A 72,089-nucleotide genomic window follows, 5' to 3' on the forward strand; every position below is an offset into this window, starting at 1 on the left:
CGTTGGTCCATTTCTTGACAGCCTTGACGACAGGATTAACCGCTCTCAGCTTCTGTGTATAGGTAGGGAGTAGGTGGACGAGGCATTTGTGAGATAGGCCGAATGCAGCACGTGGGATAGACCGGAAGGCAGACTTGTGGGTAGTGTAGCAGTGATCAAGGGTGCACTGTTCCCTAGTGGGACACGTGACTTGTTGTTTGTACTTAGGTAGCTCCTTGCTCAGGTTAGTTCTGTTGAAGTCGCCCAGCACTATAAGCAGAGAGTCTGGGTGTTTTTGTTCTATGTCGGAGATGCAAACGGCCAGGTGGTGCAGGGCTTCATTCGCGCAGGCTAGGGGGGACATGTACACTCCCACAAGGACAATGGAGGCAAATTCCCAGGGGGAATAGAAGGGGCTACAGTTGATACTTAGCATATCCAGGTGAGGGCTACATGATTTGCCTAGGATCGTGACATTGGTGCACCATCCATTGTTGATGTAGAAGCAGAAGCCACCACCCTTCGTTTTTCCTAAGAGAACCTCGGAGCGATTGGCCCTGAAGAGACCGAAGCCCAGCAAAGACACCGGGTTGTCCACAATATGGTCATCCAGCCACGTCTCTGTAATGCAGAGGACGGACGACCCTATAATGCCTGACCCTGTGCTGCCCAGAAGTGACTGTGTATAAGGAGCACACTGCACGCAGCTGAATGCTGTGCTGTGTCCACAAGTGACTGTTCTCTAAAGTGATTGTGTATAAATTTATTTTATTATTCTCTTACGTCCTAGAGGATGCTGGGGTCCACATTAGTACCATGGGGTATAGACGGGTCAACTAGTAGCCATTGGCACTTTAAGAGTTTGAGAGTGTGGGATGGTCTCCTCGCTCTATGCACCTCCTACCCTACACAGGTCAGGCTCTCTTTGGGGAAGCGTTGGCTACGTTGATTTCCACGGCTACAGCGAGTAAGTCTCTGTTTCTTCCCTCAGCTGCACCTGCCACGAAGAAACCCTTTTCTTCAGCTGCATCACAGTCATTTCAGACTGCCAAACCAAGTAAGGCCAAACCGTCCAACTCCTTCTTTAGGGGAGGTCGGCTAAAATCCAAGAATCCTGTTGCTGCGGGTTCCCAGGAACAGAAACCTGCCTCAGATACGCCAAGGTCCTCAGCATGATGGTGGACCGCGCGGCCTGGAAGTGGGGCAGGTGGGGGCGAGACTCAGGCATTTCAGTCATGTCTGGGTGTCGTCCGGCCTGTATCCCTGGGTGCAAGATATGGTGTCCCAGGGGCACAGGCTGGAATTTCAAGATCTCCCTCCTCACCGATTCTTCAAGTCTGGCTTGTCATCTTTGCTGGCAGACAAGGCTATCCTATGGGAAGCCATCCAGAAGTTGGTGGAGGCACAGGTTATTGTACCAGTCCCACCCCATATGCAAGACAAGGGTTACTATTCGAACCTTTTTGCGGTACCGAAACCGAATGGTTCGGTCGGACCCATTCTGAGCTTAATATCGCTAAATCCCTTCCTGAGGGAGTTCAAGTTCAAAATGGAGTCTCTAAGGGCGGTGATATCATGTCTGGAGGAGGGGAAAATTCCTGGTATCCCTGGATATCAAGGATGCGTACCTCCACATTTCCGATTTGGCCGCCGCATCAAGCTTATCTCTGAGGCCCTGCCATGCGGCCTCTCCACAGCACCGAGGGTATTCACCAAGGTGATGGCGGAGATGATGGTTCTCCTCCGCAGACAGGGGGTGAACATATTTTCATATCTGGACGATCTGCTGATAAGGGAATTGTCCAAGGAGAAGTTGTTACAGTCCATTGTTCTCAGAGAACACGGCTGGATCCTGAATCTTCCAAAATCACGTTTGGAACCAACCAGGAGGCTGTCCTTTCTGGAAGTGATCCTCGAAACGGAAGTGCAGAGGGTGTTTCTTCCGGAGGAAAAAAGTGTTGGTGATACAAACAATGGTCCGGGATGTCCTGAAGCCAGCCCGAGTGTCGGTTCATCAGTGCATTCGCCTTCTGGGTTAGATGGTGGCCTCTTACGAGGCTCTGCAGTACGGGAGGTTTCATGCTCGGTCCTTCTAACTGGATCTGCTGGACAAGTGGTCGGGATCCCATCTACACATGCACCAGAGAATACGTCTGTCGCCAAAGGCCAGGATTTCACTCCTCTGGTGGCTGCAAATACCTCACCTTCTGGAGGGGGCAGGTTCGGGATTCAGGACTGGATCCTTCTAACCACGGATGCAAGTCTCCGGGGCTGGGGCACAGTCACTCAAGGGGAAACCTTCCAAGGAAAGTGGTCAAGTCTGGAAGCCAGCCTGCCAATAAACATTCTGGAACTAAGAGCTGTCTACAGCGGTCTTCTCCAAGCGGCCCCTCTTCTTAGAAATCGAGCCATTCAAGTGCAGTCGCACAATGTAACGACAGTGGCGTACATAAACAGACAGGGCGGAACGAAGAGCAGAGCTGCAATGTCAGAGGTAACAAGAATCATCCTCTGGGCAGAAAAACACGCTTTGGCACTGTCAGCAATCTTCATTCCGGGAGTAGACAACTGGAAAGCTGACTTCCTCAGCAAACACAATCTCCATCCAGGGGAGTGGGGTCTCCATTTGGAGGTGTTCAAGGAGGTAACAGATCTTTGGGGTGTACCCCAAATCGATATGATGGCCTCTCATCTCAACAAGAAGCTTCTGCGGTACTCTTCCAGGTCGAGGGACCCGCAAGCAGTGGCAGTAGACGCCCTAGTGACTTCGTGGGTGTTCCAGTCAGTGTACGTGTTTCCTCCACTCCCACTAATTCCAAGAGTTTTCAAGCTCATAAGGAGAACTAGGGTTCAGGCAATCCTCATCGCTCCAGACTGGCCGAGAAGACTCTGCGGGTCTGAGAACCAATGACGTCTTGGCTACGCTGGAGCGATTAGAAGTAGTAATCCTCCTTCTTGCTTGAACTTCCTTATTACCCTGGGCAGGAGTGACACCGGAAGGAAAACGTATGGCAGCTGAAAGCTCCATAGAATAGCCAGGGCATCCACGAACACTTCTTGAGGATCCCTTGTCCTTGCTCCGAAGACCGGAACCTTGTGATTGTGTCGAGACGCCATCAGGTCTACATCTGGTAGGCCTCACTTGTCCACTAGAAGTTGAAAGACTTCCGTATGAAGGCTCCACTCTCCAGCATGTACGTCCTGACAATTGAGGAAGTCCGCTTCCCAGTTGAGGACCCCCGGAATGAACACTGCTGATATGGCTGGCAGATGGCGTTCCGCCCATAGAAGAACCTTTGACACTTCCATCATTGCCATGCAGCTTCTAGTGCCGCCTTGATGATTTATGTACGCCACCATGGTGGCGTTGTCCAACTGTACTTGAACAGGCCTGTTCTGTACCAGAGGCAGGGCAAGTTTCAGAGCATTGAACACTGCCCGCAACTCCAGAATGTTTAGCGGAAGGAAAAATTACTCCCTGGTCCATCGACCCTGAAGAGAGTGTTGCTCCAACACCGCGCCCCAACCCCGCAGACTGGCATCCATCATTAGAAGGACCCAGTTGGAGATGCAGAAGGGACGACCCCTGCTCTATTGTTGGTCCTCGATCTACCAGCTCAGAGACAGGCGAACTTCCAGAGTCAAGGAGATCATGTGAGACCTGATCCAGTGAGGCAAGCCCACTTGGAAAGGATTAACTGCTGCAGAGGGCGAGAATGAAATTGAGCGTACTCTACCATGTCGAAAGCCGACACCATGAGGCCTAGTACTTGCATCGCCGAGTGTATCGACACACGAGGGCGAGAGAGGAAGTATCGTATCCTGTCCTGCAGTTTCAGGACCTTCTCCGGAGACAAGAACAACCGTTGGTTGTGTGTCCAGTAACGCCCCCTGATGTACCATGCTCTGAGCAGGAACCAGTGAGGCTTTCTTCCAGTTGATAAGCCACCCGTGGGCTTGCAGGAATGGGACCGTCAGTTCCAGGTGGCGGAGGAGAAACTCTGGGGAGTTTTCCAGGATCAACAAGTCGTCCAGATACGGCAGGATCCTGATACCCTGACGGCAGAGAAGGGCCATCATGACCGCCAGGACCTTGGTGAGGATTCGCGGAGCCATGGTTAGTCCAAAAGGCAAGGCCTGGAATTGATAATGTAGGTTGCCAATAGCAAACCGCAGATATTGCTGATGCGACATGGCAATAGGTATATGTAGGTAAGCATCCTGTATGTCCAGGGATACCATATAGTGCTTGGGCTCCAAGGCCAGAACAATAGAGCAAAGAGTTTCCATACGGAATTTGGATACCTTCACAAATTTGTTCAAAGACTTGAGGTTGAGAATGGGCCTTGAGGATCCATTCGGTTTCGGAACTAGGAACAGCATTGAATAGTACCCCCTGCCTCTTTGAGCCAAAGGCACCGCCACTATCACTCCTGTACCCAGGAGGGATTGTACCACCAATTGTAGAGTTTTTGCGTTCAACGGATCCGAAGGGATATTTGTCGAGCAAAACTGGCGAGGGGAACGTTTCTTGAAAGAGATGGCGTTTCCGTGAGTGATGACTTCCCTCACCCAGGCGTCTGAAGTGGTCTGGAACCATACCTGGGTGAACCGCAGAAGTCAGTGTCCCCCAGGGGGAGGCCCGCCCCGTCATGCAGCAGTCTTGTCTGCTTTGGAAGCAGGCTGACGGGCATCCCAGGAACATTTAGGTTTGGGCTTAGAAGTATTGGAAGTGCAAGCCTGTTTCGGGTATGCCTGACCCTTTGCTTTACTTGGAGGTCGAAAGGAACGAAAGGTGGTACTTTTAGCCTTCGAAGCCGAAGGATTAGTACTCGGCAGACATGCAGTTTTAGCAGACGCTAAGTCAGCAACAATCTTGTTCAGATCTTCCCAAAAATATGTTTCCCTTAAAAGGGATCACCTCCAAGGTCTTTTTAGAATCCAGATTCACAGACCAGGACCGCAACCACAGAATCTGGTGAGCCAGAATGAACGTACAGTAGTAGGCGCTTTGGCTGCCAGCACACCTGCATCAGAGGCCGTCTCCTGAATGTAATGAGAGGCTGTGGTAATATATGAACAACACTGTCTGGCATTATCAGAAAAATTCGGAGGTAGCTCCGCTTCAACTTCTTGAACCCAGGCTTCAATAGCTTTTGCAGCCCAAGAAGCCGCTATAGTAGGTCTATGCACAGCACCCGCAAGAGTGTAAATAGACTTCAAGCAACCCTCCACACGCTTATCCATTGGTTCCTTCAGAGAGGTGACTGTAGTGACAGGCAGAGTAGAAGACACCACCAGACGTGCCACATGTGAAAAAGATGCAAATATTCCCAGTTGGCGCTTAATAATACATATGCAACCAATAATAAAAATTAAACACAATTTATTCACATATAAAAAATTCACATAACCTCCCGGGGGTTTATCTCAATAATGAATACAATTATTAAAAACTTATTTTAAGAAATAATTTGCAACAATTGAAAACACACCAATATACCATAGGTTTTGACAAACCAATTGTTTGGCTAACTGGTGTGTTTTACATTCACAGTAACCTGCAAGTACAGAAATTAATAATTAATAACTGATGATACTATATTACCAACTGAATGGTTATCCGAACGAGAAAGACTGTCGGTGTTCATGTAGCCTATCCAAATGAAGAATAATAACCAAAAATTGGTATCAAATGGCGTACCCCGTATTGTAGATGGAAAAGTGCCCAATTCAGCTCCGACACACTCTTGTGCTAGCCACCCAATGTGTATGTCCCTGGGGTGGATAATGTATAACCTGTAGTGGATGAATGTGATCGCTGAGATCCGCACACGGCTGTGTGCTGCGGCTTTCAAATAAAGATTAAAGGGACCCCAAACTACACAGGGTTAATCAGTGGCCATGAGATTATTGTTGCACTAGGAGAAGTCCAACTTGCATTGGGATCCGCACACGGCAAGGGCAATGCCGCGGCTTACCGTCCAGAGGTAAATAACTCCAATAAGTGTGCTGATCGCGTGTCAGAAAGCATCCCAAGGGGCTCACATCCGCAGCATGCGGGGGCCTCTGGCTGAACCGGTGGCCCTGTACGTTGTCTGTAGGCCAGCGGTGTCGGAGTCCACACCAGTATGCACACAGATAGAGCACGGCAATTGCACTGTGTGTATTCAATTAGGTGAGATCGAGCCGCAGGCACCCAAAAAGCTGCTGGTATAGATGTAGGTGTGCTGCGGCTATAATGAGGTCTCCGGCTTTTTCAGGAAGCAGCCTTGCTTCCTGAAAAAGCCGCCTTGTAGTGCAGGGAAACGCGTCGTGTAAACCTCCTGCACTTCACAAATATCTGCTTCATTTGTTACCAGCGTTTTTAACCGAACGAACACTGGAGACCTCATTATAGCCGCAGCACACCTACATCTGTACCAGCGGCTTTTTGGGTGCCTGCGGCACGATCTCACCTAATTGGATACACACAGTGCAATTGCCGTACCCTATCTGTGTGCATACTGGTGTGGACTCTGACACCGCTGGCCTACAGACAACGGACAGGGCCACCGGTTCAGCCAGAAGCCCCCGCATGCTGCGGATGTGAGCCCCTTGGGATGCTTTCTGACACGCGATCAGCACACTTATATGAGTTATTCACCTCTGGCCGGTAAGCCGCGACATTGCCCTTGCCGTGTGCGGATCCTGGTGCAAGTTGGACTTCTCCTAGTGCAACAATAATCTCATGGCCACTGATTAACCCTGTGTAGTTTGGGGTCCCTTTCATCTTTATTTGGAAGCCGCGGCCGCAGCACACAGCCGTGTGCGGATCTCAGCGATCACATTCATCCACTACAGGTTATACATTATCCACCCCAGGGACATACACATTGGGTGGCTAGCACAAGAGTGTGTCAGAGCTGAATTGGGCACTTTTCCATCTACAATACGGGGTACGCCATTTGATACCAATTTTTGGTTATTATTCTTCATTTGGACAGGCTACATGAACACCGACAGTCTCTCGTTCGGATAACCATTCAGTTGGTAATATAGTATCATCAGTTATTAATTATTAATTTCTGTACTTGTAGGTTACTGTGAATGTAAAACACACCAGTTAGCCAAACAATTGGTTTGTCAAAACCTATGGTATATTGGTGTGTTTTCAATTGTTGCAAATTATTTCTTAAAATAAGTTTTAAATAATTGTATTAATTATTGAGATAAACCCCCGGGAGGTTATGTGATTTTTTTATATGTGAATAAATTGTGTTTAATTTTTATTATTGGTTGCATATGTATTATTAAGCGCCAACTGGGAATATTTGCATCTTTTTATTGGTTTAAGAGGTTGGCATACCTCTTTTTTTCCCAATCGGTTGCTGATATATACTGGTTAGGAGCGATATTCAGTACAGCGCCCTAAAGCTTATCCCCTTTTTTGTGCCACATGTGAGGCCACCGGCGGTGGTGTTCCCCAATTTTTAATTAACTCTGCAGCGAGGAGATAATGAGCTAGCATCTTTTTAGACAGGGATAATTTCTTTCCTGGAGACTCCCAGGATTTCTGACGTATGTCAACTAAATGGTCAGACTGTGGCAAAACTAATTTGGTAACCTTCTGACGTTTGAACTTATCAGGTTTCTTAGACATATCTGGAGGTTCATCATCTATCTTAAGAATCAGTTTGATAGCTTTCAAGAGGTCAGGAACATCCACCTGGGTTGTAGATTCCCCATCAGAAGCATCTGCATCAGTGTCTGATGGGTCAGTAAATACGTCATCTTCATCTGATGAAATATCCGAAACATGCGTGGATTGTGAGGAATAAATGGCCCGCTTAGATAACCCTTTGGTCCTAGGGGGCGAGGGTAAGGCTTTTGTTTAACCAAGGACTGATTTAACTGCTGTAACTGAGTTGACAGAGAATCCACCCATGGTGGATTTACAACAGGGACAATATGTGATTGTACAGGCACAGGAGGTCCCACAGGGGGTGCAAGTCTCATTACTAGCGTAGTCAGTAAATTAGAAAAAGCAGCCCAAGGTGGGTCTTGGTGTGTCACCGGTGCTGCAGGCTGACCGAGGGGTACAGAACCCCCAATACCTGGACCCTCAGCTGGAATATTTTCCTCAGATAAATCCGTGGCGTCAGCACTGCATGACGCAGGATCAGCCACGGATCTCCCGCCCTGTGACGCAGAAATTATTGGAGAATGTAGCTCTAGGGCGTAACAGTACAATATAGCTAGATATAGTAGCTGACAAAAAACCCTTGTTGAGTGTGATTGCAATGCAGATCACAAACAGAGGATTTAAGTGGTATAAGGTGACTGAAATACACAGAGAAAAATACCAAACAGTATATCCTGTGAAACTATATATATATATATATATATATGTGTATATATATATATATATATATATATATATATATATACATACATACATACATACATACAAGGGTATCTTCAAGATCGTGCTGAGGGTCTCAAATAGAGGGCACTCACCAATCCATTTCCATAGATAAAAAGTTTTATTTAGACCATTGAAGTCATCACATACATGTCGACGTTTCGGCTTCGCAGAGCCTTTCTCAAGACCACCACAGGAGACATCTGTTCAGCACGCCAGAGAACAGCATACTGACATCTGCCTCCCGGGCTCCCTTATATAGCACAAACCCAATCACCTTAATGATTTGATTACCTAATTACCGGAAGCAGCCCTGTCCCAGTGTTCTATATCATCACTGGAGCAGGTAACCATATAAGACATGAATAACAACCAATACTAATATACTACATTACAGGGCTATTGCCGCATTGTTAAATACCTATAGTAGATATACAGACACATCACGTACTTCCAGCACTTGCCTTTAATATGTTATAATCGCGGTATGACCGGAAGCGCATCACATGCGCTCCACTGGTCGCCGCTGTGCATTCCACTCATATTGACCGGAAGCGCGTCATATGCGCTCCACCGGTGAGCACTGTGCGTTCCATCAATACTTCCGCCTAGGCACGCATCGTGTGTCTCATAGGGGAAGAGATACAACATAGTCTTAAAGTTAAAGTACATCATAATCTTCGTATTTAAGCTTATAGTTATACTAGTTACCATATTCTGATACATTAGACCCGCAATCACATAGACTGCGGTCTCATAAAATAGCTATACAGAGGAGCCCGGAAGACACTACACACACTGTCCCTTTAAGAGTATATACATACAAATATACCAGTGCATCAGAAAACCTGTCGTGCTAATGCACAATAATGAATACCTACATAAAAAAAGAGAGAAAACAAAAAAACTACACATGATTATAGAAAATAAACATTAAAATTGCATAGGGAAAAACATTACTATTTCTAGTTACTCAATTGTTTAAAAATTGACACTTCTTGCTCAGACTATATCAGGATCGAGAACGATCCCCGTCTAGTGTATGAAGATCTTCAGTGGATTGTTTTCATTGAGTCCACGAGGTGTGATGGTGTCCAATCTGTATATCCATCGTGACTCAAGTTTTTTTAGTGCTAGAACCCTATCACCACCTCTTGCCAATTCCGGTACCTGATCAATGATCATACAACGTAGAGTCGAAACCTGGTGATTATGAAGAAGAAAATGTTTGGCAACAGGTTTATCAGTTGCATTTGTCTGGATCGCAGCTCTGATTGAGTAACGATGATTTGCCATTCTATCCCTGAATGGTCTACTCGTCATACCCGTATAATAGAGACCACATGGGCATATTATCACGTAGATGACAAAGGCACTCATACAAGATAGATTATAACGGATACGAATTTTCGTACCGTTGTGTGGATGTCTGAATTCCTTACAACTCAACATCGAATTACAGGTGGTACAGCCTTTGCACTTAAAACAGCCCGTCCTGCCAGACCTTAGCCAATGCGTTGGCACATGTGTCGGCTGCATAGTTGGACGCATCAGCAATTGACGTAGGTTGGGTCCCCTCCGGTATGCACTCATTGGAGGTTTGGTACCACCAAGACCAAGCTGGGGGTCAGTAGTCAGTAGTGGCCAATGCTGACCGTAGATGTTTCTCGCTGTGCATGAGGTGTGATCATATGTACTATCATGTACAATTCGATTGTCCTTCTTTGATTTCGCAACTTTATTAATCGGATGTTTAAAGCGATGACGTGCTTTTTTAATACATCTATTCAATGTTGTAAGTGAGTACCCTCTCTGGAGGAACCTGGATTTCATCTCCTCTATTTGTATTTCAGCAAGTTCATCTGTGGAGTTTATCCTCAGTACACGAAGGAATTGGGATATTGGCAAGCTTTCCTTGAGCATAGGTGGATGCTGGCTTGTGGCCTGTAAGATGGTATTGCGATCGGTTGCCTTGCGGTATAGTGTAGTATCCAGCTTTATACCGTTCCGCCATAACGTCACATCCAGGAAGGTTATTGTAGTTAGATCAATCGTATAGGTGAATCTAATAGGTCCCTCAATACCATTGAGGTTATCAATCATAGCTACCAGCTCGTCCCTAGTACCTGACCAGAGCAAAAAGATATCGTCGATGAACCTCATATATCTTAACAATCTATGTCCATATTGTGAAAATATATATTTATTTATCCGCGGGGCGTATCACAATAGATTCTTACCAACAGGAATAACTACAATTTAAACGGAAAAAACTGGAAACAGTTAATATGGATTACAAATTACACACAGTTTATAGATGGTTAACGGGTAATTCCAATGAGGGTCAGATTAGACGGCCATATAGGTATCGTAGACAGAGACCTTTCAGTCAAGAAGGTAGTTCTCCAGTACAAACATCATCAGAAGGTGAAAATACAGATGCAACTGATGCAGACAAATGCAACTGATAAACCTGTTGCCAAACATTTTCTTCTTCATAATCACCAGGTTTCGACTCTACGTTGTATGATCATTGATCAGGTACCGGAATTGGCAAGAGGTGGTGATAGGGTTCTAGCGCTAAAAAAAACTTGAGTCACGATGGATATACAGATTGGACACCATCACATCTCGTGGACTCAATGAAAACAATCCACTGAAGATCTTCATACACTAGACGGGGATCATTCTCGATCCTGATATAGTCTGAGCAAGAAGTGTCAATTTTTAAATAATTGAGTAACTAGAAATAGTAATGTTTTTCCCTATGCAATTTTAATGTTTATTTTCTATAATCATGTGTAGTTTTTTTGTTTTCTCTCTTTTTTATGTAGGTATTCATTATTGTGCATTAGCACGACAGGTTTTCTGATGCACTGGTATATTTGTATGTATGTACTCTTAAAGGGACAGTGTGTGTAGTGTCTTCCGGGCTCCTCTGTATAGCTATTTTATGAGACCGCAGTCTATGTGATTGCGGGTCTAATGTGTCAGAATATGGTAACTAGTATAACTATAAGCTTAAATACGAAGATTATGATGTACTTTAACTTTAAGACTATGTTGTATTTCTTCCCCTATGAGACACACGATGCGTGCCTAGGCGGAAGTATTGATGGAATGCACAGTGCTCACCGGTGGAGCGCATATGACGCGCTTCCGGTCAATAGGAGTGGAACGCACAGCGGCGACCAGTGGAGCGCATGTGATGCGCTTCCGGTCATACCGCGATTATAACATATTAAAGGCAAGTGCTGGAAGTACGTGATGTGTCTGTATATCTACTATAGGTATTTAACAATGCGGCAATAGCCCTGTAATTTAGTATATTAGTATTGGTTGTTATTCATGTCTTATATTGTTACCTGCTCCAGTGATGATATAGAACACTGGGACAGGGCTGCTTCCGGTAATTAGGTAATCAAATCATTAAGGTGATTGGGTTTGTGCTATATAAGGGAGCCCGGGAGGCAGATGTCAGCATGCTGCTCTCTGGCGTGCTGAACAGATGTCTCCTGTGGTGGTCTTGAGAAAGGCTCTGCGAAGCCGAAACGTCGACATGTATGTGATGACTTCAATGGTCTAAATAAAACTTTTTATCTATGGAAATGGATTGGTGAGTGCCCTCTATTTGAGACCCTCAGCACGATCTTGAAGATAACCTTGTATATGTGGAAGTCTATACAGGCCTCCTGTCACGATCCGGGTATCTGGACGCCATTACCTGCCGTTTAGGTGTCTTCTGAGACTGGCCCAGCGTTCCAAGTCCGGATCTCATCTGTGTCAACACTCTGCACATCCCTCCTGTCGTTCTGAGACACTACCACAGCGGCGCCATGTTTGAATCCAACATGGCGTCTCCCGTCCTCCGCGGCCTCCGCCGCCGTTACTGTGTTATTGTTGCAGGTTCTCAGAATCGTGTATCATGCCTGCCGCGGCCTCTGCTGCCCTCCAAGTGTCTCAGCATATAACTGTTATCCGGCGTCTCCTGTCCTCCGCGGCCAGGGCCGTCATTATCATTATGTTTGCACATTTCATTTCAAACCAGTTTTCCCTCCAGGTTCCAGCATGGGCGCAGCCATGTTGGATTTGATCACATGCTCCAATTCCTCCAATCCACCATCTCTGGAATCTGCATAATTGCCCAGCCAATGCCTGCATAGCAGCAGGTATAAGTATCCTGTGTCTGGGCCAGATAGATGTCAGTGCTTTGAATGTCATACCTTGTTCCAGTCTCTCTCTCATGTGGCTTGTTTCTCCAGGTTCCAGTTCCTGTCTCCAGCATCCACAAAGAGACCCGCACCTGCTTTCCATCTTGCAGTGCAGCCTGACTCTACAGCCTTCCGTGGCTGTCCAGTTTCCAGCTATCTACTATCTGCTTCCAAGCAGCCAGCTTTCAACTGATTCCAGCTTCTACCAAACACCAGTGCTGATCCAGCGGATCCTATCTTACCAGCAGTATCCACTACCACCGGTAATCATCTATCAGCTATTCTGTTTCTACGCTCACTAGCATCTCACATCATTCACTCTGTGTTCATCACCTGGCTGGTTCCATCCAGCATCCATTCCGTGACTTTAGTACCTGGCTGATTCCATTTAGCATCCACCCTGTGTTTCATCACCCGGCTGATTCCACTCAGCATCCACTCCGTGTCTTACCACCTGGCTGGTTCCATCCAGCTGATACAGCAGCATACTCAAGTTACAGATTCACCTGCTACAACTACTGGCATGTTCCTCGGCTATTTCTACTACTACAACCAGGCCTGGTAAGGTGTTTCCATCAAAGGACTTTTACATCTGTTCTAAACCTACCAGTGCTCTGAGAAACCTTCTATGGTTATGTGTTCCAGGAACTGTGTTATTTGCCACTGTCTTTGCTAAACCTTGAATACTGCTTGTTATCACACGGAGTCTGTTAATAAACTTTTATTTTGAATTTTAAACTGGTTGTCATGGTCACACCTTCGGGTAATCATTCTGCACTTACATGTCCAGGGGTCTGATTAAACCTCCCAGGTTTAATTTCATCTCAGCCCCTACAACTGAGGCTTCCTCCCGTCAGCCTAAACCCTCAGTTGTGACAGTAAGCACTGACCATATGAATCCAGCCGGAGACCAGGATCAAGCGGCTAGACCTATGCAAGAACTGGCAGCCTGACTCGAACATCAGGAGGCTGCACAAGGTCACATCATCCACTGTCTCCAGGATCTCTCTACTCGGCTGGATGGGATTCAGACGACCCTCCGTGGACCTGTCACGTCTGATGCGTCCACCACAGTGACTCCAGCTGTAACCCCACCCACCTTACCCATTTCCATTCCACGTCTTCATCTTCCAACGCCAGCAAAATTTGACGGATCTCCAAGGTTCTGCAGGGGATTTCTCAACCAATGCGAAATCCATTTTGAGCTTCAACCTGGCAACTTCCCCAGTGACCGTACCAAAGTTGCTTATATTATTTCTCTCCTCAGTGGCTCAGTCCTTGATTGGGCATCACCGTTATGGGAGAAGTCTGATCCCCTGCTGTCCTCCTATACTGACTTTGTAGCATCATTCAGGCGCATCTTCGACGAGCCGGGCCGGGTTTCCTCTGCTTCATCTGAGATTCTCCGTCTACGCCAGGGAACACGTACTGTGGGACAGTATCTTATACAGTTCAAAATCCTGGCATCTGAACTGGTCTGGAACGACGAGGCCCTGTATGCTGCATTCTGGCATGGCTTGTCAGAACGCATTAAAGATGAGTTAGCTACCAGAGACTTGCCTTCTAAGTTGGATGAGCTAATTTCACTATGCACGAAGGTTGATCTACGGTTCAGAGAGAGAGCAACCGAGCGAGGAAGATCATCCGTTCCTAAATCTTCTGCTCCTCCTCCTCGTCAACCATCTCCATCCAAGGATGAGCCTATGCAAATTGGTCGTTCCCGTCTATCTCCCGCTGAGCGCCGAAGACGCCTCTCCGAGTCTCTATGTCTCTACTGTGTAGCTCCGTCGCACACTATCAACGCCTGTCCCAAACGTTCGGGAAACTCCAGATCCTAGCTCGCCAAGGAGAGGGCCGGCTAGGAGTAATGATCTCCTCTCCATCTCCTCATGATTGTAACCTCCCAGTGTCGCTCCAAATTGCTCAATGTTACAGAAACGTCATTGCCCTCCTTGATTCCGGAGCAGCTGGGAATTTCATAACTGAAGCAATGTTAAACGGTGGTCCCTACCCACCGAGAGACTGTCCTCGTCCATCTCTTTGACTGCCGTGGATGGCAGCAAGATTTTTGACGCAGTCATTTCCTTAAGGACTCTTCCAGTTCGTCTGAGAGTGGGAGTTCTTCATTCTGAGTATATTTCTTTTCTAGTGATTCCAAGAGCCACACATCCAGTGGTTTTAGGCCTTCCATGGCTCCGTCTCCACAACCCATCGATTGATTGGACGACTACGCAAATACTGGCATGGGGTCCCTCCTGTGCTGATACTTGTTTAGCCAAAGTTCTTCCTGTTTGTTCTTCCTTCAACAGGTCATCTGATGTTCCACCTCCTCCATATCAAGACTTCACGGACGTGTTCAGTAAAGCCTCTGCTGATATCCTTCCTCCTCATAGAGAATGGGACTGCCCAATCGACCTCATTCCAGGTAAGGTTCCACCACGAGGCCGAACTTATCCGTTGTCTCTGCCTGAGACACACTCCATGGAAGAGTACATCAAAGAGAACCTGGCGAAGGGTTTCATCCGACCATCTTCTTCTCCAGCCGGCGCAGGCTTCTTCTTCGTTAAGAAGAAAGACGGTGGTCTGCGTCCGTGCATCGACTACAGAGGTCTGAACGACATTACCGTTAAGAACCGATACCTTTTACCCCTGATTACAGAACTCTTCGATAGAGTTAGTGGTGCAACCATGTTCACAAAGCTGGACTTGAGGGGTGCCTACAATCTCATCCGAATCCGTGAGGGTGACGAGTGGAAGACCGCCTTTAACACCCGTGACGGACAAGATGAGTACCTCGTCATGCCCTTCGGATTGAGCAATGCTCCAGCAGTCTTCCAGCACTTCGTGAATGAGATATTCAGGGACATCTTATACCGCCATGTCGTGGTTTATCTAGATGACATCCTCATCTTTGCTAATAATCTAGAAGATCATCGTTTCTGGGTAAAGGAGGTTCTTTCCCGTCTCCGTGTCAATCACCTCTATTGTAAATTGGAGAAGTGTGTGTTTGAAGTTAAAACCATTCCGTTTCTAGGTTACATTGTGTCCGGTTCCGGACTAGAGATGGATCCTGAGAAACTCCAAGCAATCCAGAATTGGCCAATACCCTTAACCCTCAAAGGGGTCCAGAGGTTCTTAGGGTTCGCCAATTATTATAGAAAGTTTATACGAGACTTTTCCACCATTGTGGCGCCTATCACTGCATTAACCAAGAAAGGTGCTAATCCGTCCAAGTGGTCCGAAGAAGCTACGCAGGCCTATCACCTTCTGAAGCAACGGTTCATCTCTGCACCAGTTCTGAAACAGCCCGACACCGACTCTCCTTTTATCTTAGAGGTAGATGCCTCCTCCGTTGGAGTAGGAGCGGTGTTATCCCAGAGGGCCAAAGATGGACATCTACATCCTTGCAGTTTCTTCTCCCGGAAGTTCTCCCCAGCTGAGCGCAACTATGCCATTGGCGATCAGGAGTTGCTAGCCATCAAGCTCGCTCTGGAGGAGTGGAGATACCTGTTGGAGGGAGCTTCTCATTCAATCACCATACTTACCGACCACAAAAATCTTTTATATCTCAAAGGCGCACAATGTCTGAACCCTCGTCAGGCCAGATGGGCACTTTTCTTCTCTAGGTTTGACTTTAAACTCCAGTTCTGTCCGGGTTCTCAGAATCGTAAGGCCGATGCCCTTTCCCGCTCATGGGAGCAAGAAAATGAGTCCGAGTCTGCAGACAAGCATCCTATTATTAATCCGTTGGCATTCTCCACGGTAGGGATGGACTCTACGCCCCCACCAGGGAAAAGTTTTGTTAAGCCAGTTCTAAGGAAGAAGCTCATGCATTGGGCCCATGCTTCCCGTTTTGCTGGACATACAGGCATTCAGATAACCCTTGAATTTATTTCTAGATCCTACTGGTGGCCAACTCTGAAGAAGGACGTTATGGAATTTATTGCCTCCTGCCCAAAGTGTGCCCAACACAAAGTCTCCCGCAAGTCGCCTGCGGGGCAACTGGTTCCATTATCTGTTCCCCGTCGACCATGGACCCATTTGTCGATGGACTTTGTTACTGATCTACCTATCTGCAACAAGTTTAATACCATCTGGGTGGTAGTTGACCGGTTCACCAAGATGGCACATTTCATCCCTCTCACCGATCTTCCGTCAGCTTCCAAGTTGGCTCAAGTGTTTATACAAGAGATCTTCCGTCTTCACGGTCTTCCTGAAAAGATCATCTCTGATCGTGGAGTACAATTTGTAGCCAAATTTTGGCGAAGTTTGTGTCAAGCCCTCCAAGTCAAGTTAAAGTTTTCCACAGCTTACCATCCTCAGACCAATGGTCAAACCGAGAGGGTGAATCAGGACTTGGAGGCCTTCCTCCGTATATATGTGTCTTCCCCTCAAGATGACTGGGTTCAACTCCTTCCTTGGGCCGAGTTCAGCCACAACAATCAATACCATTCCTCATCTTCTTCGACACCATTCTTCATTAATTATGGATTCCACCCTAAAGTCCCAGAATTTCAACCGCTTCCCGCAACTTCTGTTCCAGCAGTGGATGTCACCTTGCGTCAGTTTTCAAATAACTGGAAGAACGTCCGCGCAGCCCTGCTTAAAGCCTCATCAAGGTATAAGAAGTTTGCCGATAGGAAGCGTAGAGCAGTTCCTGCTCTCAAGGTGGGTGATCGTGTGTGGTTGCCCACGAAGAATTTGAGGTTGAGAGTTCCCAGTATGAAATTTGCACCTCGCTACATCGGTCCCTTCAAGATTGAACAAGTCATCAATCCTGTTGCCTACAGATTACAGTTACCACCCTTCTTGAAAATACCCAGGACATTTCATGTTTCCTTGTTGAAACCGCTGATCCTGAATCGGTTTCATTCCGCACTTCCTCCAGCTCCCAAAGTTCAGACTCAACGGGGAGTCGAGTACGAGGTGGCCAAGATTTTGGATTCACGTTTCTGTTACGGTATCTCATTGACTGGAAGGGCTATGGTCCTGAAGAACGCTCTTGGACCAATGCCTCAGACGTCCATGCTCCTGCCTTGGTCCGAAATTTCCACTCAAAGTTTCCTTTAAAGCCTAAGAAGTGTTCTGGGGCCACTCCTAAAGGGGGGGTGCTGTCACGATCCGGGTATCTGGACGCCATTACCTGCCGTTTAGGTGTCTTCTGAGACTGGTTCAGCGTTCCAAGTCCGGATCTCATCTGTGTCAACACTCTGCACATCCCTCCTGTCGTTCTGAGACACTACCACAGCGGCGCCATGTTTGAATCCAACATGGCGTCTCCCGTCCTCCGCGGCCGTTACTGTGTTATTGTTGCAGGTTCTCAGAATCGTGTATCATGCCTGCCGCGGCCTCTGCTGCCCTCCAAGTGTCTCAGCATATAACTGTTATCCGGCGTCTCCTGTCCTCCGCGGCCGGCGCCGCCATTATCATTATGTTTGCACATTTAATTTCAAACCAGTTTTCCCTCCAGGTTCCAGCATGGGCGCAGCCATGTTGGATTTGATCACATGCTCCAATTCACCGTCTCTGGAATCTGCATAATTGCCCAGCCAATGCCTGCATAGCAGCAGGTATAAGTATCCTGTGTCTGGGCCAGATAGATGTCAGTGCTTTGAATGTCATACCTTGTTCCAGTCTCTCTCTCCTGTGGCTTGTTTCTCCAGGTTCCAGTTCCTGTCTCCAGCATCCACAAAGAGACCCGCACCTGCTTTCCATCCTGCAGGTGCAGCCTGACTCTACAGCCTTCCGTGGCTGTCCAGTTTCCAGCTATCTACTATCTGCTTCCAAGCAGCCAGCTTTCAACTGATTCCAGCTTCTACCAAACACCGGTGCTGATCCAGCGGATCCTATCTTACCAGCAGTATCCACTACCACCGGTAATCATCTATCAGCTATTCTGTTTCTACGCTCACTAGCATCTCACATCATTCACTCTGTGTTCATCACCTGACTGGTTCCATCCAGCATCCATTCCGTGACTTTAGTACCTGGCAGATTCCATTCAGCATCCACCCTGTGTTTCATCACCTGGCTGATTCCACTCAGCATCCACTCCGTGTCTTACCACCTGGCTGGTTCCATCCAGCTGATACAGCAGCATATTCAAGTTACAGATTCACCTGCTACAACTACTGGCATGTTCCTCGGCTATTTATACTACTACAACCAGGCCTGGTAAGGTGATTTCATCAAAGGACTTTTACATCTGTTCTAAACCTACCAGTGCTCTGAGAAACCTTCTATGGTTATGTGTTCCAGGAACTGTGTTATTTGCCACTGTCTTTGCTAAACCTTGAATACTGCTTATTATCACACGGAGTCTGTTAATAAACTTTTATTTTGAATTTTAAACTGGTTGTCATGGTCACACCTTCGGGTAATCATTCTGCACTTACATGTCCAGGGGTCTGATTAAACCTCCCAGGTTTAATTTCATCTCGGCCCCTACAACTGAGGCTTCCTCCCGTCAGCCTAAACCCTCAGTTGTGACACCTCCTTGTGGAGCACCCCATTGATGACTGTGATATAGCTGTGAGTGCGGACATATACAATGTAATATATATATATATATATATATATATATATGACCCTGATGCATTTATCCCCCCGTCAGGGTACAGAATATAGGGATAGCAATATGTGTGAGATACACGGAATAGGAACCACACAGCAGCTATTGGCACACACAGTCACATGTACAATGCAGAAATTATTACAAACAGCAATAATACTGGACTAGTAATGCTAAGTAAAGCTATGTATGTATACAGATATAACAATGCACAGTAAATACTGGATGTATATCACAGGATATTTGTACTAAATATCCCTATAGTTATGCACTTGTTCTTAACTAACGCTGTCTAAATGACATGTAGAATACTTAAGTGTCCTGTAAATGCACAGCGCTGATGAGGCAAGCGGCTTTACAGAGGAGACAGTGGCCAGTAGTCCCAGAATCAGCGCAGCTCTGTGTAATGGCGCCCAAACGCTGACAGGGAGTGAGGGAGAGAGAGATGCAGCTCCAGGGCGGGAACATCTGCTGTAGATGGCACCTGGGGCTGGGGGAGGGGCCACAGGTCAGAGCCTTATCCGCTCTGCTGGACTTCACCACTGGGTACTATGGAGCCTGTACCAAGCGGATTTTAGTAAATCCGACCTGTGCTACTTGCCCTGGTGGATATAGTGGGGTCCCTGCACGGCCACAGTGTCCACGCCAGCAGCGCGGTCCGTCTCCGGAGACCGTGACCGGATCGCGATTTCGGTGGGTCCCGCCTGGGGGACCCTCTTACCTCCTCCCTATCGTGCGGCCACGCGATCCCGGAGAGCAGCGGCGGTATGTGTGCCTGATGAGACCTGAGCACCTCCGCTGTAAGTACCCGGCAACCAGGGCACAGGAGTATACAGCGCCGCTGGGGAAGGTGAGGGAGCCGCAGCACGATATGTCAGTATGACATATAGCACCAAGGCCTATGTTGCGGCCCTTTAAGTCTTCTTTCTTGTCAGAAAAGCTCTTTTCAGGGCTGCCTAGCGCAGCCCTCCCTGTTAGCTGCCTGCAATTCAGGCACCAAGTTACAAACTGAGCTCCAGTGCCTGGAGGCGGGGATATAGAGGAGACTATGCAGCGCATCCTGGGAACAGTCAAAGCTTTAGCCTGTTGGTGCCTCGGATCAAGATCCAACTCTACACCCCAATGTTATTTCCTGTGAAATACCAGTGTACCCCGCTGCAGAAATTATATATATATATATATATATATATATACATACATACATATACACACATACACACACCACAATAGAAGAATTGGCGCCAGGGGGTTGCATCAGCTCCCACTATTCCAACCCCTAATTGGTTAATACTTTTTAAAAAAATAACATGTTCCATCATAAAACATTTATTAAAAACATATTCAAATTAATAGAGGAGATATATTATTCCACACTTTAAGATGTATGACTCTTAGCGCTGAATACAAATGTTGAAGGATCACAACAATCTCCTCCTCCTGGTTCGGAGATAGCTTCACAACACAGACAACCCAACGCGTTTCGTCTTATACAAAAGACTTCATCAGGGGTATCTCTACAATTGTAAAAAATCTTATCAGAACTAAAAATAATTGTTCCTTAATAAAAATGCATAATACATTCAATCAAAATATATGAGGAACATATCATTATAATAGAACAAGGATATATCAGAGCAGACAGAATGAAAAGGAAGAAAATTACAATTGAATCTTGAGTCCTACCTCAAGCAGCTGAGAAGTACAGTAGTTTATACAAACAGTATAATGCAACAAAACTTGTTCATACATGCATGATGGAAACTTCAATATAACACCGAGGCTTTCTGATGAACAATCAGTGTGGCCTAATTGGAAAAATATTGACCTCATCATATATACTGAGTGTTCATATTATATATGTAATAAAAATATATCATAATGTCCCCTCACATACCTTGTGGTGAGATAACTTGTACAAAAATTCGGAAACCAAGGTACTGAAGGGTCACTTAGAAAGGAAACCTAATAAATTCATATTTAGGGCAAATTAGTGAATGGTCATTATCAGATATTTAATTAGTCAATGATATCAGTTTTGACTTAGGATAATTGATGCATTTTATAATGAAACCGTATTTAAAGAATAACCTCCCTTTTTAGGTATAACATTTATTGGAGGTTTTTAAGACAAAAAACTCTATTGCTGATCACTACTACCATTCTGGCCCATAGCAATTAAATACTCTGAGTCCAGCTGCTTCATTGATTGACATAATGAAAGTGATGATCTTTAAACCCAGACTCTAAAAGTGCTGGAATGAATTATCAAAGAATAAACTTTTAATTACATACTATCACAAAATCAAAAGAGATGTGAAAGTGAATATATCCTACCATTGAAAGCACTAAAGTGCAATATTGCAAATATACATGAATAAAATATACATAGTGACATTTACATATTTAAATAGAGCTTTGTTCAGAATGATGCCATATTCCCTCACCTTCTATACATCTGCAGTAGATGCTCAGTACCTGTGCAATAAAGCACCAGACTAGATGTTACCCCTTATAAAGGGAAAGCTGATGATGTCATCACATATCCTATTTTGATTGGTGCACAAATAAAGGCTAATTATAGCCTGATTATTAATGGTATAAACTAACTAACCTATGAATTTTATCCTCTTATCATTAGGATTAATTCACTATAATAATCCTCACCCTTATATCCACCCAATATAAGTAAAAGTTTAATTATTATATGACCCACAATGCATTACAGTGTGAGTCTCATTGAAAGCTGCTTTTGTGAATGACTGACAGTATTAGTAGCCAATCACTGTGTAATAGGGGTGGGTACTTTAGCCTCTGATATTAGAATAGATGTGTATATCTATAAAAAAACATATTGTGAGCACTTAAGAGACACTGCTGTGGGGAAAGTGCTTCCCGTCAGCACTCTCCATCACCTTTGATCGTTAAAACGAATGGTCCAGGACGCTGCACGCGTCCGCTATAGCGGGACCTTATGCGTTCCAGCGCCATCTTTGTTTTGCGTTCCACCAGCCCCGTCCGGCGCTTCCCATCATCTGACCTGATCACATGTTATAGGCGGCCAATAAGGAGACTCTCTACCGATTACAGAAGCTAGAATACCGAACGACCGTTCAATAGATAGCCACTTGTACAGCAGCGCGGTTCGTCTCCGGAGACCGTGACCGAATCGCGATTTCGGTGGGTCCCGCCTGGGGGACCCTCTTACCTCCTCCCTATCGTGCGGCCACGCGATCCCGGAGAGCAGCGGCGGTGTGTGTGCCTGATGAGACCTGAGCGCCTCCGCTGTAAGTACCCGGCAACCAGGGCACAGGAGTATACAGCGCCGCTGGGGGAGGTGAGGGAGCCGCAGCACGATATGTCAGTATGACATATAGCACCAAGGCCTATGTTGCGGCCCTTTAAGTCTTCTTTCTTGTCAGAAAAGCTCTTTTCAGGGCTGCCTAGCGCAGCCCTCCCTGTTAGCTGCCTGCAATTCAGGCACCAAGTTACAAACTGAGCTCCAGTGCCTGGAGGCGGGGATATAGAGGAGACTATGCAGCGCATCCTGGGAACAGTCAAAGCTTTAGCCTGTTGGTGCCTCAGATCAAGATCCAACTCTACACCCCAATGTTATTTCCTGTGGAATACCAGTGTACCCCGCTGCAGAAATATATATATATATATATATATATATATATACAGGTTGAGTATCCCATATCCAAATATTCCAAAATACGGTATATTCCGAAATACGGACTTTTTTGAGTGAGAGTGAGATAGTGAAACCTTTGTTTTCTGATGGCTGAATGTACACAAACTTTGTTTAATACACAAAGTTATAAAAAATATTGTATTAAATGACCTTTAGGCTGTGTGTATAAGGTGTATATGAAAAATAAATGAATTGTGTGAATGTACACACACTTTGTTTAATGCACAAATTTATAAAAAATATTGTATTAAATGACCTTCAGGCTGTGTGTATAAGGTGTATATGTAACATAAATGCATTCTTTGCTTAGATTTAGGTCCCATCGCCATGATATCTCATTATGGTATGCAATTATTCCAAAATACAGAAAAATCCGATATCCAAAATACCTCTGGTCCCAAGCATTTTGGATAAGGGATACTCAACCTGTATATATTTATATTCCATTGTTTGTACTGTAGTCAAAATTGCCTGAAATTTTATGTTATTGAGGTTAATAATACTTTAGGAACAAAAAAGTCCCAAATTATGTTATTTTAGCTTTTTTTGTCAATTTATGAAAACGAATGCAAATCCATCACGCTGGTTTGGCAAATCCGAATACAAAACCGGATGACGAATCTGAACCAAATCCAGCAGAAATGGTCCAGCGCACATCTCTACTTTAAACAAAAACCTGGTCTCTCAATAGCTAAAAGTTCTTAGCAACGGAAATCCCCCTCTGTTTTGACGTTAAAAAATTTAATTTGGCACATCGCATGCATGGAACGTATACTTACATACTACTATCTTCACTACAAACAGTACACATTTTATGTTGTCAGGACTACTTGGTTCTTAAGGGAGAGTCCATGCCCACCTAGAGCACCGACACGTCCCTGATTTCACCTATGTCAGTCGTATATAGAGCACACTGGTTCCTGTCTCTGGGACCCTTTTGGGTTCATTAAAGGCATAATTTATTTGTAGACCCACTGTTATATTTTCTAGGCCATGTATTATATATAATAATTTATTATTGTTAGATTAGTATTGCAGTTTTGCTTTGATTTGTTTCTGCTTTTTCCTCCCTACTGTCCCCTTCCCTTCCCCAGTTATACATATTTAGTATAATATTAAAATATGTGTGCACATATTTATAGTTAGGTGGAAGGCAATGTCCTAGCTCACCTCTAAATCGCAACATAAAATTAAAGCTGCCTCCTATCTGTGTGCTACATGTTTAAACAGGTAGTATTTCCACCTGGAAAAACAAATATGACATTTGTACCCCTTTACATCGCAAAATGGTGCAAATCTGCACCCTTCATCTGGATTTGTCCCTAATTCTACTGCGTCTAAATAAATGATTAAACCCCTATGAAAATATGCACTGCATGAGTAACTGGGCTTAAAATATCTGAGTAGTAAGTGAACTACAATATGAGCAATTATACAGAATGTTCCTTTAAGAGGGGAGAGAAGAGGAGGGGTGGAAGTTGCCCACCATATAAAAGGTCATGGAAGACCATTTTTAGGGCAGTAAGATCAGTGACAAGAAGAGAACAAGATCAAGAGCGAGGCTTGAGATCCCTCGAAATACCATCTGCAATCCTCCCTGCCTCTCCCCCCCCTTCTCTCCATAAACCATTAAGCAGGGAACACAAGAAAATTAAAAGGATTCGCAGTCATGAGTGAAGTAACAGCTGAAGAACCAAAGCCCAAAGCTCCAGGGACCGATCCAAGTGGAGCTCCCGCTGGTACAGGTGAAGAAGACAGGAAAGTATTGGGTGAGTAGTGATCCCATGAATAGTGAGTTTGTACATAAGTGAACAATGACAAATCATATATAACTACACACTGTATGTCAAATCTCACTTTCATTATCTACATTACTGTCATGGTCTATTTCTGTTCTGACTGAATCCACATCTGCTCATCTTCATCATTATTCTATGCCAAGCACTTCTCCTCATAGGCAATTTCTCTTATATGTTATGATAGACTGTTCATTGTTTTACTATCTAACTTTATTTACTTCTTTATACTTTTACTTCTTTTTAAAAATTATTTTGTTTACTTTTTAAATAAAATACTGGATATAAAAAAAATGACAAGACTCCTGTCACCTTGGTATCTAATAAGTCTTCACTAGAGATATATATGTATATTTGTCTTTGTTTTAAAACTAATTTTGTCAAAGCCTAAATACTGTTTGTGAATCTGCCGACCGAGAAACACTAAAGAGGCCTACACACAGTGTGATATTTCCACCGATATGGACTATATAGTACATATCGGTAGAAAACACAGTGCATATCGCACTGTGTGTAAATAAATACCTTACCATGCTGATGCGCGGTCCCGCAGGATCGGCATCACAAGGAAAAATAGTGTGTGAAGGAATGGCCGATATTGACTATATCGGAGGTTCATGCCTCCGGACACAATATAGTCAATATTGGCTGTCGCACCGTGTTTATGCGGCATTACAGTTTGTGGATTTTTAGCAATCTGAAAAACACGAAGTAGTAAATTTACAGTACTAAGTGGTTCTTGTGGGATGATTTAAAGGGCTATAAAAATTAAATACAAAGCACTCCTGGTTTTGCATTAAATATTACGTAAGCATTGGAGAGAGATAAAGTATCAGCCAATCAGCTCCTAACTGCCATGTTACAGGTTGTGTTTGAAAAATGACAGTTTATCGCTATCCAAGATTTAGGGGGAGATATACGGTACTAAGCCTTGAAAAGTGAGACATTTCAGAGTGAGAAAGAACCAGTCAATCAACTGTCATGTCACAGGCTGGGTTTGGAAAATGACAGTTCTGAGCTGATTGGCTGGCATTTTATCACCATGAAATGTATCACTTTTCAAGACTTAGTACCTCATAGTATATAGGGGGTTATTCAGAGTTGATCGCAGCAGCAATTTTATTAACAGTTGGGCAAAACCATGTGCACTGCAGGTGTGGCCGATATAACATGTGCAGAGAGAGTACGATTTGGGTGGGTTATATGGTTTCTGTGCAGGGTAAATACTGGCCGCTTTATTTTTACACAGCAATTTAGATTTCAGTTTGAACACACCCCACCCAAATCTAAGTCTCTCTGTACATGTTTTATCGGCTGCCCCCCCCCCCCCCCCTCCTGCAGTGCACATGGTTTTGCCCAACTGCTAACAAACTTGCTGCTGCAAACAACTCTGAATTGCCCCCATAGACCCCTATGCCCTTTAAAATCTCACGAGATCCACTGACAAGTAGAGGTTTCCTTAGTATCTATACCAAAAAGTGTGCCCTACATTGTGCAAAACAATAAATTTACTGTGCAGTGATTTTCAAAGCCACTAAGCCTTCGGAGGATTCGTAAACTAGATTTTATAAGGCGATAATACTAAATAGAAAACATGCCTGGTTCTGTATTTAATGCTCCTGTAAATCCATGACGTATAGAACAAGAACAGTGACAGAAAAGATTTTCTAGGGAAAAATATTTTAAAAAACATGTCCTGTGTGCCAGTGGCATTTAGCAGCTATGGACTGAAGCAGTCTACATGTCAGATAATATGTTCAATTAAGTCAATGAATCATGTAACAAAATCGAATATACAGGAGGCGATCATGTGTACCTGGTATTGTGTAAAGTGACACAAACAGGTGAAACCAGTTTTTTGTGGGCCATAGTGATTTCACACATGAGGATAGGTCATACTTGCCTACCTGACCCTCTCCGTGAGGGAGAAAATGCTCTGTTCCTGGACTTTCCTGGAAATGTATGATTGCCATCACCTGTGGTGAAACACCTTTCTTATCAATTAACTAGCTCACCACAGGTGATGGCAATCATACATGACCAGGAAAGTCCAGGAACAGAGCATTTTCTCCCTCATGGAGAGGGTCAGGTAGGCAAGTATGGAGTAGGTCTGTTTCATTAGCTGCTCTCCCTTACATGACATTAGATCAATGAAGATGTGCAAATATATATCTAATAACAGACTGACCCATACTGCACCACCCAACCGGACCATCTTAACAAGATGGTCCTCCGTGGGCAAAGCAGTGCACTGTGGCCGCTACACACCCATTCACAGGAACTAATTAAAGAAAATCATAAAATGCCCTTTCTGCGGTCCTGCGTCGTCTCTCCACATGCTTCCATACAGTGAATGGCTGTCTGTACTCTGATTAGTGGATAACTCCAGCCATCCACCAATCAGCATGCTGACCGCTATATACTGTCTGGCTGCAGTTTAGGAGGTATGGAATTCTGCCTCTCCGCTCTGATTGTGTGACCTGCCCGGAGGCCCCTAGAATTATGGGGTCTTGGGCAACTGCCCATTGTGCCTATACATTAAAAGGCCCTGCCACCCAACATTCTCTAAAGACAGATTGGGACTTTTGTGCGTACCTCTCTCAGCTGATAGATGATGCGCGCCTGTGCTCGGCATCTATTCACTGCTTTTCTCTGCTAAGCAGAGCAACACTTGAGAAGGGGCCTTCCAACTCCCTACCGCCACCACCGCAGAGCTGTTGGGACGTGTGCTGACCTGACAACTACAGAAAGGTGTGTACAGTATTAGCCATTAGCAAATAGATCTTAAAAAAGGATTTCCTAACCACAGAATAATAAAGTCACACAAATTATTACAGCTCTATTATCTCAAAGAAAATGACAACAGCAAAGATGGTTTTACTTTAAAAAAGAAAAGAAAAAGATTTTCTTTAGCATCCATAAGGGATATTGGGGACAGATTTAGTACAATGGGGTATAGACGGGTCCAAAGGAGCCAGTGCACTTTAATTTTCTTCAACTGGGTGTGCTGGCTCCTCCCCTCTATGCCTCCTCCTGCAGCTCAGTTTAGCAAAAAGTGCCCTCAGGAGAGAAGGCACACTCTGCAAGCTCCAGAGTTTTTTCTTCAATTTCTTTTAAAGTTTTATTTCTTTCGGTATGCTGTTTGGGCAGCAGCATACCGGCACCGTGGGAGTTGGGGGACGGGGGACGGGGGGGGGTGCGGTCACTGGCCTCTTGAGGTGCAGAGCCGCTTCCTCACTGCAGGCCCACCGTGAGGGGCTTTTTGTTCAGCGGGGAATGGCGCCTTGGCTGTAGCAGCCACAGCATGCCACACATCCCTAACACTGCCTAAAGGCACTGGTGTTTCTATAATGGGTGCAGTGTGTGCGGTGCACACGGGCCCCTGAGTCCAGAGGGGGCCCCCACCGCACACACTGCACCCATTTTTAAAGTACTCACCCCTCTGGAGTCCAGCGCCGGCATCCGCAGCGCTGTTAGAACATCGTGAAAATGGCTCAGCGGCCATTTTCACGGAGTTCTGCACAGGCGCAGTAGAGAAATCTCTGGGAAAATGGTCACCGCTACATTTTCCCGAAGATCTGCGCATGCACAGTAGAGTCTGAGCCCTCTAGTGCTCAGACTCTACAGCGTCTGGGCAGAGAGGAGGGGGCCCGAACGGAGGAGGCTGATCACGGGCCGCCTCCTCTCTTAAAGCGCCCCTGCCTGAAGGTGATCATCGGTGGTGAGTACCAACCGGGGGCCCCGCTAGGGGGGTCCCCCGTTTTAATGTGCGGCTGACGCGTGGATGAGGTGTACCTGTCCCTCCTGGGGGGGAACCGCTGTAGCCCCTGCATGAGACAGGCTAATATCAGTTGTACCAAGCATTTATGTGAGGCTACATACATTGGGAGACATGGCCAGCATAAATATTTAACGTTAGCTCCGGCGCCATGGTGAGGGGCGGAGCTACACGAGAGCGGGCTCAGCAGCATTTTTGCATAGCGGCAGCAGTGGCAGCCTCCACAGCTCTTCCATATCAGTCCCTGGATCGCTGGTACTGGGTGCAGAAGGGGACAGCCACTATATCTGTGCACAAATAACATCCCTCTGAGGGATTTTTCATATTACAGTCTCACTGTTGTTTACACAAAAAATGCTGACAGCCTCACTGGGACTGTGCAGTGTTGGGTGCGCTGGGGTCCTCTCTTCCTGTGTCTCCTCTCACATGCAATAGGGCACATTGTAATATATATAAGGCTGTGTTGTGTGTGTATTAATCCTGTTTTAACAGAACTTATGCAGTGTATGTAATGCTAGATTCTCTCCTAGTTCATCTGGCTCAGTATCATGTGAACAGTGTAGTCAGTCATCTCAGAATGCTGATATCAATGTGGGGGAGAGTCCAGAGCCCTCCTGGTTGGGGGCTATCAAAACTATGATGTTTGATATGTCATGTCAACTCACTGCAAATGCCAATAAGACTCAGGAACTGCAACAAGCAATGGCAAGTCTAACTGCTACACATTCCCCTCTGTCTGCTTCAGGTGCACTCCTCTCAGATACTGATGATGATATACAGGATGATGGGGTTGATGTGGACCCCATAAATGGGGATTCCACCCCTACCCAGGGTACTGAACCCCTCATATTGGCTATTATGGATGTGTTAAAGCTCCTCCTGGAGGATGCTAATACTCAGCAGTCATTTTTCCTCCCACAAGACAAACTGACAGTCACATTTCCTGGTTCCAAGGAATTGGATGACTTATTTAAAATAGCCTGGAAGAATCCAGATAAAAAATATCAGGTGTCAAAGCGTTTTTTGCAGACATTCCCCTTTGCCCCTGAAAGCAGAAAATTCTGGGAAGAGTATTCAGCAGTAGACGTCTTAGCCTCTTAGAGAAAAAACAGAAGACTGCTTCTACAGCGCCTCAATTGCAGGAGGCTAATAATCAAATTACCCTGATACATGCGCGGCTGAAAAACACTATGTGGGTGTTTGGTTGGAGAATATAGAAACAGACAAAATCAGCTGCGCAAAGTATCAGGGAAAGGACAGTACAATTTTAGGAGAACCGATGTATGTATATAAATTGATTTATTAATGAAAAAGCATAAAATAGCAGTAAAAGATGACATAAAATTGTTGGATATAAAAAGGCACACCTTGACTAAGTTTATCCGTTTAAACAGACACCAAATTGTGTCGGTTCTCTATATGGAAGTCCACAAAAGGAAATAAAGTCCAGCTGTTTGTTGGAAAGCAATAGATGGTAATAGCCGTAATGTTATTACTGGAAGTGAATGATCAGTGCAGTAGACATCCCATAATAATAAATTGGGGGAGTGATCCAGTGTTATTTATTGTTTAATTACCTTTCCTTAGGTGGGCTGGTCCAAAGCCGAGCGTCCTCGGCGATGTGTCCTGCAATGCCCACTGTGCGAATGCCGCAGGGGAGAGGGAGCCGTGGATTCACTGTAAAGTGTATGCCGTATGCTGGTTTATCCGGCTGACGGGGAGCCGTATGTTGATACGGGCGGCTCGAGAATTCAGATCCGCGGCTATTCTGGGATCTCTGTGGAGATGAAGGACGGCTTGCGGGGAGAACAAACCCGCTAATGCTTTCAAATCGGATACCTCGGCAGGTGTGCAGACAGGAGGCCTCCTGTCTGCACACCTGCCGAGGTATCCGATTTGAAAGCATTAGCGGGTTTGTTCTCCCCGCAAGCCGTCCTTCATCTCCACAGAGATCCCAGAATAGCTGCGGATCTGAATTCTCGAGCCGCCCGTATCAACATACGGCTCCCCGTCAGCCGGATAAACCAGCATACGGCATACACTTTACAGTGAATCCACGGCTTCCTCTCCCCTGCGGCATTCGCACAGTGGGCATTGCAGGATACATCGCCGAGGACGCTCGGCTTTGGACCAGCCCACCTAAGGAGAGGTAATTAAACAATAAATAACACTGGATCACTCCCCCAATTTATTATTATGGGATGTCTACTGCACTGATCATTCACTTCCAGTAATAACATTACGGCTATTACCATCTATTGCTTTCCAACAAACAGCTGGACTTTATTTCCTTTTGTGGACTTCCATATAGAGAACCGACACAATTTGGTGTCTGTTTAAACGGATAAACTTAGTCAAGGTGCGTCTCAGCCTCTTGCCTTTCTAAAAAGGTGGTACTCCCTGCTCCGGGCTACTTTACAGTAAAGGACCAGGCAGATAGGAAAATTGACACCACTCTAAAATCTATTTACATTGCTGCAGGTGTTGCTCAAAGGCCAGTCATTGCAGGTTGCTGGATGACACATGCCATTCATACATGGGTTAATCAAATTAAGAAAGGTCTCTTGGGTGATATGACCTTAGTTAATACTGTTACTTTCCTGAATTACATTCAGGACACGGCAAGGGTTCTATGTGACTCCCTTAAAGAGATTGGCAGTATTAATGCTAGGACCATGGCTATGGCTGTGTCTGCGAGTAGAGCCATATGGTTGCGTCAGTGGATTGCTGATGCTGACTCCAAATGTAATGTGGAATCTCTTCCCTTCACAGGTGAATGGCTCTTTGGAGGTGAATTGGACACATGGATTTCCAAAGATACTGCTGGGAAATCCACGTTTCTCCTTTCGGAGGCTCCACCTACCCGGGACCGTCTACTCAGTCCTTTCGGTCCTCCAGATTTCAATCTAGGGCCAGGGGGGCCTCCAATGCAGTTACAGGCTCCAGCGGAAAACCTAAGAAACCAGCCGTTGCCGGATCTCAGGACCAGAACATCAGTTCTGCTGTCACAAAGCCTTTGGCATGACAGCGCCCTCCCACCCCGAGGGAATCTCGTGGTGGGAGCTCGGTTACGTCACTACAGCCACATTTGGGACGGTTCCTGCCAAGGTGCCTGGGTAAGGGACCTTATTTCTCAGGGTTACAAGCTGGAGTTTGACGGTGCTCCTCCCCAACGATTTTTCAAATCAAGCTTACTAGCATTGGAAAATATGCGTGGTACGCTACTACTGGCCATAAACAAGTTGGTCCAGTCCCAGGTCATTGATCCAGTGCCCCTACTACAACAAGGACAGGGATACTACTCCAGTCTGTTCATAGTACCAAAACCAGACGGGTCTGTGAGACCAATTCTGAATATGAAGTCCTTGAATCCTTACCTGAAGGTTTTCAAATTCAAGATGGAATCTTTGAGAGTGGTGATTGCAGGCCTGGAACATCAGGAATTCCTAGTGTCCCTGGATATCAAGGACGCTTACCTACATATCCCAATTTGGCCTCCTCATCAGGCCTATCTGAGGTTTGCCCTACTGAACGATCACTACCAGTTTCAAGCGTTACCCTTCGGCCTGTCTACAGTTCCGAGGGTGTTCACGAAGGTGATGGCAGAAATGATGTTTCAGCTCAGGGTCTAGGGGGTCAATGTAATTCCATACCTGGACGATCTCCTGATAAAAGCGAGTTCCAGGGAGCTTCTATTACTCCATATAGATCGCACTATCCAACTTCTGTCTCACCACGGGTGGATCTTCAATCTGCAGAAATGCCACCTGGAACCATTTCAGCGGCTTCTGTTTCTGCGAATGCTACTGGATACTGTAGCACAGAAAGTGTTCCTTCCAGAGGAAACAGTGAGAACACTTCAAGAAATGGTTCGCATGGTACTTCGACCTGTTCGAGTCTCCATTCATCTTTGCATAAAATTATTGGGAAAGGTGGTGGTCTCGTACGAGGCGATTCAATTTGGAAAGTTTCATGCCAGACCGTTCCAATTGGACATCCTGAACAAGTGGTCCGGTTCCAATCTTCAGATGCACCGGATGATTTGGCTGTCACCCCAGGCCAGAATTTCTCTCCTGTCGTGGTTACAGTCTTCCAACTTGCTGGAAGCTCGTCGCTTTGGGATTCAGGATTGGATCCTCCTCACGACGGATGCAAGTCTGAGAGGATGGGGAGCTGTCATCCAGGGGGTGCAGTTCCAGGGCAGGTGGTCTACCCAAGAGGCCCTACTTCCGATCAACATTCTGGAACTTCGGGTTATCCACAATGCCCTGATTCAGGCATCCACTCTACTCCACGATCAGGCGATCCAGGTGCAGTCGGACAATGCCACGGCGGTGACGTACATCACTCGACAAGGAGGGACAAAAAGCAGGGCCTGCATGTGAGAGGTGTCCAGAATACTCCTCTGGCCAGAGAGAAATGAAATAGCACTGTCCGCAATCTTCATTCCGGGAGTGGACAACTGGGAAGCGGGCTTCCTAAGTCATCATGACCTCCACCCGGGGGAGTGGGGACTACACCCTCAGGTGTTTCAACAGATCATCGACGGGTGGGGGTGCCCACAGATCGACTTGATGGCCTCTAGCCTCAACAAGAAGCTTCGCTGCTATTGTTCACGAACCAGGGACCCTCAGGTGAGCGCAGTGGATGCGCTGACATCGCCTTTGCCTTACCAGCTGGTCTACCTACCGGATCAGACATCAAAGAGTGGAAGCAATCTTGATTGCCCCGGGTTGGCCCCGAAGAGCGTGGTACGCGGCTCTTCTGGACATGTCCGTAGTGGACCCTTGGCCTCTACCGCTAAGAAGGGATCTTATTCAACAAGGACCGTTCGTCTACCTGGACTTCATTTGATGACATGGAAGTTGAACGGAACATCCTAGCTCACAAAGGGCTTTCCAAAAAGGTCATTGCCACTATGGTGCAAGCCAGAAAACCTGTGACGTCAAAACACTATCATCATATCTGGCGGAGATATGTCTCTTGGTGCGAGGACCGCACATATCCCCCTGCAGAATTCCATTTGGGAAGATTCCTACGGTTCCTGCAGGCTGGAGTGGATAAAGGCTTATGTCTGGGATCCATTAAGGGCCAGATTTCAGCTCTTTCCATCTTCTTCCAGAAGAAGTTGGCTCTTTTGCCGGAAGTTCAGACCTTCTTGCAAGGGGTGCTTCACATACAACCTCCATTTGTGCCACCTACGGCACCTTGGGATCTGGATGGAGTGTTACACTTTCTACAGTCCTCCTGGTTTGAACCTCTGATGATGGTAGAAGATAAGTACCTCACGTGGAAAACTGTGATGTTACTGGCCCTGGCTTCTGCTAGGCTTGTCTCAGAATTGGAGGCCTTGTCGTGCAAAAATCCATACTTGGGTCATTCGACCCATTCGCACGCTGCAGTTTATCGCAGCGGTGCAAATGGGTTGGAACTGCGCATGCGCAGCGGGCGCATTGCGCAGCCGCGTCGTTGCCAGGCGACGGCCACCGATGGGCAGCGACGCCGTGTACGAAGACAGGACAGGAGGAAGGCGTTCAGGGGCGTCAACTCACCATTTTCCGGGCGTGGAGATCCGAACGCAGGCGTGTCTAGGCGTTGGAAGGCGGATGTCTGACGTCAATTCCGGGACCTTCATCGCTCCATCCATCGCACAGGGTAAGTAACTGCTGCGCTAGTCTTGTTTTACACAAAACTTTTTTAGCAGAAAAAGGGTTGCCCTGCTTCAAAGCAGTCTATTGCATATTGGATTCGGCTTACTATCCAACAGGCCTATGCGTCGGCAGCCTTACCTGTTCCACAGTCTCTGAAGGCCCACTCTACCAGATCGGTGGGCTCTTCCTGGATAGCTTCCCGTGGAGTCACGGTCCTACAACTATGCCGAGCTGCTACCTGGTCGGGGAAGAACACCTTTGTGAAGTTCTACAAGTTTGATACCCTGACCAAAGAGGATACCCAGTTTGGGCAGGCAGTGCTACAGCAGTCTCCGCACGTACCCGCCCGTTCTGGAAGATTTGGGACATCCCCATCGTACTTAATCTGTCCCCAATATCCCTTGTGGATGCTAGAGAAAATAGGGTTTTAAATACCTAACGGTAAATCCTTTTCTCATAGTCCATAAGGGATATTGTGCGCCCGCCTCTGTGCGGTGACTTTCTGTAGGTTCTCTGTTATGTGTTCCTGTTCAGCTGTTGCTATTAATGTTGCCAGATGTTGGTGGTCATTCCGAGTTGTTCGCTCGATGCCGTTTTTCGCAACGGAGTGATTAGGTGTAAAATGCGCATGCGCACGGTACGCAACGCGTATGCGTTCAGTAATTTAACACAAAACTTTGGAGATTTTCACAAGCTCGAGCAACGTTTTTACATCGCTCGAGTGATCGTAGTGTGATTGACAGGAAGTGGGTGTTTCTGGGTGGTAACTGGCCATTTTCAGGGAGTGTGCTAAAAAACGCAGGCGTACCAGGTAAAAACGCAGGAGTGGCAGGAGAAATGGAGGAGTGGCTGGCTGAACGCAGGGCGTGTTTGTGACGTCAAACCAGGAACTAAACGGACTGAGGTGATCGCAATCTAGGAGTAGGTCTGGAACTTCTCAGAAACTGCAAGGAATTATTTAGTAGCAGTTCTGCTAATTTTTCGTTCGCTATTCTGCTAAACTAAGATACACTCCCAGAGGGCGGCGGCCTAGCGTTTGCAATGCTGCTAAAATCAGCTAGCGAGCAAACAACTCGGAATGACCTCCATTGCTGGCTAAGTTTTATGTTGGTGTGCTGGTGTGAAAATCTCACCACACTTATTGTTGTTATGTTCCTTCTCTCAAGTATGTCATTCTCCTTCGGGCACTGTTTTACCTATAACTGTGCTGTAGGAGGAGGCATAGAGGGGAGGAGCCAGCACATCCAGTTGAAGAAATTTAAAGTGCACTGGCTCCTTTGGACCCATCTATACCCCATCGTACTAAATCTGTCCCCAATATCCCTTGTGGACTACGAGAAAATGATTTATCGGTAGGTATTTAAAATCCTATTTTTTTGTTTGTTTGTGTTTTTAGCGACAAAAGTCCAAGGAACTGTGAAATGGTTCAATGTGAGAAATGGCTATGGATTCATAAATCGGTAAGTATTAAAATAGCAAATTTGGCTACATGAATTCATATAGGGAGGCCAATCCCGGGCCGTTTTTTCAATCCCGGGATTCGGGATTGAGAAACGCTCAATCCCGGGATTCCCGGGATTGCAGTAGGGAGCAGGGAGAGTGGGAGTGGAGGGCAGTGGAAAAGAGCGTAGGGAGCACGGAGGCTGTAGGGAGCAGCGCTGGAGGGTGGGTGTAGTGTAGGGACTAGGGAGCAGCGCTGGAGGGTGGGTGTAGTGTAGGGACTAGGGAGCAGCGCTGGAGGGTGGGTGTAGTGTAGGGACTAGGGAGCAGCGCTGGAGGGTGGGTGTAGTGTAGGGACTAGGGAGCAGCGCTGGAGGGTGGGTGTAGTGTAGGGACTAGGGAGCAGCGCTGGAGGGTGTAGGAAGCGGAGCGGGAGGGAGGCTGAAGCGAGCACCACAGTGAGGGAGGGTTGGTGTCAGTAAAACTACACTTACACTTATTGTAGTGCTGGCCGTCAGCCAGTCAGAACGGGCAGTCCGGCAGCCAATCAGGAGCCGCTGCGGCTGCTTCCCTGATTGGCCGCCAGTCCACCAGCTGTGATTTGCTGGCAGCCGGCGCTACATTTGAAATGCCGCCGCGGTCTGTGTACATGGCTGCCGCCCGCCTAATAGTAAGTTACTTACACCAACCCTCCCTCGCTGCTGCGTTGCACATGCGCAATGCAATCCCGTGAATCCCGGGATTGGAGGCTCCAATCCCGGAATTCAAATACCGGCAATTTTGGGCCTAAATCCCGGGATCCTGCCGATCCCGGGATTGGCCTCCCTAAATGCATACCTCCCAACATGACCCTCTCCAGGAGGGACAAAATAATCTGCTTCTGGACTTTTTTCTTAATTTGCGATTGCCAGCACCTGTTTTGGACAGGTGAATGGATAAGAAAGGTGTTTCAGCACAGGTGATGCAATCATAAATTAAGAGGGAAGTCCAGGAACAGAGCATTCTGTCTCTCCTGGAGAGGGTCATGTTGGGAGGTATGTGAATGCAAATGTTGCAGCCCCAATTATTTGTATTGAGATGGCTACTGGAGGTTGTCTCAGATCTGCCACTTGTGTATGAGGTAAGCAACCAATGGATATACGTAGGTTGATAATTGTCAGTTTGGGTAAGTCTATGAGCAGTGTGACTCCGACTCATGTGTAGCATACCTCCCAAAATGACCCTCTCCAGGAGGGACACAATGCTCTGCTTCTGGACTTTTCTCTTACTCTAGGATTGCCAGCACCTGTGTTGAACAGGTTAATGAATAAGAAAGGTGTTTCAGCACAGGTGATGGCAATCATACATTAAGAGGGAAGTCCAGGAGCAGAGCATTCTGTCCCTCCTGGAGAGGGTCATGTTGGGAGGTATGGTGTAGTGGCAAAAAAATCAGGCATTCCCAATCTTGGTCCACAAGGCTAACAGTCCCGGTTTTCGTGACATCCATGCTTGAGCTCAGATGACTTACTTAGTACCTCAGTTACTTTGATTTAACCATCTGTGTTCAAATCTGGATATCACTAAAACTGATATGCTGCTTTCACATCGCAAATGCCGGATCCTACCCGGTAAGAGAAACGTGTACTTATCGGGTGGGATCCGGCATTTGCGCTCCGTTGCTGGCTTTCCGACCCGGCAATATACCGGGTCGGTTGCCATAGCAGCGGAGGGCGCAGCAGCAGCAGGGGCGGGGGTGGAGGCGGCGCCGGGAGATGAGCTCATCTCCTGCGCCGCCTCTGCCTATACTGTGAATGGGAGCCGTGTCGCATCGGAACGGCTCCCATTCAGACTGCGCCTGACCCGGTAATCAACCCGGTAATAACCCTTCTTTTTTACCGGGTTGAATTACCGGGTCAGACGACCCGCTAATTCACCAAAGGACCTTTCACATCGCACACGGACCCGTTTCGACACGGCAATATGCCGTGTCAATACCGGGTTTTTAGTGCGATGTGAAAGGGGTATTAGTGTGCCCTGAGGACCGAGGTTGGGAATGCTTCTCTTCTGCATACAAAATCAACATTGAGTCCATCTCTGAATCAGGTCCATTATGCTGTGCATGTGGAGATTAAGGTGGTCATTCCGAGTTATTTGCTCGTTGCAGATTTTCGCTATACAGCGATCAGGCAAAAATCGGCATTTCTGCGCATGGGCCGCAGTGCGCATGCGCAAAGTACTTTTACTCGAAACTATGCAATTTTACACAGGTCCGAGCAACGCTTTTCAGTCGCACTGCTGATCGGTGAGTGATTGACAGGAAGTGGGTGTTTCTGGGCGGCAACACAGCGTTTTCAGGGAGTGTGCTAAAAACCGCAGGCGTGCCAGGTAAAAACGCTGCAGTGGCTGGTCGAACGCAGGGCGTGTTTGTGACGTCAAACCAGGAACTAAACGGACTGAGGTGATCACAATCTAGGAGTAGGTCTGGAGCTACTCGGAAACTGCATGACATTTTTTAGTAGCAATTCTGCTACTCTTTTGTTTGCAATTCTGCTAAGCTAAGATACACTCCCAGAGGGCGACGGCCTAGCGTGTGCAATGCTGCTAAAAGCAGCTAGCGAGCGATCAACTCGGAATGACCCCCTAAGATAGATATATGCACATTGCCTAACCCAGAGTTTCCCAAACACCACCATTACAGTCCAGGTTTTAAGGATATATATGTTTGGGCACAAGTGACTTAATTAGTACTTTAGTAATTTTGATGTAGCCATCTGGACTCAAGCATAAAGGCTTAAAACCTGGACAATAATGGTGGTGTTTGGGAAGCACTGGTCTAATCAAATAACAGTAAACACAAAGGCAGTGCGCCATGCAATATAACTGTGATGATTCTGCTAACTAAATATGTGCACCTTACATTACTTTGTGATTATTATTATTATTATTATTTTTATTCATAGGAATGACACCAAAGAAGATGTATTTGTCCACCAGGTGAGAGATGAATTGCATGCTGGAATATTTTTCTGTACTATTCAGATAATTATTACAATAGAGGTGAAATAAAATCCCTGATAAGTGCCATTTTTTGCGTCCGCGATTGCGAAAATACATGGATTCCGGATCCTATATGTTTTCGCACGAAAATGGGTTCTTATTGTGTGAGAAAAACTGGCTGCAATTGAATTGTCTGATAAAACCGTCAGGTGAAAAATCACGGTAAAGACTTTTTTTTCACAAAAATGTATCAGGCACAATTGAATTCCCCCTTAAGCTTACTTCCACCTGTATGCCAGTAATTGTATATATATAGAAATGTGTTATTGCTCTATTGTACATTTAAAGTCATATGCACCAAAGGCCTGATTGATATGTGTATGCAAAACCAATGGTCTGTGCATGTGCAGAGCGGTTCTTGCAATGTAGCCCGCAGCCCCCTGTTAGCCACAGCATGAGTGACATGTTGCAGCATTTGAGGGGGTGGGGCGCGGGGCTGGCACCTAGCCCCGCTTCCTTGTGGCTGTGCAATTCCATACAAACATGGATTGGGCCCCAAGCTCCAAAGTGTGTCATGGTTACATTAAAGATTGGCTACTCATTCACTCCTAACAAATCCTTCATCCCTTCTTTTTTGACATACACAGGCGTTAGTCCTCCTGATCAGCTAAAATAGAACACTCCACTAATGCCAGATCTGTCAGGCGGTAATGTAAGAGGAACTAACACGGTCCCAGTTGACAAGCACACAGAGCAGAGTCATTCATGGGTCAATATGAGTAGTCAGTGGATAATACTCCACGTATAGTAACTTATATTAGCAAAGTGCACAGACAATTCAGAATCACAGCTACGAGTTGAATTTAATTTAATTGTTTTAACAAAACACAGCATAATTACTTGGGGATAGGGTGTTGGAGTTATTCCAGTTGTCATGCAGCGTTTGTTCCCACTAATGGCACGGGGCCTGATATTGCTGCTGTCCTATGTACAAGGCACCTGTTCCCTTCTCACTCTGCCAAGCACAGCAAATGTGCTGATGAGGTGGACTCTGTGGTGTGAATTCTCCCTGTGGGGGTCAGTCATTAACTTGTCTACTACTGACACTAATCTAATTTTTAAACCACTTGTGTTCACTTCACATTATTACACTTAGTGCATGAAGGAACTGTATAGTTCATACATGTAAATATAAATACATTATTACATGATACATAAATTGACATAAACAGCTTGTAAAGTAAATTTCTGTTAGAAATGTTAACTTTTTTTGTGGCTGTGCTTTATTCCATGAATGTAACTGGCCGTGCGGTTTTAAGCACACCCCACTCTCTAAACAGCTCCTAAGTAGGGTATTTTCAGTCCTGGTAAATTATGTGTCAGTCAGTATAAATATATGGTAACTGATATTGTATGCTTGTTACTTGTTTACAGACAGCAATCAAGAAAAATAATCCTCGCAAATACCTGCGGAGCGTAGGGGATGGAGAGGTTGTGGAGTTTGATGTTGTTGCTGGGGAAAAGGTAAGATATCTGCTAGACTGTATCCGTCATCGTCAGGGTCTGCATTCTCTGATCAGGGTATATCCAATCACTTAAAATGTCAGGGGTACACTTTGCAAAAATGTCAGGGGTAAACTTTGCAAAAATGTCATCTGAATTTATTTCTTTTTTTGCTATTTAATTAAGTCAAGATCATCTATTTAACAACATATTAACTATTTTAGTAGAAAAAAAATATGCCTAAAGGGTGTCTAGAACTAGGCATGTTTAGCAGACCCCTGTATCATTATCCCAAGACCCCTGCAGCATTATTGCCTACCCCTCTGGCATTTTTTCAATCACACTTGCAGATCCCGCTGTAGCAATTGACCTCCCCTTGTAGCATTTTCTCACTCCTCTAATGTTCAGGCTTGCTGAAAAGGGGTGTGGCCTCAGGTGGAAGGATATGGCCTTGTGGTATGTTCCTTGTTTTCGTCACTCTGAGGGCGTGCCCAGTGTTTCTTGAACAGCTTGGTTAACCCCAGGTTGACCTCCCTCCCTGCACTGTTTAAATGCCTCTCACATGCACAAGGCATAAACAGTATTTGGGATTCACCTACTGCATTGCTGGGCAGAGCAATAGGTGATGTAATGTTTGGTCTTGAAATTACTCATTGGTGCTGTCTGGTGGGTAACTCTGAGGGAGCTCTTCTCTTTTTTGCAGAAGGATACTTAGATCCAAAGTTAAAACATATGGGTTATATTATCCTAAACCAAAACTGTTCATGTTATATTGCAATATACATTTAAATGCTAAATCTTCTAATTCCATTTCCATCATCAATATTCTCAGGGCGCCGAGGCATCTAATGTAACTGGCCCGAAAGGGGCCCCAGTTCAAGGTAGTCGCTACGCTGCAGACCGACGTAGATATCGCCGCGGTTACTATGGCCGCAGAAGAGGGCCCCCAAGGGAGGTATGTAATAGGCTACACAGTTATGACTTCTTTAGTGTATGAGAAAGCGACGGTGACGTGTCATGAGCTGTGATGTATCGTCAGCATGTACTCCAACTACTATATTCTGATCTTCACTTCTTAGTAATTAGCAGCATTGCATGATTTGCCTATGTTGCCGTATCTGTACCCTTCCCTTTTGTATTTATTTCAGCACTGTAATAATCCTAAATCTATTGGCTCCCTTTGTGTCCGCAGACAGCTGCTGATCAGTAGCCCCCCATCCATTTTACTTTCAATGTTTATTTATCCCTTTTATTATTCTGTCATCATCCTTCATTATCTCCTTTCATCATACCCTCCACTCATTATGCATAACCTTATATAACTATCTTCCTTCTTCACCCTCCCATTCCTTGTATTCATCACCACATGCCCACCATTAATGATATCCCTTCATTACTCTATTTACCAACTATTCACGCTGTTACTGACCCCCACCCTTTATTATTGCCTCTCCTTGTCTTCCCACCCCTGCTAATTATTACCCCTTTATTATCTCTCTTCATTACTCTAACAGCCCCTGCATTATCTCTGCTTACCATTCTGCCATCCCTGTTATTTCCACCCCCCCCCTTTATCACCACCTTTTATTGTATTTTCTCACCACACAACCTTTTTTCTTCATCACCCCCCTTTATTATGTCATTTCACCACTATCCCATCACTGTTATTTATCTCCCCTCAACATTATCTGTTTATCTCCCTTCTTCATCCCATTGCCTGTACTATACATCACTGCCCTTCAATATCTCCGTAATTCCCTCCACTCATTATTCTTTGTTCTGTATATCTCTTCATGCCCCTTCATTATACACCTTCATCAACTCCCCACCTGTTATTCATTGACCCATTATCTCCTTTCATCAACTTGCCCACCATCCATCTCCATCACCCCCGGCCATCCCTATTCATCACCCCCTGCCATCTCTCTTCATCACCCTCTGCCATCCCTCTTCATCACCCCCGGTCATCCCTTTTTATCACTTCATGCCATCACTCTTCCTCAGCCCCAGCCATACCTCTTCATAACTCCCAGTAATCCCTTATCATGACTACTAGCCATTCTTCTTCATCACTCCTGGCCATTCCTCTTCATCACCCCTGGCCATTCCTCTTCCTCACTTCTGGCCATCCCTCTGCCTTACTACCAGTCATCCCTTATCATCACTCCTGGCCATCCCATATCATAATTCCTGGCCATCCCTCTTCATCACTCCCGATTGTCCCTCTTCATCACTCCTAGTCATCCCTCTTTATTACTCCTCGCCATCCCTCTTTATTACTCCCCACCATCCCTCTTCATCACTCTCCACCATCCATCTACTTCACTCCTAGCCATCCCTCATCATCATTCCCAGCCATCCCTCTACATCACTCCTAGCCATCCCTCTTCATCACTTCCAGCCATCCCTCTTCCTCACTCCCAGTCATCCTTCTTCATAACTCCCAGCCACCCCTCTTAATCACTCCTGGCCTTCCCTCTTAATTACTCCCAGCCTTCCTTCTTCATTACTCCTGGCCTTCTCTCTTCATCACTCCTGGCCTTCCCTCTTCATCATTCCTGGCCTTAACTTTTCATCACTCCTGGCCTTCCCTCTTCATCACTCCTGGCCTTACCTTTTCATTACTCCTGGCCTTCCCTCTTCATTACTTCTGGCCTTCCCTCTTCATTACTCCTGGCCTTCCCTCTTCATTACTCCTGGCCTTTCCTCTTCATCACTTCCGGCCATTCCTCTTCACTACTTCCAACTTCCCATTCATCCTCTATGACATATCAACCCAGTTAAAGATGCAGATAGAGGAGCTGGAGTTACACAACCAATTCCCCTTTTCCCACCAATGGCCATAAAGAAGGGGTATTTTATGATATTCTTTAGGTAGTCAGTGCAGAGATGAAGTCACTGACCCCACTACTGCCACACCTGCCCAGCTGGGAGTCAGACAGGGGGCAGATTAATTTCTCCGGTTGCTCTGGCCTAATTGTACTGTACTATACTGGCAATACACTGTCATTTCAACTGCAGTGTGTTTTACAGTGCATTAATTTTCTTGGCACTTGTCACAAGTTACTCTGTCAATCTTATTAGTACCCTTTTTGTATTGGTAACCCGCACTATCAAGTTTATTTTATTGACTATCTATTACATTATAGAAAATGACAACTTGCATAGAAGAAATTAAAATTACTCCTAAACTAACTAATCCATTAAACTGTAGTAACAACAACCAAGAATGCTGCTCTTGTTATAACTCCTACACCACTCAGTCCAAAGAATGAAAGGTATAGAATGCAGTGAGGATGAGCACAAATGTGATAATGTGCAGTATATATAAAAACTGTAAATGTATGAAATGAGGCTATGGGCTATATTGACGAAGCGATGGCTTTTATAAGCGGCTACTTCTTGGCAGGTTTGAGGTGAGAATTTAAAGCAGCACTATCATTAAGTGTAAAGCCTGGCAAGCTTTACACTCTTTGTTAGTGCCACTTTACATTTTTACACCAGACCCACTGAGCAAGCCGCTGCTTTGTAAATAAAGCCCTATGACTTCAGCAAATATATAAAAACACAATAAAAAACATACAACATAAACATATAGTTTATAGCTCTTTTTTAGAAAAAGGAGGAACATGAGACCACAAAATTGGAATGTCCAGGAAAATATGGGACAACTGGGACTGTGAGGTTAGTGCAGAGGTTCCCAAACTGTGTGCCGTGGCTCCCTGGGGTGCCTCTGGACACAGGCATGGGAGCACTGGGTTGGTGGTCCAGGACCAATTCAAATTATTCATGGTCAATATAATAAGCAAAACCAGTGCTGGTGGCTGCCAGTCATAAAATATGTGGCCAAACAGAAGCAAATCTTGTCCCTCACCACACAACTGACCCTAAGGATGACATATACGCGATCTACTTAATGTAATATTTCTTTCTAAATTTCTCAATAAGAAATTTTTGGCCTAGGGGTGCCGTGAAAATAATTCTGATATTCTAAGGTGCCGTGATTCAAAAAAGTTTTGAAACCACTGGGTTAGTGCTTACCATACAGTAGGGGGTATCCAATTACACATAGACTTAGCAGGTGTAGCGGGGTGGAGTCACAGTTAACAGTGTCCATAGTTCCAAAACGTTCAATACACTTTGTCAAGGATCCTTGACAATACACTATTGTTGCATTGGAATAGTCATCCTACAAGGGATAATACTTTAGCCCTACTATATGCTTGAAGGTTGTCAGATGAATATGGTAATTGCAGCAAAAAGAATGTCTGGGGGTTCATCAATGGCAAAACAAACTTATAGTTTTAAGTCAGACTAACTTTTTGAAACATCATAAATAATAAAAAAAAATCACAAGGTTAATTTCCCTTATTTATAAAACTGTCTTTAACATTTTGCTCTTAAAAAATCTTGCATTAAGACAATACTGCAATTATTATTCCATTATACTCCAAGTTCTCACTTTTAGGCGAAGATTTATGAAACCTTAGAGAGAGATAAAGTGGAGAGAGATAAAGTATCATCTTTTAACTGCCATTTTTTTTTTCAAGCACAGCCATTACATTTACAGGGAGAAGCTGATTGACTAGTACATCTCTCTGTAAGCTTTGATAAGTCTCTCCCATAGCTATTATTAAGACATCAAAATGTCAAATACTAAACAGCAAGTAAATCCACTATTGAATATTAAAATATGAATATAGCCTATTTAAACAATATAAATTGAAACTATTTATCTCCCGTTACCCTTTGTCCACAGATAACATCTTTAAAAACCTTGTGGGTCCTACTAGTGGAATTGGGGAACTTTATTGAGACAGAAACAGTCTTAGCTACAGTTTCCCCTTAAAGACCACTCTGTACACATAAGCCGACTCTCTTGTTGCTGTTGTTTTTCATTAGAGACAAGTAATACCCACACTCAGGTAAAGTAACAGTGTAGATATAGCTGTGACAGTTCTAAGTCTTAAATGACTCATGTCAGTGCTTCCTGGAAATGAAGGGGTAAATGAAGACTAACTGGAGCAGCTGCTGCTGTTGAAAGTCTAAATTTGTCTCCTGAATTTCATACTATTTGTGAGAGAGAAACAGATGCTTAGGATTATAAGAGAAAAGGGAGTGTGAAAGCCCAGTCAACTGGACAACTCAAATTACAAGCACACGTGTCCACAGATCATGCCCACAATGATTTGTCATATATTAAAGACCTTGTAAATATGCAAGACAGGCATGTCTATCAAAATAGTCTAGAACATTTTAGAAGATCTTTGTAAACTAATGCATATGCAGGTGGTTTATCCCTGTGGTGGTTGGGCAAGGTTGACTCTGCACCAAAGTAACCATGCTCAGGAGTGGCTGCTGGAGTTCCCTGTACATTCAGATAAACCTGATCTAGTCATGGCCCCTATAAACTTTGGTGACAAAAGTCAATACAGCACAATGCAGTATATTTTCTCCATGTTGTTACACATTGATTTGTCTACAATACATGTCAAATGTAAGAGAAAATGAATCGAATACTCCATGTAGTATTAGTTTTTCTGGTAACAAAAATTTAACAAATATCATTTTGGACCCATTACAGAAATTAGAAATATATATAAATGGAACTTGTTTTTTTTATTAACCTATTGTATTTAATGTAGGGGTTGACAGCTCTTCCTTAGACAAACATGTTCCCTATATGTAGCATACATAGGGGGGTTCCCCCAGAACTCATTGTCACAGCAGGGGGAAAAAAGCAGATTTTACTATTCCATAGAACTCTATTGTAGAGCTATTGTAGAGACATCTCCATAGTCTGCCTTTGGAAGGTATGCTGTATTGTGGAATGACAACTCATTTAAGGTGATTGATCACTTGGATATATCTCCCTCCTTATAGGGAGGAGATGGGGAAATGAAAGACGGTGTCCCTGAAACAATTCAAGCCCAGCAACCAATGCGCCAACCTACCAACTACCGTGGAAGGTATCGCCGGTAAGTCTGTGCTGTCAGTAATCAGGTTACCCTTTTTTAGGCTGCTAATTGGGTACATTAAATAACAACTGTGGTTTAATAAATGTCCAGTGCTAGTAGAAATGTAAAGTTTGATATGTGTTGGTCGCTTGTTGCTCATCTACTATATTTGTGAATGGAAATAAACTAGACAAATTACAGACATGTAAAATTCATTTCTGGTCATACATGTTTTCTGAGGAATATTTTCATAAAGTTTTATTTAGATACTTATTTCCCATATTTATTATTCATATTTGCTTGAAGCACTAGATAGTAAATTCAAAATTAAAACCTATCACATACAAAGAAATGTTCAAACATGCATTAGTAGGCTGTACATGGAATAACTAAGAGTCTGGATTTGTCCCTAAATTGCAGTTCTTAAAGAAGAAACTTTGCCTACAATTTTTCACTAAGACAACAGTAGTTTGTGAGATTCTCACCTCAGGTGGTGCCTCTGTGATGTTCTGATCTCAGTTACTGAGAAAGTAAATGGATGAGCCAGAGCTGTGAGCAGTTTCTATTTTGTCCAATGATAGGAGCTGAGATGGCAGCTTGGTCATGGATATAAAGCCCATACGGTTCTATTAGTTACAGGGAATTATATATGGATTTCTCCTTTGAATTTACTCAGATTATTCAAATGAATTCCTAATTTCTTTCTGTATATTCCTCTTTACTTATTAGATGGGCTTCACATTAGTAGACAGGTGTGGGCATAAAGTTATACATAGTCCAACACCCCATGTTGGACTCACAAGAGCCATGTCCCATATGGCATCTTTAAGAGACCAATAAAGCCTGTGTACTCCAGGAGGTAGTAGTGTACTTAGTGTGTACAGTTTATGTTGTAAACTCCTCTTTTTTATTATTTTTACACAGACCCGTGTCTCAACCCAGACCTGTTCCACCTACTGGGGAAAATGAGAGCACGGACAATCAGTATGAGACAGGGGCTCCAGATCAACAACAGAACCGCCGTGGGTTCAGAAGACCGTACAACTATCGGCGTCGACCCGATCAAGTAAATGCTCCAGCACAGGGGGGCAAAGAGACAACTAAGGTCTGTAACATTGCATTAACATCTATCTATCTATCTATCTATCTATCTATCTATATGCGACAGCCCTCACTCACTCACTCACTCACTCACTCATCACTAACTCTCTTACTTCCCGATATGTTAGGAAGATGAAATGTAATATAGGTATTCTTCAGGTTGGAAATAGGAAAACTATGTAATTAGAATTTTAATAACCCTCCCCCAAGGGGATGAAAAGTGGGTTGACCTAATGATGTCATTACCGATGCATGTCTTGCATTGCGTGAACAAGAACACCCAAATGGACAATCAGATCAAAATTTGGATTGCACCTCCAGTGTGTAGAATTTAATAAACTACAAAAATACGAAAGCCCTCACTCACTGACTGACTGACTGACTGACTGACTGACTTATCACTAAGGGGTCTTTTTACTAAACACTGGATGGAGATAAAGTGGACAGAAATAAAGTACCAGCCAATCAATTCCTAAGTGCCATATCACAGGCTGTGTTTAAAAAATGACAGTTAGGATCTGGTTGGCTGGTACTTTATCTCCGTCTAAGTCTTAGTAAATAGACCCCTAATTCTCTTACGTCCCGATATGTTAGGAAGATGAAATTTAACATAGGCTTGCGTTGCATGAACGAAAATGCCCAAACGGACAATCGGATCAAAATTTGGATTGCACCTCCAGTATGTAGAATTTAATAAACTATAAAAAATGGTCCTGTCACTTTTTACCGTATCTGCTACGGGAGCTCCTCGGGCAATGCCAAGAACCATGGATTAATATTTACTTACATTGAGACATTTACATTTACATCTCTATTGATTAACCAAATTTTTAACACTCATTTATATTTACAACTGTGAAAATCAGAAACTCTATCAATCTTTCCTCTCTCTCTCTCTCTCTCTCTCTATATATATATATATATATATATATATATATATATATAGTGTAGAAAGACTGATGGATGGCAAACATTCCATATTTAAATGAAGTGATAAGCTTACTACTGAAGAGCCTAACACTTACCAAAGTCTATTGCATACTGTAGGTACTGCAGCAGTATTCACAGCCATAAATATCATAGACCGCAATTGTATATTTTATTACTAAAGCCCTGCAGTTATCAACTACCCAAAACCAGAAATGAGTTCTGTACATGCAATTACATAAATGTTTATTATATGCATAAAATTAGGCAAAAATAACAGACATGCCATAACTCTGTCATTTGTTTTTAAATAATTTTTTTAGCTGTTTCTCCCACTCACCCTCAAATATACTTATTGTACTAAAAGAAACAAAAGCATTCTGAGAAAACTCATTGTATCAAGCAGCATACTAGTCAGGCGAGTAAAAGGCGGAGAACATAAATCTTGATGTTCAAGAGACAAGGAACAGACATACAACAGTAAATTAAACAGCATTCAGAGAAATGTTCATGAGGAGACATAGTATATTTAAAACGGAGGATGCCCATTCGTAAGCACTTCGCGGTTATACCATGAAGTTAGAGACACTGACGTCCGTAGTTAATCTCTAAGGGAAGGGGATAAAGATTTAACGTGGGGTAACCATATGTCAAAAAACTTTTGTGTTTTTCTTTATTAAGGGACATCTCTATCCAATCCATTTGGAATAGGTAGGAAGTACTGGGCAAAAATAGAGAGAGTGCCAATGTACCAGAGGAGATCATTGAGATAATATGGTTTTTCTCACTGCTGCCGCCAATTTAGCTAACAACAATAGTTTTCCAACCCACAGTCTGGCCTGTACTGGAGTCCGATATATGTCCCAAAGGGCCCACTCCGGAGTAGGAGTAACAGTGATATTAATTCATTGTGCTTTACAATTAGAACAACAGTAATAGAACAAAACTGGGTAAAAACAGACAGACATAGAGGTAGGAAGGCCCTGCTCGCAAGCTTACAATCTATAGGGAAATAGGCATTGATACACAAGGATAGATGCTATCTATTGCATAATGGTCCACCAGATTGCTAGGTTCTTAATGGGTTGTATGATACGGTCACCCAGCAATGTTGGATAAGGGTCAGGAGGGTGTGAGAGTAAAGACAGACAAAATATCTGAGGTTATGTGTGTACTGTACATAGGGGGTGTAATTAGATAGGGAAGCATTGAAGGTTATGTGGGTGGGTCTGGAATTTGAGAGGCTTGTCTGAAGAGGTGAGTTTTCAGGGAACGTTTAACGGTTTGGATAAGTGTCTTTTATGTACAGACATACAGTTATCCAAAATCGATGGCCCTCAGGGCAGCTCCACATACAGTGGTATGAATCTGCGCCCGGGGTTGTACACTTGAAGCACCGTGAATCTGATTATGTAATTTCAGGGTGTAATATGCTCTATGTAGCAGTTTATAATGCATCTCTACATAGGAAGCGGACACTAGTGTCTTGTTGAGACAGGTAAATGCAGTTAGGAGCGAAGTGAGCGGAACGGTAGGCAAGTCTATGGTCCACTTCGCCAGTCCCGTTCGTAAATTATCCAAATTAATTTGTTTCCTAATGTGGGAATACAACAAAGAAGTAGAGCATATCCTATTACCCAAAGTTCTTATCAAGGGGTCAAGTTCATTGGGAACATTGGCATTATTTAAGTGAGAGAGTACCCTGGAAACATAAATACTGTAACTCCATAATTTTAAATATGCAAACAACGGGATGGGTAGTTCAGGATATCTTTCTTGCAACTGGGTAAAAGACAACATTTTCGAACAATCCTCAGTAAGAGTATGAAAGAGCAACCTTGGACCACCTCTATTCCACGCAGCGTAGTTAGAGAAGCTCTGAGACAGAGAGATATGAGTGCGAGCAGGGAGAAACACTGATTTATGTGTGGAGATAATATAATTGTGAGTGAGAGAGCTGCAAGGCTGTGCAGGTAGTAGTTATTAATAATATACAAGTATTTTTTTAAAGTTTTTCTTGTGCCCGTTATTACAGTAGGAAGTTTTGCTAAGTGCAAATAAATGAGCTTTGGTAGTATGTCCCTGGACAAATCTAATCAGCATAATAGCTTCATGGCAAAACTGCACATAACATGAACCCTTATTATGGAAACTCCTACTTTTCTAAGCATCTTTGGTTACATACACAGTTAGTAAGAGACATGCAGGGGTATATTTTATTTACTAAAGTGTAGGTATTTAGAAGTGGAAATGTTGCCCATAGCAACCAATCAGATTGCTATTATCTTTTAGAACGTAATAGATAAAGGATAAGTAGAAACTGCTTGGTTGTTATGGACAACATCTCCACTTCTAAAATCCCGCACTTTGGTAAATATATGCCACAGAATAAGTTTCCCCCTTCTTCTGTACGTATAGATGGTGAGAACATTTGCTGACCAGCATGGTTAGATAGAATGGGCAACTCCTTACCTGTTGGCCACGTCATGTTTGCTGTCAAGAGCCAGATGTTACTCCTAGCTGTTCATTAGATATCATCTCTGCCACTTAGAGATCATTATGGGGGCGGGTCACTAATTGGTAGTACAGGTACTCCGATGGACTAATAGTTGTGCAAAGGGTGCACAGGGCTGTCAGATGAAGAAACCCCACCGAAGTACAAGTGGGAAGGGAGAGGGAAGAACATTAGGGTGTTGGTAAACCCCTTACAATTGAATGGAATAGCAGAAATGATAAAAAGCCAGTAGGAGGGGCTTTTACACACTGAGCTCTATGAAATACTCGCCATGTTGATGATAGTTGTGTTCTTATTGCCATAGGAGTTAATGAGGGACTTACTGCTGATGCTAAAATAACCTGTTTTATGTATGCACTGTAGCTGGCTGAAAGCGCTGCCGAGAAGCCTGTGCCAGTGGTTGAGAAAAGCAATGCTGCGTAATCTGAGTGACCCGACCGACCGTCCGTCCATCATGTAAGTGATATGGTCAGTTACAGTTACAATGTCTGCGGCTGCCTCTGTGCCTCTACTCACTCACCCAGGACTATAATGATGATAATTATACGTTTCATTACAGATGAATAAAAGCAGGCAATTTGAGCTTTCCCTTTCCCTTATCATAGCAGGTATATTTCCTTATCTATTGTATGTCACTCCAGTTATACATATACTGAGCCCTAACAAAGTAGAATTTTCATACAAGAAGCATTAAGGTAAATATCTCTGAAGGTCATCTAATTGCACTGTGGGGGTCATTCCGAGTTGATTGCTCGCTGCTGATGGCGCATGCGTATGGGCCGCAATGCGCATGCGCGACGTACGGGTACAAAGCCTGTTGTGGTTGTGCACAGGTTGTAGCGAAGTTTTCCTTCGCACTGACGGCCGCAAGAAGATTGACAGGAAGGAGGCGTTTCTGGGTGTCAACTGACCGTTTTCAGGGAGTGTTTGCAAAAACACAGGCGTGTCTGAAAAAAACGCAGGCGTGGCTGGGCGTTCGCTGGGCGGGTGTATGACATCAAACCCGGACACGATTAAGCTGAAGTGATCGCAAGTGCTGAGTAGGTTCAGAGCTACTCAGAAACTGCACAAACTGTTTTTGCAGAGCTCGGCTGCACATGCGTTCGCACTTCTGCTAAGCTAAAATACACTCCCCAGTGGGCGGTGGCATAGCGTTTGCACGGCTGCTAAAACTAGCTAGCGAGCGATCAATTCGGAATAACCTCCTGTGTGTAAAAGCAAAGTAGGATTTGTCAATTTGCACAAATGCACCTATATGTTATATTGACATAATAAAATTTGCAAAGGAACAGTAGTTTGCACCAGCCATCGGGCAGGGAAAGTGTGTTCTTTAAAAAAAAAAATAGGTGGTTGTAACTTTCCCATCTAGTAGAACATTTCTAGGTTTGTTTTGTCCAATGTCAAAGTAAATGAAAAACGAAAGTACCAGATGTAATAAAGAGAGTACTTATGTCCTCACAGTGGGTCTACTCTACGCCATGTTTGCATGTTAATGCATTAGCATGTGCAAGTGTCTAGGCTATGGAGATGCTAACGTTAGCAAGTGAAGCTGCTGCCCAGAAATAAAGAGACATCCATTGAAGCCATCGTAAACTAATTCGCAATTGCGTACACATTCGCAGCCTGTATGCAAAAACAAGGAACATCAGAGCTAAGGCTGGACACGTCAGTAGAAACTCAGACGCCATGTTTTTGCATGTACAAGCTTACAGGCGTCAGCAGATACACGGTCCAAAAATGGCCTAGACATGCCTGTATTTTCCCAACCACTCCTCATTAACATACTCCAAACGGTCACTTCCTCTCTATCACTTTACATGAAATCCTCATTTTGAGAGGGATCGCAACGTCATCTTTGCGCATGTGCATTGCAATTGGGGCACGTGTAGTCCGCCGATAATCGCCCTCTTGCGTGATAATCGCCCATTGCGTTCAAACAGGGCCGGTGGTAGGGTGTTCGGCTCCTCCCTGCAAACTATAAATTTGCGCGCTCTGTCCCATACTTAATAAAGGGACAGTACGCGACAAAGACGCGTGCCGCAAATGGGTGTGGTCTAACAAAGAAGGGGCGTAGCCACACAATAGTACCCCCAATTCAAATTACACCACACAGTAGAACAATCTTATACATATACACACACACATAAACTGTGCCCCCATACACACACATACACCATGCCCCCATGCACACGGTGCTCCCATACACACACATACACTGTGCCCACATACACACTGTGCTCCCATACACACTCACACACACACACACACACACACACACACACTATGCCACAATACACACCGTGCCCCCATACACACACATGCACCGTGCCCCCATACATACTGTGCTCCCATACACACACATACACTGTGCCCACATACACACATACTATGCCACCGTACACATACATACACTGTGCCACCATACACATTGTGCTCCCATACACACACATACACTTTGCCCACATACACACATACACTGTGCCCACATACACACTGTGCTCCCATACACACACACACAAACACGCAAATACTGTGCCGCCATACACATACATACACTGTGCCACCATACACACTGTGCTTCCATACACACACATACACCGTGCCCCCATACACACATATACACTGTGCCCCCATACACACACATACACTGTGCCCACATACACACACACACACACACACACACACACACATACTGTGCCACCATACACATACATATACTGTGCCACCATACACACTGTGCTTCCATACACACATACTGTGCCACCATACACATACATACACTGTGCCACCATACACACTGTGCTCCCATACACACACATACACTATGCCCCCATACACACACATACACTGTGCCCCCATACACACACATACACTGTACCCACATACACACTGTGCTCACACACACACACACACACACACACACACACACACACACACACACACACACATGTGCCACCATACTCATACAAACACTCTGCCTCCATACACACTGTGCTCCCATAAACACATCCACACACACATACACTGTGCCCCCCCACACACACATACTGTGCCACCATACACACTGTCCGATACACACATATACTGTGCCACCATATATACTGTTCTCAGATACACATATACTGTGCCACCATACATACTGTGATCCCATATAAACACACGCATATACTGTGCCACCATACACACTGTGCTCCCATACACACATACACTTACACATACACTGTACCACCATACACAGTACTCCCATACACACACATACACTGTGCCCCCATACACACACACACTGTGTCACCATACACACTGTGCTCCCATACACACATATACTGTGCCACCATAAACACTGTGCTCCCATGCACACATACACTGCGCTACCATACACACATACACTGTGCCACCATACAGACTGTGCTACCATACACACATACACTGTGCCACCATACAGACTGTGCTCCCATACACACATACACTGTGCCACCATACTCACTTTGCTCCTATACATACACACACAAACTGTGACCACACACATACATGCACTGTGCCCCCATACACGCTCTGCCCCCATACAAACATACACTGTGCTCCCATGTACACACACATACATTGTGCAACCATACACACACATACACTGTGCCACCAGACACACTGTGCTCCCATACACACATACACTATGCCACCATACAAACATATACTGTGCCGCCATACACACTGTGCTCCCATACACGCATACACTGTGCCACCATACACATACACTGTGCCTACATACACACTGTGCTCCCATACACACATACACTGTGTCACCATACACACACTCTGTGTTCCCATACACACATACACTGTGCATACTGTGCCACTACACACAAACAGACTGTGCCACCATACACACATATACTGTGCTACTATACACACATACACTGTGCCACCATACACACATACACTGTGCCACTATACACACTGTGCTCCCATACACATACACTGTGCCCCCATACACACATACACTGTGCCCCCATACACACATACACTGTGCCACCATACACACTGTGCTGCCATACATACATACTGTGCCACCATACACACTGTGCTCCCATACACACACTGTGCCACCATACACACTATGCTCCCATACACACATACATTGTGCCCCCATACACACATACATTGTGCCCCGATACACATACACACACATACTGTACACTATGTTTGTGTGCTCACATACACTGTGCCACCATACACATATACACACATACATTATGTTTGTGTGCTCACATATACTGTGCCACCATACACATACACACACACATATACTGGGCCACCATACACACACACACACACACACACACACACACACACACACACTGCACCCCCATATAGACAGCACAGCAGGACTCTCACTCCCTGTAGAGCTGACAGTTCCTGGTCACGTGACTGCTCAGCAGCAGTCATGTTGCCTGTACTCGGGACTCCCGGAGACCACACACAGCATCAGCTCACTTTACCTGCTGGAGACTCAGCGGCATACTGCAGGTCCGCGGCGGCATTCTCCAGTGGGAAGAAGGCGGGTGCCTCTCCGGCACTGCGCCTCCCTGCATTGCAGACTCTGCTGAGTAGGTAGCGCCGGCTCTGTGTACAAACATGAATTAGGCCGAATATCATTATTATTTTAGGCCTTAAAGTAGCGTAAAACAATAATACCAATTCTTTAGGAGAAAATAGTTCACCTCTTTATATTTGTCAACATCTCTGCACACCAAGGCACGCATCTAGGGCCTGATTCAGATTTTTTTGGAAGCAGCAGCGATACTGTGATGTGTCAATGCAGCAGAAGGAATCTGGTATAAGTAGACACCTCCTGCATGCATGTGGGATCTAAAGATGCATCATCAGATCGCATGTGACACCATCAACTGTCCGAGTGACCCATGAGGTCATGCAGGCCGGCCATTACAGCTCTGTCCAAGATCTCGCGAAATCACCATTGGCACCCAAACTGTACTGCCTCCAATGACGCAGGACCTGTACTGTATATGCACAGTATGGGTCTGGAACGTTCGAGCAAGCAGTATATTGAGAATCAGTAAGGGGCGGGGTGCAGGACTGGTTTTCTGTCAGCCATTGATGGCAGTCAGACATGGTTCTATGATGCTCCATGAGCAGAAGCCCACCCTAAGTATTATAGTAGCTGAGACCGTTGGCATCTCTTCCTCCCCATTTCAGAGGCTCAGGACCTGTCCCATACTTAGAAGGCCTACAGCACCCAACTTACATTTAAATTGATCGTGTAAGGAGAGCATACCGCCAACTTTGAAATCTTTCCCTCCAGGAGAGTTCCTGGAGGATCATGCCCATCCTGCCCATTTCACTAACAAGTGGGAGGGATGCGGGAGTGTAACCTACTCTTCTGCAAGTCCTTGGGACTCCCCAATGTTCAATGTTTTGGGAGTACTGGCATATCTTAATGGATTTAAGTTGTGCACACTGCGCATCCCGCACCCATATAATTATACTTATCCCTCCAGAGTTCCACGTTGGCCAGTGCTGCAGACAGAAATCACTGGGAAAATGGTGTAGCAGCCATGGAGATCTGTGCATGACAGTAGAGAAGTTTCTAAACATAGCACAGATGCAATGTACCCAGAGACCTGTGTGTGCACAGTAGACTCTGTGGTCTATGTACTAAGGCTAGGAGAGAGTACTTTATCTCCATCCACTTTATATCTCTCCAAGGCTTAGTACATAGAGCCTCTGTCACAAATCTAGAGTCTACTGCACTGCCAGAGAAGAGGGTGCCCACATGGGGCCCCTCCGCTCTTATACCACCCGTCTGGGAAAGTATGAAAGAGAGAGGAGAGAGAGAGGTTGAGGAGTATATGAGACTAGCAGAGGACGGGTGAGGGCGCATGTGAAATTGGGATAGTGTGGCAATGTAGAATTTCGGCAGCATAAGAGACACTGGGATTGTGGTGCTCAAGGCAGGAAATATTACAGTGGACTGACTAAAGGCCTGATTCAAAGATAGACGGAATTTCAATTCCACATGCAAGCAGCATTACATTTACATCCGATCTCCAGAAATGGCAAGTGGGGGACATCCCAGTAGAAGAGACGCCTCCTGCATGAAACTGCGACCACCGTTGCCAGTTGGGATCCAACGTCGCGACCATCAGTCGCAGTGTTATCCCGCAGAAGGTCTGCTGTGCAGCTGACCATCAGAAGCAGGGGCTGCGAGGCCAGGAAGTCTGCATGGTGACAGGCACACCCTTGGCTCTACCCTCCTAGAAAATTTGTTTCTAGGAATGCATGGCATGTAGGAGGTCCATGGCATACGGACAGCCCGGGCATCATCTTAATAAACTGCTGCAGTATAAGCATTGTCCAGTTTCAGAGGCAACGTTTGGATCTTCTTAGATTACTTTATGATAATCTTTATATACATTTTCATCATGTATCACCTCTGCTTTGTTCCTTTTAGGCAGAATGTGAGATGAACACTGGAAGTGACCACTACCTACCTACCTACCTACCTACCTACTACTACTACTGATTTTGATAATTCTGAAGTTGCCTAATAATAAGGAGGGAAACCGATTGCTGCTCAGCTTGCTTGCTGTGGATCACTAGTACACTATGAACATCCTACACCTCCTAGATGTCAAAGATGCAAAGTGCTACAAATGGACATGGAAACCCCTAAACTAGTCACTCATAACCATAAAACAACATTGCAACCACATATAAGATGTTCAGTATGAATTCTGACCACTGTTATTACACGTTTATGTCAAGATATCTCAAATATATGCTGAGACTCATGTATACTGCTATAAAACACAACAAGGCATGTAAAGTAATTGACAACAAATGGAAACTTTATTTACAGGTAGATTGAAATCCTGTTTGAAGATTAAATGGATGAAGATCTACACTAAGTACAAAAAAAGTTATAAAAGAACCAACAAACGTCTCCTGCCTAGCCGCTGCCATCAATGTTGATTCATTATCAACAAGTTTGTAGCCCCTAGATGTCTTTGAAATAAAATCAATAGGTTTGGGAGATCAGAAACATCTGTTGTGTTTTATTATGATGTAAAAATGTTTATAACAAATTACTACTCTGCATGTTTTTATTTGCCATTGATTTTAGATGGACTATAATAGAGATGAATGGGATTTTAGATTGCAACTCTTTACTGACTTGTTAGGAGATTTATTAAGATTCTAGGTATAATTTTCTAGCCTGTACTAGATGCGTGATAACTAGAATGTGATTGGTTGTCACAGGGCTGCCATCAGAAATTGTTGGGCCCGGGACTGACAGTTTACTGTATCAAATTTTAGAGCAGTTTATATGTAATACAGTTTGTGCTTAACTTGGCACAATTGCCAAAACCAGTGGTCTAAGGGCCTAATTCAGATCTGTGCGTTTTCGCAGGCTGAGGTACAAACCTCACACTATCCAAGCACAGAGAGCAAATGGGTGCCTCACTCACAGCTACATTATTGGGTATAGTTACTAAAGTGCAGGTTTCCAGAAGTGGAGATGCAGCCCCTATCAGATTCTACTTATCATTTATATAGCACCTTCTAGAAGATAATAGCTAGAATGTGATTGGTTGCTATGGGCAATATTTCCACTTCTGTAAGCCTGAACTTTAGTAAGTATACCCCCTTGAGTCACCCTCTGGCTGATACCCACCATGACAAGCTGGCAGGGCTGCCTCTGACATGACCCAATCTGACTGCACTTCACTGCCAGGGACCTCCACAAATCTGTTGACTTGGAGCCAGGGCTGTCTTGTCAACATTTTAGGCCCTGGTCAAAGAAATACACTGGGGTCTCCACCCACACATCACTGAAATAACTTGAAATAATAAACTTCCACCTCCTGCAAGTTCCACTGGCTATAAGCCAGTGGCGGAACTACCATTGCATCCCGTGACAGTGAAAGGGCCCACAGCCATGGACATTAGCAGCACTGACAAGGAGTCTGATTGACTCATTAAATTACTGTACACCGACCAGTAAGTGTGGGCCTGTAACAAAGAGGGAGTTGGTCCAGCTGGAGAAGAGGAGGTGGAGCCCTCCCCTTAGGTGACAGCTTCTGCAGGACCAGTACCGCCCCTTTCATTCCCTGTACGCTATCGCAGTGCAGCTGTCCTTCCCCTCTAACATGCTTCTCTATAGCCTATGGTGTTTACCAAACTTACAGGGGTGCTGGGGACGGGGAGGTCTAGACATCAGGGGGTTCATCTCTCATTGACCGGGTAAAATGTATTAAATATGGCTTCCGTGCCTGCCACTCATCTTTCCCTTCGAAGATGCAGAATAATGGAGAAAAGGGGTGGGGAGTGCAAACCGATGCGCCCCCACTCAGGGATGCGCAGCTGCCCAATTTCTGCACCTTGATGAGCCTGAAAATGTTAACTGTTGACACCCCAGGCCCCACCAGAGTGCGTGCGTGTCACCATGACCCAAGGCCCCAGTGTGTGTGTCACCATGCACCCCCCTCCCCAGTATGTGTATCACCATGTCCCCCCTCAGCAGGATCCACTGTATGTGTGTGCGTGACCATGCCCCCCCCCCCTTCCCCCAGTATGTGTATCACATACACCGTGGAGCATGCAGTGGTGATGTCAGATGCAAACAGCCAATGTTTTCAGTCTCTTCATGCAAGTTGCACTGATGGTTCCCGATGGCTACCACTGTGAGACACAGATCACATTTGCACACAGATTTTCATTGGGCGCTCATGAGAGGTAACAGGGGGTGGCTTGCCAGGCACGGGTGTGTCACTGACAGCAACTGCATCTAAAGACGTAGTTGCGCTGACACAGGAAGCCATGTTTAGGCGGTGAAATTACATCTGCCATAGGGCTGGTGCAGTCTTTGATGTGGCAACTAATGGTGCTTCCAGTGGGCATCCTAGTAGGCTGAGAAACATTTTATGGCATTTGCATAAAGAGCCAAATGCTGTTGCAGAAAAAGGTGGAGCTGTAGCCACGTCTATGTGCAGCCAGTGCCACGTCTATATGCACCTCTGAATCAGGCCCAATAAGTGATTGTACGGCTTTGCTGTTCAATATGGTGTTCTTCAGTGGTGTCTCTTGGTGTTTCTTTGTGGGTTTTATACCCTCCTTTTTCCTTTTTTTACTTATCAGTTCCTCTTTTGTTATAAAGTGTGTATCATCAAGTTTTGTTTCTTTGCTCTGTTCTGAAAACTTGAAATGTATTATCTGTTTCCAGATTATGTAGCATTTCAAACCTATTATGTGTCTCAAAATGAAGAGCATTTAAAGAAGCATTCAGTGGAACGACAGAAAATGCAGCTCTATTTATTTCTAATGGACAATATTTTGAAGCTACACTTTTAGCCTTCCCAGCATTGCAATAATCCTGTAAATGAATGTGTAGAGTGTTCAGAGTCGGACTGGCCCACAGGGGAACAGGGGAAACCACCGGTAGGCCCCACTACCTGTGGGCCCTCCTCCTCCTCTAGGGATCAGGTTCCAGTCTCTATCCTAGTGCACATGAATTATGCATTATACATGTTACATTATACTTCATAAGAACATGGTTTATTATTAGTGATGTGCACCGGAAATTTTTCGGGTTTTGTGTTTTGGTTTTGGATTCGGTTCCGCGGCCGTGTTTTGGATTCGGACGCGTTTTGGCAAAACCTCCCTGAAAATTTTTTGTCGGATTCGGGTGTGTTTTGGATTCGGGTGTTTTTTTACAAAAAACCCTCAAAAACAGCTTAAATCATAGAATTTGGGGGTCATTTTGATCCCATAGTATTATTAACCTCAATAACCATAATTTCCACACATTTTCAGTCTATTCTGAACACCTCACAATATTATTTTTAGTCCTAAAATTTGCACCAAGGTCGCTGGATGGCTAAGCTAAGCGACACAAGTGGCCGACACAAACACCTGGCCCATCTAGGAGTGGCACTGCAGTGTCAGACAGGATGGCACTTCAAAAAAATTGTCCCCAAACAGCGCATGATGCAAAGAAAAAAAGAGGCGCACCAAGGTCACTGTGTGACTAAGCTAAGCGACACAAGTGGCCGACACAAACACCTGGCCCATCTAGGAGTGGCACTGCAGTGTCAGACAGGATGGCACTTCAAAAAAAGTGTCCCCAAACAGCGCATGATGCAAAGAAAAAAAGAGGCGCACCAAGGTCGCTGTGTGACTAAGCTAAGCGACACTAGTGGCCGACACAAACACCTGGCCCATCTAGGAGTGGCACTGCAGTGTCAGACAGGATGGCACTTCAAAAAAATTGTCCCCAAACAGCACATAATGCAAAGAAAAAAAGAGGCGCACCAAGGTCGCTGTATGACTAAGCTAAGCGACACAAGTGGCCGACACAAACACATGGCCCATCTAGGAGTGGCACTGCAGTGTCAGACAGGATGGCACTTCAAAAAAATTGTCCCCAAACACCACATGATGCAAAGAAAAAAAGAGGTGCACCAAGGTCGCTGTGTGACTAAGCTAAGCGACCCAAGTGGCCGACACAAACACCTGGCCCATCTAGGAGTGGCACTGCAGTTTTCTAGCGAGAGGATGAGTGCTTCCATCCTCCTGTGAATCTGAACCACTAGCCATGAACATAGGCCAGGGCCTCAGCCGTTCCTTGCCACTCCGTGCCGTAAATGGCATATTGGCAAGTTTACGCTTCTCATCAGACGCTTTCAATTTTGATTTTTGGGTCATTTTACTGAACTTTTGTTTTTTGGATTTTTCATGCTCTCTACTATGACATTGGGCATCGGCCTTGGCAGACGACGTTGATGGCATTTCATCGTCTCGGCCATGACTAGTGGCAGCAGCTTCAGCACGAGGTGGAAGTGGAACTTGATCTTTCCCTATTTTAACCTCCACATTTTTGTTCTTTATTTTTTAATGTGTGGAATTATATGCCAGTATCAATAGCAATGGCCTACTACTATATATACTGCGCACAACTGAAATGTACCACAGGTATGGATGGATAGTATACTTGACGACACAGAGGTAGGTAGAGCAGTGGCCTTCCATACCGTACTGCTATATATACTGGTGGTCACTGTCAGCAAAACTCTGCACTGTACTCCACCTATATAATATACTGGTGGTCCCCAGTCCCCACAATAAAGCAGTGTGAGCACAGATATATGCAGCACACCAAGCACAGATATGGAGTGTTTTTCAGGCAGACAACATATACTGGTGGTCACTGTCAGCAAAACTCTGCACTGTACTCCTCCTATATAATACAGCTGCTCCCCAGTCCCCACAATTAAGCAGTGTGAGCACAGATATATGCAGCACACTGAGCACAGATATGGAGTGTTTTTCAGGCAGACAACGTATACTGGTGGTCACCGTCAGCAAAACTCTGCACTGTACTCCTCCTATATAATACAGCTGCTCCCCAGTCCCCACAATTAAGCAGTGTGAGCACAGATATATGCAGCACACTGAGCACAGATATGGAGTGTTTTTCAGGCAGACAACGTATACTGGTGGTCACCGTCAGCAAAACTCTGCACTGTACTCCTCCTATACAATACTGGTGGTCCCCAGTGCCCACAATAAAGCAGTGTGAGCACAGATATATGCAGCACACTGAGCACAGATATGGAGTGTTTTTCAGGCAGACAACGTATACTGGTGGTCACTGTCAGCAAAACTCTGCACTGTACTCCTCCTATATAATACAGTTGCTCCCCAGTCCCCACAATTAAGCAGTGTGAGCACAGATATATGCAGCACACTGAGCACAGATATGGAGTGTTTTTCAGGCAGACAACGTATACTGGTGGTCACTGTCAGCAAAACTCTGCACTGTACTCTTCCTATATAATACAGCTGCTCCCCAGTCCCCACAATTAAGCAATAAGCACAAATATTATTAATAAACGGAGAGGACGCCAGCCACGTCCTCTCCCTAACATTTCCAATGCACGAGTGAAAATGGCGGCGACGCGCGGCTGCTTATATAGAATCCGAATCTCGAGAGAATCCGACAGCGGGATGATGACGTTCGGGCGCGCTCGGGTAAACCGAGCCATACGGGAGAATCCGAGTATGCCTCGGACCCGTGTAAAATGGGTGAAGTTTGGGGGGGTTCGGTTTCCGAGGAACCGAACCCGCTCATCACTATTTATTATATATTTATCAAGGGGCACAGAACATGTATTCTGTAATGGTTAGCCAAACCTCTGTGGTGGCTGGCCACACCCTTAAGCATGGGCCCCTACAACAGCATTCCCCCGGTGGGCCCTTCATTCCCCAGTCCAACACTGAGAATGTTTACATGTATGTTCTTCCCAAAGCAGAAACTGGTATGCCTAATGCACTTAACAATATCTATGGCCCCTTAACTTGCCCCCCCCCCCCCCACCTCCAATATAGTCACAATGCCCTGCATATTTGCTATACAGTGCATACCCCACCTGTGGCCCCTCCCTGTTGGTACCAACTGGAAAATGGCATATAAGCCCATGAGACGTGTGAGCCCTATGCAGGGTCAAGGCAGGCAGCATGGTTGAAAGAACTGTAGCTGAAGAAGGTGTGTTTCTGTGTAGTCAGTCTACTCTAGAAGTCATTAGGGATTTCCAAATAACTATACTGTATATAGGCTAAAGCTGGAATGAAGACCTCTGCACAAGTCTGTTACATATAACGTATATAACAGAAATTCTCTAGTAAATGATAACTGGAGCACTGGATATATGTTTGCAGTATAGAAACCTGTCTGTCCTATCTAAATAAAGTTGATAGAACTGTCACTGTAGATGGTGTAGGGAAACAACTGTACTGCATTCCATGATGCATGACACCATACACCATATTGGAAAACATGCTATTCTGTATAAGCGATCATTATCTGAACTGGCTGACTACAGTCTACATACTGACAGCATTTCTTTCCCTTGGGCCTTGCACTTGAGAGATAAACAATGGTAACATGACACACCTGTGACTCCTGTAATGATACACCTGACTACGTGCATCTGAATAGGAAGGTGCTGCTGTTAAGGTAGACTGAGTTTTCCAAATAAATTGTAATAATGCTCTAAATTATAAACACAGCTACAAAGTCTTATAAGAAAAAACAGCAGAAAATGAATAACTTTCAAAGATGACCACAAATACCTCACTAATACCCCTTTCACATTGCAAAAATATCCCGGGTTATTGCTGGGTTGTTGCCGTGTAGTGCTAAAGCGCCAAAGTGAATAACCCGGGTCGAGCAACCCGGCATTTCAACCAGGGTTTAAAGAAGGGGTTGGACCCGGGTCATTGTGCAGTGTGAAATCCTCTGACCAGAGATATTTAACTCGGGTCTCAGAAAAAGATGCTGATTGGCTGTTTATGTGTTTGCTCAGAGCAGTCCCCAGCCCCTCCTTTTATTTCCTTTGAAACCTCATCAATGTGAGCCAGAAAAGTCCATTTTAAATCACATCACAGTGTTTTACATGGGTGACCCGGGTTCAGTGTGAAAGGCACCAACCCAGTAATAACCCCGGGAATAATCTGCTCAGACTCGGGTCGGACCTGGGTTCAAAAGCCGGGTCTGACCTGGGTTTGCAATCTGAAAGCGGTATTAGACAGTACTCCCAACCAGTGTTTAAGGTTCTGCAATACCAGAGCAAATTAGTTTCAATTATTTTTTTGGACACCCAAAGTAATGGTCGCCCATTGGAGCAATTCAATTGTTGTTCTGATCGGGTACCCATTAATTCTGACACATCCAAAAGCACTGGGTTTAAATGCGCAAAGCGTCTAAACTCGACTTTTGGGAGCCCAAACAGGACACTTCGCACATTTCTGCCCACCACCTTGGAAAGCTGTGAACAGAAATGTTGGCACTGGCAGAAGTCACGCCTGAACGTCAGAATATTTGAACAGCTGCCAGTGGGTGCCCAAACAACCACTGAATTGCCCCTATAATGTTTTACAGTATTTTAAACTGTCAGGAATAGGATCTGCCTTGAATTATAAAAGTATTTGTATTTTTTCATGTTTTTATTTGAGTGAATGAAATGGTATGTCCCAAAGAGCCTTTACCGCATGGCAAATAAATACATTTAGTTTGCAAGCAGCACTATCCCATAATGTAGACAATGAGGGTGTGATTCTGAGTTGTATGTGGCCACATCTAGCAATGTGTATGCTTACTGCTCATGTGTCCTAAGCTGCATCTTTGGGAATGTACACATTTTAGTGTTGCTCGGATCTCAGCCGTTTCTCTGTGGACACTAAATGGGCAGTTCTGAGTGGCAACTGGGTGGCAAAATGTGTTCGCATGTAAGAGAACAGTCTTGCAGGTGTGTTGTTGGCGGATACATTACTAATTTAATTAAATACAAAAATTAGAATTTTTGTAAAAGATTTGGAGAAATTCATAAATAGAGCCCTAAATCAGTGGTCTTCATCTGAGCCGTAGAGGAAGAACATTGAGGGGAGATATATGAAGCAGTGAAAAGAGTGGGGAAGGGTGCCAGTGGAGAAGTTGCCCATAGCAACCAATCAGCTTTGAAGTAACATCCAGTGCCTTACATAAAATTATACATAGCAGCTGATTGGTTGCCATATGCAACTTCTCCAGTTGCTTACTTCTCCACTCGTTTGACTGCTTCATACATCTACCCTATTGTTCTCTATGTGTGACATTTATTTTCAGAGTAAATATGTTTGTTTTGTTTTATTTTAAATATATACATTTTCTATGAGAATCCAAACATAAACACATTTGTAAGGTCACATGGGTGGACACTACAGTCAGCGCCGTAACAGGGCTCCAGAGTGTCCTGTGCTGGTCCCATCCCCCAAGCACATGTTATCATGACATTATGAAGAGGGGGTGTGGCCGCCAGCAGCGGGGAAGTGCAGCACAGCTCCGTGCATTCTGAGTACATTCCGAGTGGCTGTACAGATGGCATTGCGAGTGGCTACCAAAGGAAACTTCGGGGTGCACTGCCACAGCAATAGTGGGTGCAGGGTGCAAATCCATGCACCTTGTTAGCCACAGTCAAGGGCCGTGGAGCAGCAACAGCACAGCTTTCAGAGCTCTGCACTCTGTGTGCCGCAACTGCTTGCACACCCTTAGCTACAGCCCTGACTATGGATCTGATTCAGTAAGGATTGCAAATTCTCTTAAGTAGCAGAATTTGCAATCCTTTGGATCGCATGCTGTGGACCGCTCATCGGAGTCTACAGAGCATGCGTAGAACTCCGAAAAATGGCCACCGCGACATTTTTTTGGAGTCCTGCGCATGCGCTGTAGACTCTGGCACTGCGCCAGAGTCTCTTGTGGTCAGTGCACTAGCAGCGGCGCGACTGCTACGGGAGAGGAGGGGGCCCACACACGGTCAGTGATGGACTCCGGAAAGGTTAGTATAGGAGAATTGGGGGTGGTGTGGGCCTTCCCTGCCCGGGACTCAGGGGCCCGTGTGAACCGCACACACTGCACCCATTATAGAAACGCCAATGGCCCTGTGCATGCGCCCCGCATCCTCTTGGTAGTTTTTGCAGTTGGATCGCGTATTGCAATCCAACCTGAATTAGCCCTAATAGCCCTTAACTTTTCAGTGCAGCAATCTGTTCAAGGTTGACACAAGGTTCCTCGGATGATGAAAGGTATTTAACACAAACTCTCACAAGAAAAAAAAACTGCAGTCTGCAATAACATGCAGTATTATTAAGTAACAACTTCCCAGAAAACCATAAGAAGTAGAGATCACTATTGTAAAATATTATTTTACTGCATCATCATCATCATCATCATTATCATAACAACAACAACAACACTAATAATAATAATAATATAATACAACTTTGAATATTTGCCTGAAAAAGTCCATTGCTTTTATCATTGGGAGGTATTTAGAGATCTACCTTAAGTACAGTCTTCTGCCTTGATCACATTACCAGTAGGTGCTGCCAGAAAAGAAATAACAGGAGAGGATCATTGTGCAATACAGTAACAGAGATGCACCACAAGCGACAAGAAGCTACAGTACCAGACTTCTTCATTTATTGGAATCTAACAGATAAAAGCAAACCTCTTATTTATACTCTGATATTGCATCTCTTGTTGTCTGCAGTCTGCATGAGCCTGGAATACGGTGGTGCCCATACCGACAACAATGGACGGAAAAGACTCTGTACCAAGCCAGGGTATCCCAGCTGTTGTTCATGCCCTGGGGGCATTTGCTCTAGCGGCTGCCATGGCTGTAGCCATCAAATGGTTTATTCTACGTGACAGCAAGGTGACAAAAACTGTGGATGATGAGCCAGACCTACAGAGGAATCAAAACTCCCTAAAGAATGATCCTAAAGTGCCTGATGAAGTACCAGGAGAGACTACACATGTACCACAGGTCAGTGATGGGGTTGAAATAGACTTGACACATTTACCATATCACTGTCAGCTACCTGGAATCTCAAGATGTGCTCTAAATACATCCTGTGTTTCTCAAGTTAATGATGACGTCCAGGAAGATAGGAAAGAGCTGTCATTAAACATTTATGGTGACTTTTCTCCAGACAAGAGAGAATCAGGAATGCTAACTCCAGTTTCCTGCACACTAAGTACTATTGCTGAGCCTCAATGTTCTTTGCTGAAATTAGGAGAAGCAGCTGAGAATATGCCAGCCTTGACACCAGACTTTATGGACCTAACAACAAGTGATGCACAGACACATGTGTCCACTAGCTGCTGCACACACAGGTGTGATGTTCCATATTTTGAAAGTTCAGAGAGAGTTCAGGTGATGGAGAGCAGCTTTGAAACAAGTTCAGGCAATGGTGAGTGCATTGAGGATATGAATGTGGAGTCTCTAGGGTGTCAACAAGAGCTAATTGGTCATGGCAACAAAGTCTCTGAGATGTTTTTAAAGCACAGACCTGTAAGCTTGAGTTTGTCTGGAGATACATTTAATATGGACACTTATAAAAAAGTTGGAATTTTAAATTGTGATGCAAAGACAAATATGGTGAACTATTCAAAATACTTGGTGGAGAATAAATATGATGTATGGAGCTCAACTATGGGTCAAAATGTACAAGACAATATTATAAGATCTAACTATGAAAGAGAAGGACATAAAATCATATGTACTCCGCGTCTCTCCAAATTAGAGGAGAATATAATTACCAATACATGCATGCCTATTCATAGTCAATTTTCTGACAAACATCCAAAACTCATGATAAAAAGTAGCTTTGATAATGCACATGGACCTGCAGATGTAAAACAGACAACCCCAACCTTGTCCACAGCAAATGAAGATGTCATATTAACAAAGGAAAGGTGTAAAGAGTTCTCTCAACATGAAACATTCCACCATAAACTGGATGCTAATATTGCATGTTCAAGCCAATCAGACATTAGGAAGGAAATACTTTTTACAGATGGAAAATTCAAAGAAGTACAGGAACAATTGAAAGCTTCTAATAAAAGCTCTATTCTAGGTTCTATGCATGCGGTAGAACAGCACATGACTGATAAAGAAAATATTGACACTGCAAACATAATGTTCTTTCTATCAACGAAGGTTTCTCTTAATAGTCATAATGGAAAGAACAAAGAAGAGACTTCTCCAGTAGATGGTCAGATTGAAAGCCATTCTCAAAACCAAAGCAAACGGTTTCACTCATCTAAGTGTGTTGCATTAAAAAGTATGGTTAGAAGCAACACAAACAACACATTTTGTCATCATGACAACAGCAATGTACTCAAATGGAGTACTACCACAGTATATAATTCTACAGAATACATTGACCTGATGTACCCATGGGATTTCCATGCATCTGGAAACTCAGTTAATAATTTTAGAGAGAAAAAGCAATGTCAGGACTACACAGAAGACAGCGCTTTGCTTTCAAAGAATAAAAAGATGTCTGAAGATTTCTTTGAAGATCTTAGTTTAGAAAGAACATTTAAAGGACTTGATGCTGATGTGGAAAGTTCTGTGGTAAGTCCTACTTCATGCAATACCACATATGATGAGCCTAAATATATCACCAGAACAACTAATAATTCTCTACGAGATCCTTCCACTCTTGATACATTCAATTCAAAAACGATCACAAAGACTGATTTCGTTTCAAGCATTACATCAATGAATAATACAGAGAATAAAAAGTTACTCCATAATTTGCATAAACATGAAGAGGAATACCAGAATACCAGTACACAGGAATGTTATTCAATCATCCCTAATGGATGTTTCAGCAACAGTCACAAATGTCCAGATGCTAACATTGTTTGTAATACTTCAAATATGTATAAACTAGGAGACAACTTTGGTAAAGACCAACGGGCAAGCATTACTAAAACCTTGTCAGCTTTCTTTCAGAACACTACATTGCCTATTAAAGAATTCCCCAGTTGGGGGCATCCATATTTCTGCAATGACAATAATACTCCTCCACCAGTTATGAAGGAAACACATATAATGGAACAAAAGCTATGTACTGAAATATTAAATGGGGAATCTAATATCGTCACAGGAAGCCTTAGTGTAGCTGGTGTACAAAAAACATTTGACATGGTTGATTCCTTGTTGCTACCTACTGAAAATGCAGAGCAGAGTAATAGCCTTGATGAGACGTTTTTAAGTTCCAATATTACATGTTTTGAGAAAGACCAGCGAAATGACTTTAAAAGTTGTAACTCCATTCCTAGTCATAAACAGGAAAAATATAAGTCATTACCATTTGATAATATGAAACCAGTGTGTGCAGTGAAGGCAGATGACTTTTCCATTTCCCCCAAAAAAATGATGTCCAAAATTGCTGAAAACCCAGAGCTAATGTTACCAAATTACCAATCCGTTGCTAAAATGAAACTGGCCCTAATGACTAAGAGCTGCGATAACATTAATTTTGGACCATCACGTCAGGGACCCACACTGAAAAACAAAGCACAAAGCATGTTATGTTTGCTGACGGAATATTACTCATCACAACTTCATTCTTTAGAGAATGGACCAGTTGAAGAAGTAGCAAGAGGAACTTTTATATGCATTCCAACAGGTCTGCAGTATATAGATGAATCAAAGAGGTTTCAGCTAACACTGGGAAACTGCCTACAATTGTTAAAGTTAGCAAGAAAGAACTCTGTCCCAGAACTTCTTAAATCGGTTTACACAGTAATAAGTGACAATTACCTAAATGTGCTAAAGAACTCTGCTATTTATGGTCATTTAAGTGGCTTAGAGAGAGAGAGGATCCTTCAATTAAGAATGAGGGGTCATTTGTCTCTTTGTATAGTTGAAACGAAGAGTATATTTGACTTGAATACAAATATCAAATGTTCAGTGGCGACAGATCAAGCTCAATGCAAAGCTCAGCTTTACTCATTAGATCTGGAAACAAATCAATGGAAGAGAGTAACCAGTATCCCAGAGGAAGCCTGTCTTAAGGGCTGTAGCATATGTTCCATGTACAACTACCTGTTCATTGCAGGAGGCATCCAGAAGACCAAAGGAAGCTCAGTATGTTCCAACAAATTATTTTGTTATAATCCTCTAACTGATATCTGGACCCAGCTCGCACCAATGATACAAGCAAGGTCCCAACTGAAGCTCATCCCACTTGATGGCTACCTATATGCCATTGGTGGAGAGTGCTTGCATACAATGGAGAAATATGATCCAAGGTCAAACAAATGGACCTTTGCAGCTCCCCTTCCAAAAGGCTCATTTGCTGTAGCACATGAAGCTGCAGCCTGCGGAGGAGAAATTTATATCTCAGGAGGACATTTATTTTATCGGCTACTAAAGTATAAACCCAGTCGTGACCAGTGGGAAGAATGTCCATTTAATGCCAGCAAGGGCCGTTCTTGTGACATGGTAGCGGTTGGCAATATCCTTTATAGATTTGACATATACAAGAACTCGACCGTAAATATTTTCAAGTACAATACTACTACCAAGGTTTGGAGTGAATATACAACAACTTTTCCAGGAAGCAAGGTTCCCTTCAGATGTGCTGTGCTGGATGATGCCATCTACTGTGTAAATAGGGAAACAACTGCACGCTTTTCAGTGGAAAATGGAAAAGCAGTGTTTGAGTCGGCCACTTTTAGTGGAGTCCCCACCCATGGAGTAGGCTACCCTTGTCCTGTTGTGTTAACTCTGCGTGGGTCAATATCACAAACATCTGTTTAAATTGTTTAAGAGCTTGTTGAATATATAATTATTTGCATTGTAAAATCTATTCTATACAAACTATCTAATTATTTCAAAAGGATTTAAAAAAGAGCAACAAAGACTATACAGTTAAACAGGTATGCGGTTAGCACACCGCTCATCGGGATCCCGGCTGTCTTAATACCGCCGCCGGGATCCCGACAGGGGCATCATACCGCCGCCAGAATACCGGCGAGGTAGGTAAATCCCCTTCTATGAGTGTCCACGACACCCACAGAGGGAGAATAGAACCTGTGGCAAGCTCTGCTTGCCACCGAGCCCACAAGGGGCTTCATTGGGCTCGCCTCCCTGCCGGCATTCTGCTGCACGGGATGCCGGTGTCGGTATACTGACATTCGGCATCCCGTGCGGCGGGATCACATACCGATCCTGTAAAACATTATGGGCAATATGTAGTAGCCTGGGATGTGCGGACTGTTTGGGAATTTCTCAGAGACTGCCCACATATTTAAAGCACCAATCACTCACAAGGCAAAACTAGGTCGATTTTGCCTTGTAAATTATTGCTGCTTTAAAAATACGGGCAGGCTCGCAGAAATTCTGCACATTGCCCTAAATTCCTGGAGAACATTAGGTTTACCAGCTATACTATAGTGGGAAGTACTATCCATATTATGCTAGAAGAGGCCATTACTGTGACACGGTAGCAGTCGGCAGTATCCTTTACAGATATGACATGTACTACAGGACAACACTATCAATATTTTCAAACACAATACAGTAACTCCTGACTGTATAAACTGCTGAAGAGCTAATATTACCTTGTGTGTCATTATGTGTCACCACATGTTTAAAAGGAGAAAAAAGATTTAAATAAGTGGAAACAGGTCGTTAAGATAATGTGTTAACAATATTTTAATCAGATATTAATTTATTTTAGTTTTGAAACAGAATGGTGTGTTAGGAAAAACAGTAATAATATGTCTTCTGTGCTAGCAGGTGTGCTGACAACGATGTCACATTGTTAAAAAAAAAAATGTAAAAACTGCCTGAATGTATTTTGATAAAATGTGAAGTAGCAAAGGTGGTTTCCCTGCTCATCAAATAAAAAATGCAAGAAAGGTCTAAATAACATATGCAGCAATAGTTGAAACCATGGGGGTAATTCCAAGTTGATCGCAGCAGGATTTTTGATAGCAATTGGGCAAAACCATGTGCACTGCAGGGGAAGCAGATATAACATGTGCAGAGAGAGTTAGATTTGGGTGGGTCATTTTATTTCTGTGCAGGGTAAATACTGGCTGCTTTATTTTTACACTGCAAATTAGATTGCAGATTGAACACACCCCACCCAAATCTAACTCTCTCTGCAAATGTTATATATGCCTCCCCTGTACTGCACATGGTTTTGCCCAATTGCTAACAAAAATCCTGCT

The 72,089-nt window shown here is 44.6% G+C and overlaps 2 protein-coding genes and 1 long non-coding RNA gene across 3 annotated transcripts; 2 read left to right on the forward strand and 1 right to left on the reverse strand.

Moving 5' to 3' along the window:
* Nucleotides 1-20,482: 20,482 nt before the first annotated feature.
* LOC135058130 (uncharacterized) lies at nucleotides 20,483-21,642 on the reverse strand. Its single transcript, XR_010244625.1, has 3 exons — nucleotides 21,610-21,642; nucleotides 21,060-21,127; nucleotides 20,483-20,679 (listed from the first exon to the last, which is right to left on the reverse strand). It is a non-coding gene; the product is annotated as an uncharacterized LOC135058130 (long non-coding RNA).
* A 2,720-nt stretch (nucleotides 21,643-24,362) lies between these two features.
* On the forward strand, nucleotides 24,363-57,557 carry YBX3 (Y-box binding protein 3). Its single transcript, XM_063961828.1, has 9 exons — nucleotides 24,363-24,625; nucleotides 35,478-35,541; nucleotides 38,461-38,494; nucleotides 39,932-40,021; nucleotides 40,833-40,955; nucleotides 45,884-45,978; nucleotides 46,882-47,062; nucleotides 50,864-50,956; nucleotides 56,967-57,557. Exons 1-8 carry the CDS (start codon nucleotides 24,526-24,528, stop codon nucleotides 50,921-50,923), a joined length of 747 nt encoding a protein of 248 aa, XP_063817898.1. The 5' UTR covers nucleotides 24,363-24,525; the 3' UTR covers nucleotides 50,924-50,956; nucleotides 56,967-57,557.
* Nucleotides 57,558-66,551: 8,994 nt separating this feature from the next.
* Nucleotides 66,552-71,835, forward strand: LOC135056529 (uncharacterized). The gene has a single exon (XM_063961830.1). It carries the CDS (start codon nucleotides 66,643-66,645, stop codon nucleotides 70,669-70,671), a length of 4,029 nt encoding a protein of 1,342 aa, XP_063817900.1. The 5' UTR covers nucleotides 66,552-66,642; the 3' UTR covers nucleotides 70,672-71,835.
* The last annotated feature ends 254 nt before the right edge of the window (nucleotides 71,836-72,089 follow it).

This window comes from Pseudophryne corroboree, chromosome 3 (genome assembly GCF_028390025.1).
Source record: "Pseudophryne corroboree isolate aPseCor3 chromosome 3, aPseCor3.hap2, whole genome shotgun sequence".
Lineage (NCBI taxonomy): Eukaryota > Metazoa > Chordata > Amphibia > Anura > Myobatrachidae > Pseudophryne > Pseudophryne corroboree.

Coding starts and splice junctions, on each gene's coding strand:
- LOC135056529 (XM_063961830.1), top strand. CDS start 66,643: ATGGACGGAAAAGACTCTGTACCAAGCCAGGGTATCCCAGCTGTTGTT.
- YBX3 (XM_063961828.1), top strand. CDS start 24,526: ATGAGTGAAGTAACAGCTGAAGAACCAAAGCCCAAAGCTCCAGGGACC. Junction 40,956..45,883: donor GAAGAGGGCCCCCAAGGGAG/GTATGTAATAGG, acceptor CCCTCCTTATAG/GGAGGAGATGGGGAAATGAA. Junction 45,979..46,881: donor TACCGTGGAAGGTATCGCCG/GTAAGTCTGTGC, acceptor ATTTTTACACAG/ACCCGTGTCTCAACCCAGAC.